This window comes from Anolis sagrei, chromosome 6 (genome assembly GCF_037176765.1).
Source record: "Anolis sagrei isolate rAnoSag1 chromosome 6, rAnoSag1.mat, whole genome shotgun sequence".
Lineage (NCBI taxonomy): Eukaryota > Metazoa > Chordata > Lepidosauria > Squamata > Dactyloidae > Anolis > Anolis sagrei.
In genome coordinates, this window is record NC_090026.1 from 11897089 (window position 1) to 11968963 (window position 71875).

A 71875-nucleotide genomic window follows, 5' to 3' on the forward strand; every position below is an offset into this window, starting at 1 on the left:
AGTACTTTGGATGTTTTGATAAGAGATGCTCAAACTTTAATGGAATATTTAATAGTATATTTTAAAAAATCCATTAATCTACATATGTGAACAGAGTTATTAGGTAAGAGCGGTTTGTCAATGGAATGCACAGCCTCAGAATGAGGTGGATTCTCTTTATTTGGAGATTCTTAAACAGAGGCTGGATGGCCATCTGCCAGGAATGGTTTGATTGTGTGTTTCAGCAAAATGGGGTTGGACTGGGTGGCGCTTGGGGATCTCTTCCAACTTTATGATCCTATGATCTATGACTTCAGAGAAGTCACTAATGGGGATCTTTCCATGGAGTAGTCCAAGATCAGTTTGTAAAAGAAAGAATTGTGATATCTCATGCCAGAAGTGTTTGAAAATAGGAAATAAAATATTTTTGAGCTAACAACAGAGCAAGCAGGATGTTAGAATTAGATGTTAGAATTCTGTCTCCTTCTTATTAGCTGTTCCCTGTTGTTCAAATCAGACTTCAATAATATAATGTAGCATTTGGGGGAGAAAATGAAACCCAATAACCCGGCACCGGAGGACAAAATGGAAAAGACTTCCACGGCTACCATATATTTTCCTTTGGTGCTGAGGTAAGTTGGGACAAAGGACACCCAAACACTGCAGCAGACCAACATGCTGAAGGTGATGAACTTGGCTTCATTGAAACTGTCAGGCAACTTCCTGGCTAGGAAAGCCACCACGAAGCTGATGAAGGAGAGGAAGCCCATGTAGCTCAAAACACAGTAGAACATGGTGACGGAGCCTTCGTTACACTCCACAATGATTTCCTCTGTGATCAAATGCTTGTTGAAGTCTGGGAAGGGAGGAGACCATGCCAACCAAGCAGCACAAATACTTACTTGAACAAGGGAACATCCCAAGACGACATAATATGCCAATCTTTTCCCAATCCATTTGCGGAAAATGTGCCTTGACTGGGAACCCATAAAAGCCACAACCACAACCGTGGTTTTGGCCAGAACAGAAGACACCGCAATTGAGAAGATGATACCAAATGCCATTTGACGCAGGAGGCAAGTGAAATTATTGGGTTTTCCAATGAATAGCAAGGAGCTAAGGAAGCAAAGACACAGAGATGTGAGGAGTACGTAGCTAAGGCCCCGGTTGTTGGCTTTGACGATGGGAGTGTGTCGTTGCTTAATGAAGAGCGCAAGCACAAATGCTGTCAACAGAGAAAGGAAAAGAGACAAAGAAGCTAAAGTGATGCCCAAAGATTCCTCAACGGAAAGAAAGGTCTGAACTTTGGGAATACAGCGGTCTCTACCATGATTTGGATAGTCGTCTTCTGCGCAGCTGATGCAATTGTCTCTATCTGTAGAAAGATAAGATGCTAACGTTACCTTACAAAGCTACAATGCCATGGTCTCCTGAGTAGTTGATATAATAAATTTGGTCCATACAAGGAAATGAGCTAATGTTGAAGCTATGAGAATTGTTTTGAAATTTATTTTTTGAGACTCTGCTTCACTTTGATCTTTTTATACCATATGACTTTTAATATTGAATGCAATTAAAGAAATGTCTTATAATGAAAAAGAAACACATTTGAGAGTGGGAACAACATCCTGTGGCTATTTGGTTGGTGGTGGCCAGAAAATCACCCAGGAAAATACAAACACCATTTGGAGATAGATGGATGGATACATAGATAGATGTGAAGAGGCTTGGCTTCCTTTAACCTCAGAAGCATGTGTTTCAAATTTAGATTCTGCGGCGAGGAGTAGATGATACAACAGACATATTTTGCAAAACAAAGAACTGTGAGCAGCATGAAATAAAAAGGAAGTGCCACCATGAGATGCAGCTCAGTTGGCTTTTATAGAATTTCCAAGGACATTTTACACCTTACAAAATTCATTTTTCCTCCCAGGCTCTCTTCCTCTTCATCCCCTTTCATCCTCCCATGCTATCTTTGATTAGATGCTTATCAAAACAGTTCAGGAAAGCACAACTTTCCAATTACAGTCATTCAATATATCAATATACCATGTGGACTTTTTCCTTCCTTTAGGCATCAATTTTGGTCCAACCCATCAGACACTATTTTGTTTGAACAGTCTACATCTAAGACCTGGTTTGGGAGTTTACTGTCCTGTGAGTTCCTTGGTTTGACATTTAAGACCTTCAATAGATGTCTCCTTTTGCATCTCTAAAAAAGTTTTTTTTAATGTCAGGAGCGACTTCAGAAACTCCAATTTGCTTCTGGTGTGAGAGAATTGGCCATCTGCAAGGACGTTGCCCAAGGGAAACCCCAATGTTTTGATATTTTATCATCCCTGTGGTAGGCTTCTGTCATGTCCCTGCAATGGGGAGCTGGAGTTCTCTCATGTTCCTAGATTCGAACCTTCGACCTGTTGGTCTTCAGTCCTGCTGGCGCAAGGACCAAAGACCCATTGCGCCACTAGGGGCTCTAAAGAAGGTGATTGCCTGTTTATTGATGGGCCTGTTTCCTTGTTTGTTTCATTGCCCTGTAAGCCTGTTTTTCTCAGACTAAGGCTATTTATTTGATCAAACTATTCTTCATTCCATTGCTATTTATTAATAAAATGAAATCAAATTATATAAGTGTCAATTGAGCCCTTAAGATGGATAGATCGATGAATGGATGGATAGATAGATGAACTACAGCAATGAATGCTTCAACCTCCCAACAGATTTACTGCCATAGACCAGTCTATGATTACTGGGTATCTCCTATTTAAGTCTGGCAAGAGCTCTCTGATGTCTCCAACGCACAATTTTGCTCAGAGTCTTCACTTTTCCTAAACTGAAGAAATCTAGGAAGTGTACAATAAACATATGGCATAGCCCTTTGAGTGAAATTATTTGCATCTCTAAAGAAGGTGATTGCTTGTTTATTGCTGGGCCTGTTTTCATGTTTGTTTCATTGTCCTGTCAGCATGTTTTTATCATGGCAGATTCTAACACTAAAGCTATTTATTTGATCAAATTATTCTTCATTCCATTGCTATTTATTAATCAAATGAAATCAAATTAAATAGGTGTCCATTGTGCCCTTCAGATGGATAGCTAGATAGCTAGATAAATAGATGGACTACAGCAATGGCATAACCCTTTCAGTGAAATTCTCAAGGACACTTGTCCATAAATTGCAGACATGTACATTTTACACTGCAACTCATGTGAGAAGTCTCTTATCGGTGTCTTTATAAGTTATCAGTTTCCTCAACATGGGAGAACATGCCTCCTACCTGTCAGTTTTGCAACCTTCCCTTCAGGACATGGAGCACAATCATAGCAACAGAATGCCATCCCTTCTTTCTTTTTCTTGCTGTAGCCAGGAGAACACTTGGCATTACACAGAGAGGAAGGAGGCACCTATTCTTGAACAGAGACAATTCATTAGCACTGAAAAGATATCAATGGAAAGACTCCATTAAAAACAATCTACTAAGAAGTAAAGGAAGTTGTGGCACTGAGAAATAACACTGATGATTCTCAGTCAGTTAATATTCTCAGTTTTTCATGTTAGGGTAGATGTATTCAAGATTCATTCTCTCTACATTCAACAAAACGAATGAAGATGTGAGCATTGATTTAGATGTTGAAGGTGTTTTTGAATATTGTGACCTTATCGCATAACGTTTTGGTTCTATCCTAGGATATTTCCTAGACAGAGCCAGGTTGGGTCCTACCAAACCCATCATATGATGCAGGGCTACTTCTGGTGGGGCTCCATCCTGGAAAAGTTTTAGGATGGAGTCCTGAGAATATGGGAGGCTTCCTGTGTTCTCATTAAGTAAAATGGGGTGAGCGTGTGGGGATGGAGAAGCTGGATGGCAACACTTTTCCTTGTGGGATGGAGAAAGCACCAAAATGAGTGACTTGCCATACGTCTTTGTGAATTCTCTTGCTGTGCCCATTTTTTTGACCTCAATGTGATGAGGTCCTTGGACTGGGCCTCATAAAACCTGGAAGCATGAGAGACATTGATGGGAAAGGGTTTGGGGATGCTTTACATGTGATTCGCAACCCTTAGCGGCAAATTTTAGAAAGCTGATATTATCTCTAATTTGCCAGTGTGACAAACCAACCTCCTTCAAATGATTTATCTTGCCAATATGGCCACAGTCTCTCCAGGTAGACAATATAGGTGAAAGGACTACTACAAATTGTCAGTTTGGTGATGTTGCCAAAACTATAACTTCTACTTGGCTCATATGTGACAATTAATCTTTCAGTGATGTCTAGGGGTTTCAAGCTTCTACCACTGCAAATATTGTTGAATACCAGTCACTCCTGATATTAGTTCTATGATGTTGTGGACTTATGTCACTCCTTATAGTTGGCTATGTATCCCAACCACATCCTGAAGGACACAACAATGAAAGTTGGTGGTTGACGTGAGGAAATTACATAACTGCACACAGTCTGGATCAAGTAGTGTCTGTTCACTGGTTCTGCTCTCAGTCCAAAATAGGCTAGAATATGCACCCAGGTGATGTGGCATCCACATGACTGAGCCTCATCCAAAATTGGAAGTAAAACGGCCTAATAATGTATCTAATTTGGCTGCAATAAGTATGTTAGTCAGCATAGAGCATATTTAACAACGTACGCCTCATCTGCAATTAGCTAGCTGTCAATATTCATACCAGCACCCTTATTTCCCTGATGAAAATAAAAATGTATTTGACCTTCTTCTATAAATGTATTCATGAACCGAGCAACTTGAGAAATGTATGCTGTTTTCTGCTAGTTGGGCTGGATCTGGGATACCTCCAGGGCAGAAATATCTTCTGTATACATGCGACCTAAGCCTCCTAGCTCATGAGATCATAATAAAGTATATCATGTCAGAAGTAGTTTTATTACCTGAATGAAGCCTTTATGCCACTGGATTCTGTCCTCATTAATGGTGAACTCTTTGCCAGGAGGAGCATGTGGATCCAGGTTTCCTACCTTGTTGCCTAGATAGGAGTTGTTGGGGAAAGTGACTAAGTTTGTAATAGCAAACCCAGCTGCTAATTCTCCATGTTCATTAAAAGTAATTTCATCTCCAGCATTATTGTTGAATGAAATCCTTTGAATCAAAGAGTGAAGCTAAATGGAAAGAAAAAGCGATTCACACAACTCAGACTAGAAGGGCTTTGGAGTCTTTATGCTAAATTTCGACTCCTCTATTTTTCTACAGTCCCATTCTGAAGTGCAATAACAATTACATTTCAGTAAACCAGATTGTCACAATGTGTATTCTCAAGGTACTTATACGCGAGTATATGCCGACCCGAATATAAGCCAAGGCACCTAATTTTACCACAAAAAACTGGGAAAAAAATATTGACTCAAGTATAAGCTGAGGGTGGGAAATGCAGCTGCTATGGGTCAATTTCAAAATAAAAAATAGATACCAATACACTTACATTAATTGAGGCATCAGTAGGTTCAATAAAACTGTAATTTAAGATAAGACCGTCCAACTTGGATTAAACCATTATTCTAGCCTTTAATGTAAATGTGCTTGTGTATCCTTCCGATAATAATAAAGAGAGGAAAATAATTAATGTAATAATAATAATAGAGTAAAATAATGATGATGATGATGACAGCAACAATAACAACACAACAACAACAGAGTAAAATAATAAATAACCTTGACTCAGGTATAAGCTGAGGGGGACCTTTTCAGCCTAAAAAAGGGCTGAAAATCTAGGCTTATACTCGAGTATATACAGTACTTGATTAAGTATCCTATGAGACATTTAAATACATTGTAAGAATATAATAATAATAATAATAATAATGATAAGTTACAACATTGCAAAAACACATAATCAAAACACATAATCATTTTAAACCATTCAATTGAATGCACATATTAAAGCATCCATATAATTTAAAATTTAAATGTCCGTTTGTGAAGGGTCACACATTTCCCAAAATACTTCATTGATTGCTTCAAAATTTGGACACAATATAGCATTCAAACAGTTGAATGTTTTCATGTTTTCACATACCTACTATTATATAGATGTCACACCTGTGACAGATAAAAACATGTTTTACATCAAAAAGAGCATAGAAAATTTAGAGGCTTCCATTAAAAAAACAAGAGGTCCTAGAAGATTAGCATTAAAAATATGGAAAAATGGAAACCACTTTGGATGCCTAATACAGTAAAGTGGACACCTCTAGAAAGCTTATATGGAAAAGAGTTTGGCCCTATATGGTGGGAAGATTTGAAAGATAAAGGCTATTACTGCATTAAAGATATGTATGATATAAATGGTCAACTGATTCCCATGGACAGGATAATAGAAAAAATGGGAAATAAAAATTGGATAAAAGTACTAGGCCTATATAACAAACTTAAACAGGGGAAATATGAACAATGTCTAGGCAAAGAAAGTGTGCTTGAAAATATATTTATGAAAGAAGAAAGGTTTAGTAGGAGAATTATACAAAACAACGATAAAGGACGATGAACATGATGCAGTCAGAACATTACAAAATGCGTGGCAGAAGGAGAGGACACTCACAAAACAAACTATTGAGGAATTAAAGAAAGGGGTAAATAAAATTAAAATGGAAAAATATAAAGAATTAGAAAGGAAATTCATCTGGAAATGGTACAGGACACCAGCTCAATTAGCAAATATAGGAAGAGGATTAAGTCCAATGTGTTGGCACTGTAAAGTAGAGAAAGGCTGGTATGCACATATGTGGTAGGACTGTTTAAATACAAAAACTTTTTGGAATAAGATAATGAAAAAAAATGGGAAACTTTTCAAAATAACAAGTCAATATGGAATTTATGTTAATGGCAATTACAGGGAATAAAAATATTGATGTGAAGAACCAAAACGTATTTAAAGCAATGATTTTAGCAGGAAAGGTGGTAATAGCCTGGGGGTGGAGAGATGAAAACAAATGGAATATGGAAAATTGGAATAATTATTTATTTGAACAAGTCCAATCAGATATTATTGAATGTATAACCCAAGAAGTTTCACAGGAGGACAAAGCAAAAGAAATTAAAGAGAAATGGGCAACGTATATGAAATCGGTAGAAGAAGGCGAAGCCAGCATAGAAATTGTACAAAGATTGCAAAAGTTGTGTGCGTGGTTAAAAATAAAGATATAGAGAGAAATGTGGTGGGAGGGGTAGGAAAGGGTGGTGGGAGGAAGGGGGAGAAAAAAGAAGATAATAATAATAATAATAATAATAATAATAATGTAATATGAATAAACCTGTAAAGAATGAGAATAGATAATATAGAAATATGTTACTATAATGTATGCCTACAATAGACAAGTATTATCTGTTCAAATATGTTATTATTTTTCTTTTTCAATAATAATAATAAAAAACATCAAAAAGAGCACCAACTGCTGGACGTACATGCAACACATCGCGAAGCGACCATGTCAAGATCAGAGCCATCATTTGGGATCTGCGGTCTGGTTGTCTCCCACCGAGCCTGCCTGCTTGCCAAGCAGAACTGGGAGAAGGAGAGCAGAAAAAGGACGGTGGGGCAGGTAGGGAAATCCAGGGCAGGGAGAGGGGTGGGACATGGATCCAGGGAGGGAGGGAAGGAGGCAGGCAAAGAGGTAGGCCCAGCCCAAGCCCTGGGCTCCCATAGCCTCACACTTTGCCTGGCCTTGCCTGGCACCGCTTCACACCTGTGCGTCCAGGAAAGCTTGTGGCTCAGAGGAAGGAGGGATTGAATGCTAGGAAGAAAGAGATAGATTGGAGGGAAGAAAAGGAAAGGGCTTCCCAAAACACACTGATCATTGCTATAAAGACCAGTGTCATTGGTATTATTATCATTATTATATACACCAGTGTTATTATTATATAGATTATTATTATTTACACCACTATCATCATCATCATCATTATATAGACCTGGATGATGATGATATTATTATTATTATTATTATTATTATTATTATAATATAGGCAACAAGGCCAATCTTTAGAATTGTGCAGTTTAGATCTAGATACTGATTGCTTCTCACATATGTTGCGTGTTCTAGAGTTGTCAAACCAGACAATCTCTACTCGTATATCTGCACAGACAATGGAACAACAAAAAATATTGTATAACCACAAGAATTGCGAAATTACATATTTTAGAAACCCACTCTTTCTTTTTTCTTTCTTTTCCATTTAACGCATGGCCGAGTACAGCAAGTATTTCTATAAAATACATATTAAAATACAATAAACAAAAGCTAGACATAGAGTGGAAGTTTAAAATGTGTTATTATTAAAACTCTCTGAGTAGGCCTGGTGTAAGAGATAGATCTTCACTTGTGTCTTAAATTCCGACAGCTGATTTAGCTGTCGGAGCCCTACCGGCATGGTATTCTACTGTTGTTGTGTGGCCGAAAAGGTCCTCTGGGTTCAAGAAAGCAGGAGCACATGCCACCCAGCACATGCCACCCAGAGGATCTCCATGTTTGGTGCAGATTGCATAGTAGAAGGCGAACCTGTAGGTAACCAGGACCCAAACCATGTAGGGCTTTAAAGGTCTTGTAATTGGTCTGGCTAATGTATTTTGAACAAACTAGAGATTCCAAACTAGGTACTAGGGTAGCCCAATGTAAAGTGCTTTGCAGAAGTCCAACCTTGAGGTTACCAGCAAATGCACTACTATCTTCATGTCCTCCAAATCTAGGAAGAGGCGCAGCTGACATATCAGTCAGCTGGTAGTAAGCACTCCTGACCCTCACACCTACCTGGGCTAACATTTGGAGAGATGGATCCAGAAGCACTTCCAAGCTGTAAACACAGTCTTTCAGGGAGAGTGTAATCCCACCCAGAACTGATTAACATGCCTCCACCTGCAGATTAGGACCCTTGATTACAAACCTGTTTTGTCTGGATTCAGTTTCTATTTGTTTTTCCTCATCCAGTCCATTAGCATTTCCAGGCATTCATTCAGAGGATATCCTTAACTGAAGTTGTTTTTGAAAGGCATGGAGAAATCGGCATCCTGATAACACCCCAGCCCCATGCCTATGGATGATCTCTCTCAGTGACTTCATGTAAATATTATAGAGCATTGGGAATAGAATGACACCTTGTGGGACACCACGTAACAGCTCCTTCTTGGGAAGAGAGCAATGACCAATCTCGATAAAATAGTGAACAATAGAGACATCACACTGGTAACGAAGATCCGCATAGTCAAAGCAATGGTATTTCCTGTAGTAACCTATGGATGTGAGAGATGGACCATAGGGAAGGCTGAGCGAAGGAATATAGACACTTTTGAACTCTGGTGCTGGAAGAAAAATTCTGAGAGTGCCTTGGACCGCGAGAAGATCCAACCAGTCCATACTTCAGAAAATAAAGCCCTACTGCTCATTGAAGGGAAGGATATTAGAGGCAAAGATGAAGTACTTTGGCCACATCTTGAGAAGACAGGAAAGCTTAGAGAAGACAATGATGCTGGGGAAAATGGAAGGAAAAAGGAAGAGAGGCCAACCAAGGGCAAGATGGATGGATGGTATCCTTGAAGTGATTGGCTTGACTCTGAAGGAGCTGGGGGTGGTGAAGGCCAACAGGGAGCTCTGGCGTGGGCTGGTCCATGAGGTCACGACAAGTCGGAAGTGACTGAACGAATAAACAACAACAAAAAGCTATCCCCAAGCACTACCATTTGGAACCTGTCTGAGGGGTATGACTGGAACCACTGCAGCCTGCTTGTCTAGAAACATAAATGGAACAGATATAATATTGTAAAGTTATGATATTGTGGTTGCAATATCTGGAAAAGAATGGAAGATATTGAGATGAGACAAGGGCAACATTTACACAGCCATATAATGCTCAGTGTAAACTCACATAATGAAGTTTATCTAAACTAAACTGTATTTCATGAGTCCATACTGACCATCCAATGCAGTGTCCAACTGTATTGTATGGCAGTTTAGATGGACTCAAAATTACACTGATATCTTAGAAAGGTTTTGAGACAAATATTTCAATGACCACTACATATCAAACATCAAATGGAACATTGGTTTTAGTAAAAGATTTTTTTCAGTAAGCTATTACCTTCCAAAACTGCTGGTGAGAGGCCAATATGTTTGGATTTTCCTTTCTTCCGTCATGAAGTCTAGATGAAGTCATGGTATGGAAGGCATGCACAAGAGCATACACAGCGTTGTAGATGCTGTAGCTGTGGCCAGTCATTCTCATGTCAAAAAAGGGAGTTGGAAGGCTCTCTAGTTTCTCCTCCTTGGTGCAGCCTCTGAGGAATCTTGCTGGAACATCGTGTGATGGAAGGAAACAGTCAAAGCTTTGCTCCCAGAACTCTTTGATGAAACCATTTCCTTTGTCATCAGAAGGGTGGATAGCCTGAAGGTATTCCTGGAAACCTTCAATGTCTTTTGACTGCAGAGCAAAAGAGATAGCACCATGAACTGCTTGCATATTGAACCCCTTTTGAAGGGTCTGTAAAGCAACATCAATTTGTGCTGTCATGATCCACACTTTCACAGGAAAGCTCATGTCATCTATAGAAGTGAACATAGTTGCAGAGAGAAAAAAAGTCAGCCATGTGAACGTTCCCACTTCCCCATACAGGATCGTCACATTTTCTTTGCCATTCATGAAGGTGGCTATATTACTGAGGAAGTGTTCAAACATGTCATTTAAACCTAAATCTTTTGGAAGAAGGACTTTAGAAGAAACACAGATTCCATTCTGCGAAAACATTGGCTCCAGTGTTGACAAGAAATGCTCCCCACTTTTTGTATCCTTTGTAATGAGCCTGACCCATTTCCATTCAAAATACAGAAGTAGTTGGACGATTCCCCTGATCTGGAAATCCTCGTTGGGGACCATGCGATAAAAGAAATGGGCATCTGTTCGATCATTTGTCCTTGGCTCAAATGAACCATAAGAAACCTACATGAATAAACAAACAAACAAACAAATAAATAAATAAATAGTGCAGACAATGGAACAAGGGTATTCATCTACTTCCTTTTTAGTTTTCCCTACCTTTTCATCCAGAAGGATTCTAATATCTGCCTATTAGGCAATGCGATATAGTTGAATAATATAGTTCATCTTGTTAAGCACTAAAACTTCAATTACAATTTTAAGAAAGCTATATACCTACATACATACACACACACACACACACACACACTGGTGTATATACCTGGTGCCACCCGGGCTTCCTTCCTTCCTTCCTTCCTTCCTTCCTTCCTTCCTTCCTTCCTTCTTTTTTTCTTTGCCTTCCTTTCTTTCCTCCTTTGTCTTTCCTTCCTTCCTCCCTTTCCTCTTTCTTTCCCCTCCTTTCCTTCTTTCCATCCCCTCATGTCACCTTTCTCTTTAAGTGATGGGACAGGCCACCTCACCCAGAAACAATCTTTGTGATACAAACAGATACAGATGGACACACACACCCAAGCTATCACTGTCTTTCCTCTATGCATTTTAAATTTCTATATATAGTTGTGAAAACTGCACATTGAAGGAAGAAAATCAGTTCTGTTGAAAGGTATGGTTAATTCTCCACATTCGTTTGGATTGTAGCACAAGACCCCATGAAACACCAAAGAAGAAACAGCTGGTTTTTTTAAAATCTGAGAGAACAATGGGAATTTATCCAAAACTGACTTACAGAAGTGAATCTGATGGTTTTAAATAAAAGTACTAATTAAACTTTTATTGCATGTTATAAATCAAGATTTTATTGGCCTGGAATGGAAGGTGGAGCAAGGTAAGTTCCAAATAACACCTTTAGCATTAGCATCCTATAATAAGGTCACCATAACTGAGATGACATTTGCTCCAGCATGCTCCTTCTTCCCCTCAGAAGGTAGGAACATGGCAGAATATCTTATGTGTCATTGTCATGTATCTTCAAGTTGTTTGGGGATTTCTGATGCGAAGAGTGTTTGATCCACCAATGCTTCCACTCTGTGCTCTATGACCAAATGGGGAATTGAACTGTGGTCTCCAAAGTTGTTACCCAATCCTCAAACTACTATCCCATATTGGCTCTAAAATGAATAAGCATATCATGTTGCTAAAGTTCCATTAGACAATCAGAGATATCTCTTCAAACAAAAGCTATGTTAAATGAAAACATGTAGGGTGAATGGGAAATTGTAGGATTAAGCTCAGAGAGATGAAGTGAAGAAGTTCCCACATCCACAGTCTTGGACAGTAATACTTCCCCTTGTAATCGTTCAGCCCACCATGATTTCTGGAGCAATACTTCTTTCCCCAACAAACAGAAAATATAATAACTCTACAGCTTCACTCACACTCTGTGTATTTACCACTCAAATCAGGAAATTACTAGCAGTTGAACAAGGAAGAAAGAGCTACTCCTGAGATTTAGAAAATCTTCAGAACCCCCAAGATCAAATCCTACCTGTGGAATCTTGTAAATGCCCAAGATATCTGCCATGTAGGAGGAAGTTTCAGAATCAAGTCCTCCAATCACTCCGATGAGATTGTTTTGGAGGCCACACTTGTAGTTAGGAACAAATGTTTGGGATTTGTAGAGAAGGTCCAAAGTGACTCGGTAGATCAAGTTTGCACTAGAATAGCTGTCATAGATGTGGAAACCAAGAGTGATGTTGGGCAAGATCTTAGGGTCCTGATTGATCTCATTAATGGCAAACACCAAGGCCAGGATGTGTTGGTAGTACTTCACTAGCACTCTGTAAAGTTATGGTAAAGTTATACCAGTCGGTTAGAAGAGGATTCTGTAGCACTTCTGGAATAATCACAATATTTGTTTAACCCTCATTTGGTTGAAAAGATTCTAGCTGGGAGATTGAAACACTTCTTTTTGGAGCCTAAATGAAATTGAAATGCTTCAAAGCATGGTGTTAATTAAAACATTAATTTTAAAATAGTTATTTAAACCAAATGCAGTCAACCATCTAACTATAGTCTACACGAATGATTCAAACAATTTCAGATTGGAATAATAATAGACTAATCAAACATAGACAAAACAGACTTTAGAATTTCCTGAAAAACCAACAATGGAAAAACTGCTCAGGATTTCCATATGAATAGGTTTAAAAGGATTCAAGTGATAAAATCAATATCCTCCATTGGGTATGCCTAACTGTTTATTTCCACTGCAGAATGAATGCAGTTTGGCACCATTTTAACTGCCAAGGCTCAATGCTCTAGAATCCTGGAGTTCGTAGTTTGGTGAGGAACTAGCATTCTTTGGCAGAGAAGGCTCTTGTAAACCTACAGCTCCCAATTTTCTATAACATTGAGAAATGATAGCTAGTGATGCTAAATTGCATTAATTCCATGATGTAGATGCACCTTTGATTTGTCTCTAAGTAGACAGGCAGAGAAATGAACTGTTGAGATACACTACATACTGACAATCTACATTATCAGAAAGAATTCCTTCCCAACCTTTTCCCATCAGCTATTGAAAAAGAAAGGAACATTTCTTCTCAGATCAAGCAGAAGAAATCAGTTCAATTTCTTTCACATTTCCCCATTATAGAATCAGTGAAGTTTGCCAACCTCTGAGGATGCTTGTCAGAGATGCAGGCGAAACATCAGGAGTGAATGCTTCCAGAACATGGCCATACAACCCGAAAAAACCTACAACAACCCATACATGTTAAAATTATTACATACAATATTAAGCCTTAGGTGATGGATAGAATACAAATTTATTCCTTACATTGGCAGGCCGTATGACTCCTGAGAAGGACGCCTTCGGAATGAAATTTGGGGTTCCAACTGATAGATATGAGTTGCAATCCCACCAATGAGGACTTCATTAGGCCGGTGCCATTCATGTGGAATACGAACGTGTTCCGTTGGTGTGCAATTCATGCTACGCACTTTGCATATGGCATGAATGGCCAGGAAAGCCGGCAGCACTAAGATCAACATCAAGGCGTCTGGTTGCAATGCTTCCCTCTAATGGTGGACTTTTCTTAGTCTTCTGACAATGTGACTGCTAGCATCAGTCTTGCTTGGAAAAGCTGAGTTCCAAAAATTGAATGCCTTCTGGCTTGCTAACAGTATTTTCAACTGTTCAGGTTGTTGTAACTCTGTCTACCCCCAATATCTAGTTTTAGCTTTGAACAGAGTACTCAAGTATTTATTATCTTTTCAGATTTTCTTTATTGTGTCCTCTGGAAACGCCACTGTGGCTTTGATGATGACATGATTACAGTGATTTCGATAATGAGCAGGAGAGAACTACTTCTGTAATTTTTCTGTTTTTCTTGCCTTTTCAAAAACTTGATAACATCAACATGTTTAAAAGATTTCAATACAACTGACTTCTAATTCAAGGATGGCAGCAAAAATTAAGCAATTCACATGGAATTTAGCAAATTTTAGGAACTGAAATACAAGTGCTAGAATAGGCATGCCATTGTCCTGAGACAAAGGAGCCCACAGTCCTAAATCCTCCTTATTGTTGTCAACAACTTGTATCTGACTTATAGTGATCCTAAGGTGATCCTATAATGGGGTTTTCTTGGCAAGATTTGTTCCATATGGGCTTGCCTTTGCCTTCTTTTGACCCTGAGGGAGCGTGACAAAGGTTGGATCTACACTTTTACATAATGCAGTATGGAACTGTAGTGTATGCTCAGTGTACATAAGGAGTTTCCAAATTAAGGTCCGCAGGCTGAATTCAGCCCACAAAGCTCTTTACCCCAGACCTCACTGTTACTGCCACACATGTATGCATGCATGCATGCTCGCCATATGCATGGGTGTGGAGGCGGTAACGGCGAGTGAGTGTGTGTGGTGACAGTGGGTATGCAGTGGTTGTAAGTGACAGTGGCGGGTATGTGGTGGCAATAGTGGTGGTGGCTGTGTGTTTGTGGCAGTGAACAGATGGCATAGCAGAGTTTCCAAATTAATGTCCGTGGGCTGAATTTGGCCCGCCAAGGTCTTTACCCCAGACCTCACTGTTACTGTGACATGTGCATGCATGCATGCTTGCCATATGCATGGATGAGGCGGTGGTAACGGCCAGTGAGTATGTGTGGTGACAATGGGTATGCAGTGGTTGTAAGTGACAGTGGTGGGTATGTGATGGCAATAGTGGCAGTGGCTGTGTGTTTGTGGCAGTGGACAGATGGCATGGCAGAGTTTCCAAATTAAGGTCCGCGGGCTGAATTCGGCCCGCCAAGGTCTTTACCCCAGACCTCACTGTTACTGTCACATGTGCATGCATGCATGTTTGCCATATGCATGGGTGTGGAGGCGGTAACAGCCAGTGAGTGTGCGTGGTGACAGTTGGTGTAAGTGATGGCAGGTATGTGGTAGCAATAGTTGCAGTGGCTGTGAGTTTGTGGCAGTGAATAGATGGCATGGCAGACACATGCCGCATGTGCACATACCCAACACACGCATGCATGCACAATGCACGTACTCACACAGAATTAAAATCTGACCTCACAACAGTCTGAGAGACCATGAAACCGCTCTCCACTAAAAAGTTTTGGGAGCCCTCCTGTAGATCCATATAATAATAATTATAATAGTAATAATAATAACAAATACACCTAATAATAAATAAATAAACAAGAAATTTTCCTTGCTTAGTTTCCAATATACCCCACAACCTCTGAGGATGCCTGCCATAGATGTGGACGAAACGTCAGGAGAGAATGCTTCTGGAACATGGTGCTCCAGCTTTGCTGGGTGCTACGCAGCTCCGGTGCTCCCACCTCATATAGCTGCACTAACCAATCAGCCGCAGGTCCTTTCAAATTGGCTGTCACAGCATGCATTTTTGCTTCCTCAGATGGAAAAGTTGGACCACAGTCCTGCATATAATGTCTCACATTTATGAGGAAGTATGACAACTGGCTCGGCTCTCCATTGAACTTAACTCTGAGATCTCCTTGGAGACCAGGCCCCATTTGACTCAGTCAAATGAGGCCTGGAGATAGAGGACACAAGTTGGACACAGAGGAAACAAGCTTGAATGTGTCCAGAGGAGGGCGACTAAAATGAGAACAAGCCCTATGAGGAGCGGCTTAAGGAGCTGGGCATGTTTAGCCTGAAGAAGAGAAGGCTGGGAGGAGATATGATAGCCATGTATAAATATGTGAGAAGAAGCCACAGGGAGGAGGGAAGCAAGCTTGTTTTCTGCTTCCTTGGAGACTAGGACGCGGAACAATGACTTCAAACTACAAGCGAGGAGATTCCATCTGAACATGAGGACGAACTTCCTGACTGTGAGAGCCGTTCAGCAGTGGAACTCTCTGCCCCGGAGCGTGGTGGAGGCTCCTTCTTTGGAAGCTTTTAAACAGAGGCTGGATGGCCATCTGCCAGGGGTGATTTGAATGCAATATTCCTGCTTCTTGGCAGGGGGTTGGACGGGATGGCCCATGAGGTCTCTTCCAACTCTTTGATTCTATGATTCTATATGGCTTCCATTGACTCCAATCGGGTCTCCAGAGCACGAACTCTGACAGGTATTTGATCCCAGCCCCCGGTAGGGGTTTTATCTTTTCTCCGAAGCGTGACTCCTCTTAACCTGGGACACTGGGTTGAACTCAGCGCTGCTCCAAGTTCATTTTCCAGCAGCGATATGCCATCCGCATTCTGAGGTGATTTTTCCTCAGATGTCATATTACCCAGCTTGTGGCTTATTTTCTCCTATATTTTCAGTCAATTTCCTCTCACTGGATTTCCAGGAAGAGATGATTTTAGTCAGTTGTATGTAAGAGGTGATTTTAGTCAGTTTGTGTCCGGATCTGTAGCTTTCTGGCGAAATAATTACCTCACAAACAAAGTTGGGAAGATTTAATTCAAAAGCATGCAGTAGCGAACACAACAAAGCTTCAACTGACAGTTTAGTTCCCTCATGCCTCCCCTGCATTGCTCCCGTTTCCATGGCAACCCTCTCCCAATTTCAAACATACACTGGAAAGGTCTATGTCATGGCCGTATTTCCTGGCTTCACACCAAACCAGGAATTAAGGTCATGACAGAGATCATGAAACTGTCCTCCACTAAAAGGTTTGGGGACCCCTCATCTATATAAATAAAAATGTAATTTTCGTTTGTGGGATTAACAGAACTCAAAAACCAAGGGGCGAATTGATACCAAATTTGGACAGCATCCACCTAACAACCCAATCTATGTCCTTCAATCATTTTTTTTATTTTGTCATTTGGGAGTTGTAGTTCTTGGGATTTATAGTTCACCTACAATCAAAGCGCATTCTGAACTCCACCAATGATGGGAACTGAACCAAACTTGGCACACAGAACACCCATGATCAACAGAAAATACTGGAAGGGTTTGGTGAGCATTGACCTTGAATTTTGGAGTTGTAGTTCACTTACATCCAGAAAGCACTGTGGAGTCAAACAATGATGGATCTAGACTAAACTTGGCATGAATACTCCATATGCCCAAATATGAACACAGATGGAGTTTGGGGGAAATAGGCCTTGACATTTGGGAGTTGTAGTAACTGGGATTTATAGTTCACCTACAATCAATGAGCATTCTGAACTCCACCAATGATGGAGTTCAACCAAACATGGCATACAGGACTTCCATTGTAGGGGCAATTCATTTTTCTAAATCCCGTCTCTCTCACCATGACTAACAGAACACACTGGAAGGGTTTGGTGGGCATTGACCTTGAGTTTGGGAGTTGTAGTTCACCTACATCCAGAGAGCACTGTGGACTCAAACAATGATGGATCTGGACCAAACTTGACACAAATATTCCATATGCCCAAATATGAACACAGATGGAGTTTGGAGGAAATAGACCTTGGCATTTGGGAGTTGTAGTTACTGGGATTTATAGTTCACCTATAATCAAAGAGCATTCTGAACCCCACCAACGACAGAATTGGGGCAAATTTCTCACACGGAACCCCCATGACCAACAGAAAATACTTAAGGCCATCCAGTCCAACTCTCTTCACCAGGGAAAGAAAATCTAATCAAAGCCCTCCTGACAAAGAGCCATCCAGTCATAGATATAGATATATATGATTCACACACACGGAGATATAGTATCATAGATTTGAAAGGGACCCCTAAAGAAGGACAATGATATGTTGCATGTTCCCGAGTAGCAAACCAGACACTCTCCACATCATCACTGACAAAGACACAAGAAGAAATACTATTATTTACCCACAAGCAGAAAGAAATTACATAGATTAGATGCCATTACTTTATTTTCCAGATCACCAGACTGGGCCACAGCAACGCGTGGCAGGGGACAGCTAGTATATAATAATAATTATAATGTCCTATATATTTTTTTGGTTTTTAAGTATCTTCTGCTGTATTTTTCTGTGTTTTTATGAGTGATGGTCACTTGTTGGCCTGAGAGGTGTATAGTGTCCAAATTTGGTGTCAATTCATCCAGTAGTTTTTGAGTTATGTTAATCCCACAAATGAACTTTACATTTTTATTGATATAGAAGATTGTCGAAGACTTTCATGGCCGGAATCACTGGGTTGTTGTAGGTTTTTCGGGCTATATGGCCATGTTCTAGAAGCATTCTCTCCTGATGTTTCGCCTGCATCTATGGCAAGCATCCTCAGAGGTTGTGAGGTCTGTTGGAACTAGGAAAATTGGGTTTATATATCTGTGGAAAGTCCAGGGTGGGAGAAGGAACTCTTGTCTGTTGGAGCTAGGTGTAAATGTTTCAGTTGGCCACCTTGAATAGCATTTGATGGCCAGGAAACCATGAAAATGAACAAAATCTGGCTACCAGTATTAAAAAAACTCTAAAATTATAACAGTAAAAATACACTCAAACTACAGGGAAACTCCAGAGAGGAAACATTCAGAGACAGCTAATCACCTTTCAACAAAAGATTCCCCCAGACACTATCAAGCCACACCTAAAAACTGCCAGGCCATCAAATGCTGAATGAAGCAGAGCGTGTTTGAGGACCGGGACATCCATAGGGACACCAAGGTGCTTGTTTAATAAGGCTACTAGCTGTCCCCTGCCACGTGTTGCTGTGGCCCACATGGGAGTTCTGTGTGGGGGTTTGACCCAATTCTATCGTTTGTGTGGTTCAGAATGCTCTGTGATGGTAGGTGAACTATAAATCCCAGCAACTACAACTCCCAAATGTCAAGATTCTATTTTCCCCAAACTCCACCAGTGTTCACATCTGGGCATATTGAGTATCCGTGTAGAGTTTGGTCCAGATCCATCATTGTTTGAGTCCACAGTGATTGCTGGATGTAGGTGAACTACAACTCCAAAACCAAAGGACACTGCCCACCAAACCCTTCCAGTATTTTCTGTTGGGCATGAGAGAGCTGTGTGCCAAGTTTGGTTCAATTCCATCATTGGTGGAGTTCAGAATGCTCTTTGATTGTAGGTGAACTATAAATCCCAGCAACTACAACTCCCAAATGACAAGATCATTTTTTTATAGTGAAGGACATAGATTGGGTTGTTAGGTTATGCTGTCCAAATTTAGTGTCAATTCGTCCACTGGATTTTGAGTTCTGTTAATCCCACAAACGAACATTATATTTTTATTTATATAGATTGTTCTCCCAATCCTGCTATACGCCTGCGAGACGTGGACCGTCTACAGTTGTCACATGGAACTCCTGGAACGATTCCATCAGCACTGCCTCCGAAAAATCCTGCAAATTTCTTTGGAAGACAAGCAGACAAATGTCAGTGTGCTGGAAGAAGCAAAGACCACCAGCACTGAAGCGATGGTCCTCCACCATCAACTCCGCTGGACTGGCCATGTTGCCCGGATGGCCGACCACCGTCTCCCAAAGCAGTTGCTGAAGAATGGAAAACGGAACGTTGTAGGACAGGAAAAGAGATGTAAAGATTGGCTCAAAACCAACCTTTAAAACTCTGGCATAGACACTGAAAACAGGGAAGCCCTGGCTCTTAACTACTTTGCTCCTTGTCAAAGTTAGCTGCAATAAGTTTTCACAGGAAAAGACATTTTGACCCAGCCAGGACTTCAAAGAAGAAGCCTAATAAACTGTTCAGCTAAAGCTTCAAAGTTTCAAGCAGAATGATGTAGTTGGGATTATAAACAAGGAGGGAGATTAGCATGCATCCCCCCCCCCAAGTATTTTAGATTTTTTGATAAGAGATGCTCAAACTGTAATGGAATATTTAATAGTATATTTTTGAAAATCCATTAATTTACATGTGTGAACAGAGTTAGGTAACAACAACAACAACACTTTATTTATACCCTGCTACCATCTCCCCAAGGGACTCGGTGCGACTTACATGAGGCTGAGCCCAAAATACAACAATACAAGCAATAGCAGTAACAATACAAGCAATTTAAAATAACAAAACAATAAACAATAACACGTGCATTATCAATAGGACAACACACTTTAAAATCTATGGGTAGGCCAAATGTAATTAAAATTAAAAGATTAAAAATAATGCTGGACATGGACGAAAAAGTGATAAGGCAGTTTATGGGAACATACAAGCAGACCTAAATATATAAAGTGCTTTGGAGGACAAAGTGCTATGGGATCATTATTCTGGGAAGGCGCACTGGAACAACCACGTCTTCAAGCTCCTCTTAAAGACTGCCAAAGTTGGGGCATGCCTGATGTCTTTAGGAAGAGAGTTCCAGAGTTGAGGGGCCACCACCGAAAAGGCCCTCTCTCTCGTCCCCACCAATCGTGCTTGCGATGCAGGTGGGAGCGTGAGCAGCGTGAGCAGGGCCTCCCCAGATGATCGAAGAGATCGTGTGGGTTCGTATACAGAGATGCAGTCACAAAGGTAGGCGGGTCCCAAACCATTCAGGGCTTTGTAGGTAAAAACCTGCACCTTGAATTGGGTTCGGAAAATGAATGGCAGCCAGTGGAGCTCCTTGAACAGGAGGGTTGACCGCTCCCTGTAAGGAGTCCCGGTTAACAACCTGACTGCCGCCCGTTGGACCATCTGGAATTTCCGAGCCGTTTTCAAGGGCAGCCCCACATAGAGTGCATTACAGTAATCCAGTCTAGAGGTGACTAAGGCATGGACCGACCTGGCCAGATCCGCCTTCACGAGGTACGGTAGCAGTTGGCACAGGAGTGTTAATTGTGCAAAGACCCTCCCAGCCACCGATGCCTGAGCCTCAAGCGTAAGTGTTGAATCCAGGAGGACACCCAAACTGTGGACCTGTGACTTCAGTTAGGTAAGAGCTGTTTCTCAGTGGAACGCACTGCCTCAGAATGTGATGGATTCTCTTTATTTGGAGATTCTTAAACTGAGGCTGGGTGGCCAACTGCTGTGAATGTTTTGATTTAGCGTTTCTGAAATATGGAGTTGAATTGGGTGGCCCTTGGGGGTCTATTCCAACTTTATGATCCTATGATCTATGACTTCAGAGAAGTCACTAATGGGGATCTTTCCATGGAGTAGTCTGAGATGAGTTTATGAAAGAAAGGATTGTGATATCTTGTGCCAGAAATGTTTGAACATAGCAAATAAAATATTTTGGAGCTAACAACGGAGCAAGCAGGGCAAATGTTAGATGTTAGAATTCTGTCTCCTTCTTATTAGCTGCTCCCTGTTGTTCAAATCGGACTTCAATAATATAATGTAGCATTTTGGGAAGAAAATGCAACCCAATAACCCGGCACCGGAGGACAAAATGGAAAAGACTTCCACGGCTACCATATATTTTCCTTTGGTGCTGAGGTAAGTTGGGACAAAGGACACCCAAACACTGCAGAAGACCAACATGCTGAAGGTGATGAACTTGGCTTCATTGAAACTGTCAGGCAACTTCCTGGCTAGGAAAGCCACCATGAAGCTGATGAAGGAGAGAAAGCCCATGTAGCTCAAGACGCAGTAGAACATGGTGACGGAGCCTTCATTACACTCCACAATGATTTCCTTTGTGATCAAATGCTTGTTGAGGTTTGGGAAGGGAGGAGAATGCACCAACCAAGCAACACAAATACTTACTTGAACAAGGGAACATCCCAAGACAACATAATATGCCAATCTTTTCCCAATCCATTTGCGGAAAATATGCCTTGACTGGGAACCCATGAAAGCCACAACCACAACCATAGTTTTAGCCAGAACAGAAGACACCGCAATGGAGAAGATGATGCCAAATGCCATTTGACGCAGGAGGCAAGACAAATGATTGGGTTTTCCAATGAATAGCAAGGAACTAAGGAAGCAAAGACACAGAGATGTGAGGAGTATGTAGCTAAGGCCCCGGTTGTTGGCTTTGACGATGGGAGTGTGTCGTTGCTTAATGAAGATCGCAAGCACAAATGCTGTCAAAACAGAAAGTAAAAGGGACAAAGAAGCTAAAGTGATGCCCAACTCTTCCTCAATGGAAAGAAAGGTCTGAACTTTGGGAATACATTGATCTCTACCATGATTTGGATAGTTGTCTTCTGCGCAGCTGATGCAATTGTCCTTATCTGTGAAAAGAAAAAATGGTAATGTTACCTTCCAGAGCTACAATGCCACTTGATCTCCTCAATAGGTGATATAAAATTTTGGTTTAAATAAAGAAATGTGCTAATGTTGAAGCTATGAGAACTTTTTGTAATGTACTTTTTGAGACTCTGCTTCACTTTATTTTATTTACAATATTTCTATCCCACTTTTCCCGAACCCGAAGGTCACTCAAGGCGGCTTACAACCAAGCAGTCATTAGATGTCTTAAAAATATACACTGAAAACCACATTTAAAACAGAATTAAAAGTACATACAATAAGACCTTTAAAAACACAATAAACCAATGTATAAAACCAATATGCTCATGGTTACCCTTATTTTCCAAAATCATAATCTGATTGATCTTTTTCTATATACCAAATGACCTTTAATATTGAATGTAATTGAAGATATGTCTTGTAATGAAAAAGAAACACATTTGAGAGTGGGAACAACTTCCTGCAGCTGGTGAGGGGTGGGGAGTGGCCAGACAATAACCTAGGAAAATACAAACACCATTTAGAGATGAATGGATAGGTAGATAGATGTGAAGAGAATTGGCTTTCTTTAACCTCAGAAGCATGAGTTTCAAATTTAGATTCGGAGGCAAGGAGGAGATGATACAACAGACTGTATTTTGCAAAACAAAGATCTGTGGGCAGCATGAAAAAAAAAAGTAAGTGCCATCATGAGACGCAACTCAGTTGGCTTTTATAAAATTTCCAAGGACATTTCACACCTTACAAAATCCCCCCCTCCTTAGGCTCTCTTCCTCACCATCCCCTTTCATCCTCCCATGCTACCTTTGATTAGATGCAGTTCAGGAAAGCAGAACTTCCCAATTACAAACATTTAATATATCATAATACCATCTGGGCTTTCCCCTGCTTTTTGGCCTCAGTTTTTCTTCAATCCATCAGATACTATTTTGTTTTAATGGTCTACATCTAAGACCTGCTTTTTGGGGTTTACTGTCCTGTGAGTTCCTTGGCTTGACATTTAAGACCTTCAATTGATGTCTCCTTTTGCATCTCTAAAGAAGTTTTTTTTCCATGTCAGGGGCGACTTCAGAAACTGCAAGTTGCTTTTGGTGTGAGAGAATTGGCCGTCTGCAAGGACGTTGCCCAAGGGACACCCCAATGTTTTGATGTTTTATCATCCTTGTGGGAGGCTTCTCTCATGTCCCCGCAATGGGGAGCTGGAGCTGATAGAGGAAGCTCATCCGCACTCTCCCTGGATTCGAACCTTCAACTTGTTGGTCTTCAGTCCTGCTGGTGCAAGGGTTTAACCCATTGTGCCATTAGGGTCTCTAAAGAAGATGATTGCCTGTTTATTGTTGGGCCTGTTTCCTTGTTTGTTTCATTACCCTGTCAGTCTGTTTTTCTCATGGCAGATTCTAACACTAAAGACTAAGGCTATTTATTTGATCAAACTATTCTTCATTCAATTGCTATTTATTAATCAAATGAAATCAAATTATATAGGTGTCCATTGTTCCCTTTAGATGGATAGATGAATTACAGCAATGAATGCTTCAACCTCCCAAATTTACCCCCATAGACCAGTGTATGATTACTGAACATCTCCTATTTAAGTCTGGCAAGAGCTCTCTGATGTCTACAATGCACAATTGTGGTCAGTCTTCACTTTTTCTAAATTAAAGAAATCTAGGAATTGTACAATAAACATATGGCATAATCCTTTCAGTGCAATTCTCAAGGACACTTGTCCATCAATTGCAGGTTTGCACATTTTGGATTGCAACTCATGTGAAAAGTCTCTTATTGGTGTCTTTATAAGTATCCGTTTCCTCAGCATGGGAGAACATGCCTCCTACCTGTCTGTTTTGCAACCTTCCCTTCAGGACATGGAGCACAATCATAGCAACAGAATGCCACCCCTTCTTTCTTTTTCTTGCTGTAGCCAGGAGAACACTTGGCATTACACAGAGAGGAAGGAGGCACCTATTCTTAAACAGAGACAATTCATTAGCACTGATAAGATATCAAGGGGAAGACAGCATTAGAAAAGATCTGCTAAGAAGTAAGTGACTGAACGAATGAACAACAACAACAAGAAGAAATAAAGGAAGTTGTTGCACTGAGAAATAACACTGATGAGTCTCAACCAGTTCATATTCTCAGGTTTTCACGTTAGAGTAGATGTATTCAAGACTCATTCTTTCTACATTCAACAAAATGGATCAAAATGTGAGCACTTCTTTAGATGTTGAGAGTGTTTTTGAATATTGCGACCTCATCACAGGAGGTCTTGGTTCCATCCTTGGACATTTCCTGGACAGAGCCAGGATGGATCCTGCTGGAGCCCATCATACGATGCATGGCTACTTCGGGTGGGGCTCCATCCTGGCTCTGTCCTGGAAAAGGTTTGGGATGGACACCTGAAAACATGGAAGGCTTCCCATGTTCCCATTAAGCAAAATGGGGCAAGTGTGGGGGGAAGCCAGGTGGTAACACTTTTCCCTATGGGATGGGGAAAGCACCAATGTGAGCGATTTGCCACACTTCTTGGTGAATCCCCTTGCTGTCGCCCAGGTTTTTTGACCTCAATGTGATGGGTTCCTTGGACTGGGCCTCATAAATCCTGGGAGCGTGAGACACATTGATGGGAAAGGGTTTCATATACTTTACATGTGATTCGCAACTCTGAGTGGCAAATTTTAGAAAGCTGATATTATTTCTAATTTGTCTATGTGACAAACTAACCTCCTGAAAATGATTTATCTTGCCAATATGGCTACAGTTCCTCCAGGTAGACAATATAGAGGAGGCGGAAGGACCACCACAAATTGTCAGTTTGGTGATGTGACCAAAACTATAACTTCTACTTGGCTCATATGTGACAACTCATCTCTCAGTGATGTCTAGGGGTTTCAAACTTCTACCACTGCAAATATTGTTGGATACCAGTCATTCCTTAAAATAGTTTCATGATATTGTGGACTTATGTCACTCCTTATGTTGGCTGTGTAGTCCAACCACATTCTGAGGGACACAACAATGTAGGTTGGTGGTTGGTGAGGAGATTACATACCTGCATACAGTATGGATTAAGTAGCATTCACTGCTTCTGCTCTCAGTTGGAAATAGGCTAGAATATGCACCCAGGTGATGTGGCATTCACATGACTCAACCTCACCCAAAATTGGAAGTAAAACTGTCCTAATAACATTTAATTTGGTTGCAATGAACATATTAGTCAGCATAGAGCATACTTAACAACATAAGCATCATCTCCAGTAAACCAGCTTTCAATATTCATATAAGCACCCTTATGTCCCTGAAGAAAATTGAAACATATGTTGCCTTCTTAGATAAATGAAGGGGTCTTGCTTATCCAACATAAACAGGCCGGCAGAATGTTGGATAAGTGAAAATGTTGGATAATAAGGAGGGATTAAGGAAAAGCCTATTAAACATCGAGTTATGTTATGATTTTACAAATTAAGCACCAAACAAATTGACAGAAAAAGCAGTTGAATACAGTAACATTATGTAATAATTACTGTATTTACAAATTTAGCAAAACATCACAATGCATTGAACCACCTATGCATCGGGGCGGAAGGCAGACTCCTTTGGATAATACAGAATGTTGGATGAGCGAAGGTTGGATAAGCGAGACTCTACTGTGTATTCATCAACTGAACAACTTGAGAAATGTATGCTGTTTTCTGCTAGTTATATTGGGTGCTCTCTGAAATGCCAATGTTATTAATAAGTAATAGCTTAAAGCTAGACTCACCTTGAATCCAACACTGCGTGGTGAGTATTCTGGGTTTTCTGCTCTTCACCCAACTTTGTTATTTTTTAGGTAAGGTTGAGGATTCTCCAGAGTGTGCCGCAAACTCTGGAGTATCCTGGGGCTTTCTGGCTGCCTGGACCAGTTTGGTTTCAGACTGATCAGCTGTCCAAAAGGACTCTACTGGAGTTATGCTTCCTCTGTGCCACCGTTCCTTGCTCACCATGGAGCTCCCTGGCCATTGTGATCATGTCTGCTGATGTCAGAATGGGACATCTATGCAACCATCAACAAAAGGACATCAGCAGACATGATAAGTGATGGCCAGGTGCCTGCTAAGACCTCTGTGGCTGACAAGTTATAGTGATGCTGATACATGAACAAAGGTATCAGCTGGATCTGGGATACCTCCAGGGCAGAAATCCCTCCTGAGTAACCTACCCTAAGCCTCCTAGCTCATGAGATCATAACTAAGTATATCATGTGAGAAGTCTTTTCATTACCTGAATGAAACCTTTATGCCACTGGATTCTCTCCTCATTAATGGTGAACTCTTTGCCAGGAGGAGCATGTGGATCCAGGCTACCTACTTTGTTGCCCAGATAGGAGTTGTTGAAGAAAGTGACTAAGTTTGTAATAGCAAACCCAGCTGCTAATTCTCCATGTTCATTAAAAGTGACTTCATCTCCAGCATTATTGTTGAATGAAATCCTTTGAATCGAAGAGTGAAGCTAAGTGGAAAGAGAAAGCGATTCACACAACTCAGACTAGAAGGGCTTTGGAATCTTTGTGCTAAATTTCCAACCCCTCTGTTTTTCTATGGTCCCATTCTGAAGTGCAATAATAATTGCATTTCAGTAACCCAGATTACCACAATGTGTATTGTCAGGCTACTTAAACTGGTAGAACTTAAAATATATTTACTTGATTAAGTATAAAAGTATAAAATGAGACATTTACAACACAGTGTTAGAATATAATAATAATAATAATAATAATAATAATAATGCTAAAACACATACACCAGACACATGATCATTTAAAATCACTCTACATGCATATTTTAATATGTGTTTCCATACACTAAACAAAAGCTAGATATTGCGGGGAAGTATAAAATTTATTTTTAAAACTTTCTGAGTAGGCCTGCCGGAAGACTGGAAGAGATAGGTCTTCACTTTTGTCTTAAATTACAACAACTGATTTAGCTGTCGGAGCCCTACCGGCAGGCCATTCCAAAAGCTCCTCTGGGTGGTGGTTGTCATTTGGGTTCTAGCAAGCTGGAGCACATGCCCCCCAGAGAACCTCAATGTTTAGTGCAGATTGTACGGCAGACTGAGAACCTGTAGGTAACCTGGACCCGAACCATGTAGGTCTTTAAAGGCCAATACCAACACCATACACTTTACCCAGAAACCTATTGGCTGCCAGGACAGGAGTAATATGCCCATTCCGATATTTTCTTGTAATCAGTTTGGCTGCCGTATTTTGAACAAACTGGAGTTTCCATACTTGGTACAAGGGTAGCCCAATGTAAAGTGCTTTGCAAAAGTCCAACCTTGAGGTTACCAACAAATGCACTACCATCTTCATGTCCTCCAAATCTAGGATGAGACGCACCTGGGGTATCAGCCAAAGCAGGTAGTAAGCACCCCTGACCGTCATATCTACCTGGGCTAACATTTGGAGAGATGGATCCAGGAGCACTTCCAAGCTGCAAATGCAATCTTTCAGGGAGAGTGTAATCCCATCCAGAACTGGTTGACACAACTCCACCCCCAGATTAGGACCCTTGATTGAAAACACTTCTGTTTTGTCTGGATTCAGCTTCTATTTGTTTTTCTGCCTCCAGACCTTTATTTCCTCCAGGCATTTGTTCAGAGGATACATACCATTCTTAGCTGAAGTTGTTTTTGAAGGTATGGAGAATTCGGCATACTGATAATACTCTGGCCCCATGCCTATCAATGACCTCTCCCAGTGATTTAATGTAAATATTATAAAGCATTGGGAATAGAATGGCACCTTGTGGGACACCACGTAACAGCTCCTTTTTTAAGGAGCAGCTATCCCCAAGCACCACTATCTGGAACCTGTCTGAGAGGTATGACTGGAACCACTACAGCACAGTGCCTCCAGTTCCCAGCCCCTCCAGGCATTCTTGAAAGATGCCATGGTTGAAGGTATCAAAGGCCACTGAGAGGTCTAGAAGCAGCAACTGAGCAACGCTCCCTCTGTTGCTGTTGAGACAGAGATCATCCACTAAGGTGACCAGAACATTTTGCTATAGTTTGTCAATGAATATCACATAAATTAGTCTCTACCAATTCAACATAGTTTGTGGCAGTCACAAAAACAAACTTTCTAGAGATTAACAGTTAAGAACCACACCATTAAACAGGAAATAACACTTTCAAACCAGAAATAGAAAACTTTTGAAATTTTGTTAAATAATGTTATTTTTTGTAAAGTTGAAAGTGACAGGAAAAGAAAATATACAGTAAAGTTATGATAGTGTGGTTGCAATATCTGGAAAAGAATTGAAGATGATGAGATAAGACAAGGACACAATTTACACAGCCATATAATGGTCAGTATAGACTGATATAATGAATTTATCTTCATTACAATGTATTTGATGAGTCCATACTGACCATACAATGTAGTTTCAAACTGTATTGTTTGGCAGTGTAGATGGGTCCAGAATTGCACTGATGCCTTAGAGAACATGAGGCATATATTTCAATGACCACTACATATCATCAAATGGAACATTGGTTTTGGTAAACATTTCCCCCCCATAAGCTATTACCTTCCAAAACTGCATGTGAGAGGCCAATATGCTTGGGTTTTCCTTTGCTCTGGCATGAAGTCTAGATGAAGTCATGGTATGGAAGGCATGCACAAGAGCATACACAGCGTTATAGATGCTGTAGCTGTGGCCAGTCATCCTCATGTCAAAAAAGGGAGTTGGAAGGCTCTCTAGTTTCTCCTCCCTGGTGCAGGGTCCGAGGATTCCTGTTGGAGCATTGTGTGGTGGAATGAAACAGTCAAAGCTTTGCTCCCAGAACTCTTTGATGAAACCATTTTCTTTTTCATCAGAAGGGTGGATAGACTGAAGGTATTCCTGGAAACCTTCAATGACCTTTGACTGCAGAGCAAAAGAGATAGCACCTTGGACCGCTTGCATATCGAACCCCTTTTGAATGATGTGTAAAGCAACATCAATTTGTGCTGTCATGATCCACACTTTCACAGCAAAGTTCATGTCATTTACGTCAATGAACACATTTGCAGAGGCAAAAAAGGTCAGCCATGTGAACGATTCCACTTCCCCATATATGATTGTCACGTTTTCTTTGCCATTCACGAAGGTGTCCAAATTATTGAAGAAACCGTTAAGCATTGCATATAAACCTATATCTTTTGGAAGAATGATTCTAGAAGCAATGCAGATTCCATTCCGCGAAAACATCGGCTCCAGAGTTGACAAGAAATGCTCCCCGCTTTTTGTATCCTTTGAAATAAGCCCTATCCATTTCCATTCAAAATGCAGAAGCAGTTGGACAATTCCCCAGATCTGGAAATCCTCATTGGGGACCATGCGATAAAAGAAAGGGGCATCTGTTTGGTCATTCGTCCTTGGCTCAAATGAACCATAAGAAACCTACATGAATAAATAAAGAAATAGTGCAGACGATGCGTCTTCTTTTTAGTTTCTCTTACCCTTTCATCCACAAGGATTATAATATCTGCTTATTAGGTAATGTGGCATAAATTTAAAATATAGTTCATCTTGTTAAGTACTAAAACTTTCAATTACAATGTTAATAAAGCAATATATCTACTAGCATGTATACCTGGTTATTTATTTATTTATCTGTCGTGTCAGGGCAACCAGTCAATTATATTACATTTCTAACAGTACAAAGCAAACAAAACAGACAAAATACAAAATTTGTGAGTTTGATAGTTGATTAAATGTCCTTTGACCAGTATCTGGCCACTTGGAGTGCTTCTAGTGTTGCTGCAAGGAGGTCCTCCATTGTGCATGTAGCAGGGCTCAGGTTGCATTGCAGCAGGTGGTCAGTGGTTTGCTCCTCTCCACACTCGCATGTCATGGATTGCACTTTGTAGCCCCATTTCTTGAGGTTGGCTCTGCATCTCGTGGTGCCAGATATACCTGGTGCTGCCTGGGTTTACTCCCTCCCTCCCTCCTTTCCGTTCTTTGTCTTTCTTCCCCCTCCTTCTTTCTTTCCTTTCCTTCATGTCACTTTTCTGTCCAAGAGATTGGACAAGCCACCTCAACCAGAAAAAAAAAATCTTTGTGGGACAAACCGATACAGACAGATGCACACACACAGTCAAGTTATCTCTGGCTTTTCTCCATGCATTTTAAATTTCTATATATAGTCGTAAAAGCTGGACATTTAAGGAACCTTAAAGGAAGAAAATCAATTCTATTGAAAGTTAGTTCTCTACATTCCAAAGTGATTTTGGCCTGCATAAATAGGAGTATAGTTCTAGATTCAGTGAAGTCAAGCTACCCCTCTATTCTGCCTTGCTCAGACCACACCTGGAATCACACTGTGTCACATTCTGGGCACCACAAATGAAGGGAGATGTTGATAAGCTGGAATGTGTCCAGAGGAGGATGACTAAAATGATCTGGAGAACAAACCTTGTGGGGAGGGACTTACAGTCCTGGGCATGTTTAGCATGCAGAAGAGAAGGCTGAGAGGAGACATGATGAGGGCCATGTATAAATATGTGAGGGGAAGTCATGGGTAGGAGAGAGGAGGCTTGTTTTCTGCTTCCTTGGAGATTAGGGCATGGAACAATGGCTTCAAACTACAGGAAAGGAGATTCCACTTGAACATGAGGAAGAACTTCTTCACTGTGACAGATGTTCAGTAGTGGAACTCTCTACCCTGGAGTGTGGTGGAGGCTCCTTTTTTGGAGGCTTTTATGCAGAGGCTGGATACCCATCTGTCAGGGGTGCTTTGAATGCCAATTTTCTCCTTCTTGGACTGGATGGTCCACTGGATCTCTTCCAACTCTAGGGTTCTATGATTGTATGATTCACTTGGATTGTAGCACAAGACCCCCATGAAACACAAAAAAATAAATTGCTGGGTTTTTGCTTGGAACAGAAGGTGGAGCAAGGTATTAGTATTCCATAATAAGGTCACCATAACTGAGATGATATTTGCTACAGCATGCTCCTTCCTCCCCTCAGAATGTGGGAACATGGCAGAAGATCTTATGTGTTGTTGTCATGTATCTTCAAGCTGTTAGGGGATTTCTAATGCTAAGAATCTTTAACCCACCAAAGCTTCCCTTGTGGGCTCCATGACCAAATGAAGAATTGAACTTTGGTCTCCAAAGTTGTAGCCCAATCCTCAAACTAATATCCCATATTATCTCTCAAATGAATAAGCATATGCTGTTGCTAAAGTTATGTCAGATAATCAGGGATCTCTGTTCAAAGCAAAGCAAAAGCTATGTTAGAAGTGGAGGAGTACCCATAGCCATAATCTTGGATATTTACTTCCCAATGTGCCATTTACCATTCAAATCACGAAACTACTAGCAGTTGAATAAGGAACAAAGAGCTACTTTTGAAATTTAGAAAATCTGCAGAATCCCACAAGAAGAAATCCTACCTGTGGAATCTTGTAAATGCCCAAGATATCTGCCACATATGAGGAGGTTTCAGAATCAAGTCCTCCAATCACTCCGATGAGATTGTTTTGGAGGCCACACTTGTAGTTAGGAACAAATGCTTGGGATTTGCAGAGAAGGTCCAGAGTGGCTCGGTAGGCCAGGCTTGCACTAGAATAGCTGTCATAGATGCGGAAACCAAGAGTGATGTTGGGCAAGATCTTGGGGTCCTGATTGATCTCATTAATGGCAAACACCAAGGCCAGGATGTGTTGGTAGTACTTCACCATCACTCTGTAAAGTTATATCAGTCGGTTAGAAGAGGATTCTGTAGCACCTCTGGAATAATCACAATATTTGTTCAACTCTCATTTATTTGAAAAGAATCTAGCTGGCAGATTTAAATACATCCTTCTGCAGCAAAGTGCTCCCATTAGCTGAAATAGAAATGCTTCAAAGCATGATATTATTTAAAACATTAATTTTATAATAGTTAATTAAGCCAAATGCAGCCACCAATCTATCCACAGCCTACATGAATGATTCAAATAATTTGAGATTGAAATAATAACAGATTAATCAAACATGAATAAAAATGACTAGATTTTCCTGAAGAGCCAACAATGCAAGAAAACCTGCTATTGGTTTCCATATGAATAGGTTTAAAAGGATTAAAATGATAAAATCAGTATCCTTCATTTGGTATGCCTAACTAAGGGTTTATCTGCACTGCAAAATTAATGTAGTTTGGCACCATTTTACCTGCCAAGGCTCAATGCTGTAGAATCCTGGGTTTTGTAGTTTGGTGAGGAACTAGCATTTTTTGGCAGAGAAGGAGGGAAGGATGGAAGAAGAAAGAGGCAGAGAGGGAAGGAAGGAGGAAAGAGGGAAGGAAGGGAAGATAAAATGGAAGGATGAAACAGGGGAAAAGAAGGAAGGAAGCAAGGAAGGAAGAAGGAAAAAGAGAAGGGAGAAAGGGATGAAGAAAAGGGTGGATGGAAGGAAGGGAAGGATAAAGGAAAGAGAGAAAAAGAAAGAAAAGGGAAGGAAGGAAGGAAGGAAGGAAGGAAGGAGAAAGAGTGAGAGGGAAGGAGGGAGGAAAGAGAAAAGGAAGGAAGGATGAAAGGGTGGACGAATGGAAGGAGAAAGGGGTGGAAGGAGGAAGGAAAGAGAGAAGGAGGGAAAAACAAAAGGGAGGAAAGGATGAAAGGGTGGAAGGGAAGGATGGATGGAAGGAAGGAAGGATGGAAGGTAGGGAAGGAGGAAGGAAAGATGAAAGGGTGTAAGGGAAGGAGAAAGAGGAAGGGAAGGAGGAAGGAAAGAGAAGGAAGGATCGATAGGATTGTGAGATAGGAGAGCCTGAGAAAAGAGCCCAAAGGGCTGCATCCTCCCTTTGGGTTTGTCCATACCTGCTCTACATACTGACAATCTACAACAAGAAAGGAACATTTCTTGCTCAGATCAAGCAGAAGAAATCAATACAATTTCTTTATACATTTTCCCATTATAGAATCAGTAAAGTTTACCAACATATACGTTAAAATTATTTCAAACAATATTAACCCACAGCTGATGGTAAAATACAAATTTGCTCCTTACGCTGGTAGGTCAAATGACTCCTGAGAAGGATGCTTTCGGAATGAAAGTTGGGGTGCCAACTGATAGATATGAGATGCAATCCCACCAATGAGGACTTCATTAGGCCGGTGCCATTCATGCGGGATAGGAAGGGGATCCGTTGGTGTGCATTTCATAGTGTGCACTTTGCAAATGGCATGAGTGGCCAGGAAAACCGGTAGCATTAAGGTCAACATCAAGGCGTCTGACTGCAATGCTTTCCTCTAAAGGTGGACTTTTCTTATTCTTCCTGCAATGTGACTCCTGCTGTCAGTCTTGCTTGGAAAAGCTGAGTTCCAAGATTCAAATTCCTTCTGGTTTACTAACAGTATATTCAACTGTTCAGGTTGTTGCAACTCTGTCTGTTTCCAATATCTAATTTTAGTTTTCAACAGTGTACTCTAGTATTTATCATCTTTTCAGATTTTCTTTGTTGCGCCCTCTGGAAAAGCCACTGTGGTCCTGATGACTTGATTACAGTGATTTCAATAATGAGAGGGAGAGAACTACTTCTGTGTTTTTCTCCCCATTTTTTCTATCTTCAAAAACTTGATAACAAAAACATGTTTTAAATGTTTTATTTTCTGATTCAAGGATGGCAGCTGAAGATTAAGCCCTCTATGTAGAATTTAGCAAATTTGGGGACAGAAATACAAGTGCTAGAATAGGCATACAATTGTCCTGAGACAAAAAAACCCCCACAATCCTAAATCCTCCTTGTTGTGTGCCTACAACTTGTTTCTGACATGGTGATCCTAAGGTGATCCTATAATGGGATTTTCTTGGCAAGGGAGTGTGACAAAGGCTGGATCTACACTGCTGTATAATGCAGTTTGGAACTGCGTTATATGCTCAGTGTTGACCAGTGGTTCCCAAATTAATGCCCTTGGACCGAATCCAGACCTCCAAGGTCTTTTTCCTGAACCTCACTGCTACGGCCACATGCGCATACATGCATGTTTGGCATATGCGTGTGGCAGTGCATGTATGTGGCAGCAGCAATGGCGAGTGAGTGTGAGTGGTGGCAGTGGGTTTGTAGTGGCGGCATGTGTGTGTGGTGGTGAGTGTGTGGCATGGCAGATGGACAAGGCATGTACCCACATGCACCCGCCCAACATATACACAATGCATCTATTTCTTACCTGCCTCTCCTCATGGCTTGAGGCAGGTTACAACATAGTTAAAACACATAATCAATTAAAGATTATATAAATGCATGTATTAAATTGTATTTCTATAAAATACATATTAAACCACACAGAGCAGAGATTAAAACACAGGTCATTCCACAGTTTTGGGGTGGCTGGTGAAAAGGTCTTCTGGGTGATGGTTGCTAGTCGGGTTTTGGGTGGTTGGAGTAGCCACCCCGCAGAGGACCAAAGTATCTGGGAAAGATTATATGGGAGAAGGTAATCCTGTAGGTAGACTGGACTCAAACCATTTAGTTCTTTAAAGGTCAAAACCAACACCTTGTATTTTGGCTTGATATCCTGGACTATATGGCTGTGTGGAAGGGGCCATTGAAGTTGCAAAGTGAGTGCAAACAGATAAGACCATTTTACATTTTTTCCTAAATAATGAAACCGATATCTTCTTTTACATGGTTTATTCAAATCCACTAAATTCTGAGACAGTGCCTTAAAATCCATCGAGACACAGATCAGATTCCATATCTCTTTCATCTTGTGCTGTCTGATCTGTCTCGTGTCCATTATCTCTTTTCCTTTTCCCTCCTCCCTTGCTGTACTTCTCTGTTGTTTTGGATTTATCTCTTCTACTCTGTTCCTCTGGTTGAAACCCTGGCTCAATCCACGTACCTTCCCAAATTCCTTTGCTTTCTGAACAGTATTTATTCCGTATCTCTTTTGATTATATGTAAAGGGTAGGCCTTCCAACTTCTCTCAATGGAATGTGTCTTTTCATTTTTAACTTTTGTGTCAATAATATATAGTATTTTCTTTACTTAGGGATTCTAGGAGATGTGTCCTTAAATAATAGCACATTTTAACCCTCAATTATCAAGTTCTTTTAGTAATGTTGTTGTAAGAGTACATGTCATGGGTAGGATCTTGCAAAGGTAATCACCACATCTCTGAGAAGGTTTCTTTGTCTTGCAATATAAAGACTTCCTCCCACTGAACATGTCAAGTGCTTGGAAGATTGAGTTTAGCATACAGTTCAGGCATACTCTGTTTTGAAATTAAATGAATGATTTTTGTTCTGGCACGGCTATACCAGGAGCTCCAACTTACCTTTCCTTTGTTGAGTATTTGCATGTATTCTAAAGTTCTATGCATTTTACAATTAGGTGGCTTTCCTTAATTTGTAGTTATTGGGCCTATGACCCCTCAGTCATCATTAGGTTCTCTAGTTCTGCCCCCCTTTGGGTTTTGGGAGGAAAAAGGAGCCATTTTAGCTCAGTCCACACAGAGAAGTCTTCATACAGGACGTAAATCAGGTCCTCCTGTAGAAAGCTTCATCTTTTACAGCTTGGCTGGGGAATACAGTCTCAGCATAGCCTTTGCTGGGATTTACAGCCTTATAGCTACTTTACTGAAGGGATCCAGCCCCACAGCGCTACAACCAACCATTGCTGGGAACTGAAAGTCTACAAAGGACTCTGTTTGGTAAGGGCCACTCCTGGCAGCCAGAAGCAGTTGGTACCGGGTGTAGGGGTCCCACGCCAGCAAGGCCTAAGACAGACTGCCCAGATAGAGGTTAAGGATTTCACCGGTAGCGAAGAGACAGTTTATGAAGATAGTTGCCTGTCCCCTGTGGACACGATTGAGAAAGCCACCAATTGGTTAAGAAAGTCTTGAAATAGTTGTGATTTATTGAAGACCTTAGCAATAATAAAAAACTTTGTTCAACCTTTAAGCAATCTAAAGACTCTGTTTAAGGAAATCCTAAGGCTTCTCATCTGAGGCAGCCCCGGTGTCCCGTTGGGCACACAGAATATACGTCCTGTCTACAGTCTCTTGCACAGGCCCAGTGAGTGACAGCACAATTTTCCTACCTCCATCCCACACTAGCAAGTTATCTGTTTTATTCAGGAGTTCTTAGTTGATTTGTCATCACATTGTAGAGAGTTGTTCTTGCCCACTATCCCTCCCCCCGTTTTCTTTGTGAAAAGGAACGCTCCTCTACTGGACTATGATTTTTGCTCCTGAGTTATACATGTCATTTCCTAATTAGTTCTATCATAAAAACATGAGAAAAGTTTATTAAACTGCAAAAACTTTTGTCTGTGCAAGAGGGACATCCTGCTATAGCACATTTTGCTCCAGTTTCTCAATGATTGAATATCTTGTAGAGTCTCCACCAATTTAACATAGTTTGTGACCACAAAAATAAAGTTTAATTTAATTTAATGTTTTACTTATTATGAAACTGCTGTTTTATTTCTTTGTATATGGAGAGCATAGAATTGTTGCCGGCTGTAAGTCGCCCAGAGTCTCTTTCCGGGGGTTGAGAAGGGCGGGGTACAAATATTTGAAATAAATAAAATGATAAATTAAGAATTTAGAGCTTAAGAGACAAAGATGCAGAGTCCAATCTTAAAAACCACAAAATGTTTATTTACATTAAAAAGAGCTAATTACATTTCTTAATGGTAAATAACTGGCTCTGAGCTACTCTAACACCCATCTCTTCTGAGGTTCATAGAGAGGGGAAAACACTCAACCACTCCATCTGAACTGACACACAAGCAGAGAGAGATCTCAAAGTGCATAGCATACTCAAAGATGTAAAAAGCTAAAGTCAGAAGTAAAGACTTGCAGTAGAAAAGTATCCATTCTACACAATCAGAATGAGAACAGAAAGAGAGGAGGGAAGAAATGCATTCATTTCAACTGTCATACAGGAGACATGGGAAAAGGGAAACCCTCAGCCTATTCTAAGCTAACTAACTTGTTTCTCATTCAGGCCTGGAGACTTGGGCAGTGTGGGGTTGAACTCCAACATTGGGAATGGTTTGATTGTATGTTCCTGCAGAATAGGGTTGAAATGTGTGGTCATTGGGGGTCTCTTCCAACTCTATGATTCTATGATATACAATTTCAGAGAAGTCACTAATGGGGATCTTTCCATGGAGTAGTCCAAGATCAAGTTTTTTTTTTTAAAGACAGGATTGTGATATCTCATGCCAGAAATGTTTGAACATAGGGAATAAAATATTTTGGAGGTAACAACAGATCAAGCAGGATGAATGTTAGATTTTAGAATTCTGTCGCCTTCTTATTAGCTGCTCCCTGTTGTTCAAATCAGACTTCAACAATATAATGTAGCATTTAGGGGAGAAAATGCAACCCAATAACCCGGCACCGGAGGACAAAATGGAAAAGACTTCCACGGCTACCATATATTTTCCTTTGGTGCTGAGGTAAGTTGGGACAAAGGACACCCAAACACTGCAGAAGACCAACATGCTGAAGGTGATAAACTTGGCTTCATTGAAACTGTCAGGCAACTTCCTGGCTAGGAAAGCCACTATGAAGCTGATGAAGGAGAGGAAGCCCATGTAGCTCAAGACACAGTAGAACATGGTGACGGAGCCTTCGTTACACTCCACAACGATTTCCTCTGTGATCAAATGCTTGTTGAAGTCTGGGAAGGGAGGAGACCATGTGAACCAAGCAACACAAATACTTACTTGAACAAGGGAACATCCCAAGACAACATAATATGCCAATCTTTTCCCAATCCATTTGCGGAAAATGTGCCTTGACTGGGAACCCATGAAAGCCACAACAACAACCATGGTCTTAGCCAGAACAGAAGACACTGCAATGGAGAAGACGATGCCAAACGCCATTTGACGCAGGAGGCAAGTCAAATTATTAGGCTTTCCAATAAATAGCAATGAACTAAGGAAGCAAAGACACAGAGATGTGAGGAGTACATAGCTAAGGCCCCGGTTGTTGGCTTTGACAATGGGAGTGTGTCGTTGCTTAATGAAGATCGCAAGCACGAATGCTGTCAACAGAGAAAGGAAAAGAGACAAAGAAGCTAAAGTGATGCCCAAAGATTCCTCAATGGAAAGGAAGGTCTGAATTTTGGGAATACAGCGATCTCTCCCATGATTTGGATAGTCATCTTCTGGGCAGCTGATGCAAGTGTCCCTATCTGTGAAAAGAAAAGATGGTAATGTCACCACCCAGAGCTACAATGCCACTTGATCTCCTGAATAGGTGACATAATAAATTTGGTCTAAAAACCAAAATGCACTAATGTTGAAGCTATGAGAACTCTTTTGAAATGTACTTTTCGAAACTCAAGTTCACTCTGATCTTTTTGTACCAAAATGATGTTTAATATTATAATTAAAAAGAAAGTCATTTGAGATTAGGAACAACAACCTAAGGCTCGTGGGGGGTGCCAGAAAACAACTTAGGACAATACAAACACTATTTGGAGATAGACAAAGATAGAACTCAAAAGAAAGAAAGAAAGAAAGAACTACAGCAATGAATGCTTCAACCTCCCACTCCCAACAAATTTACCCTAGTGGATCATTCTTTGATCACTGAATATATCCTATTTCAGTCTGTCAAGAGTTCTCTGATGTCTCCAGTGCATAATTTTGCTCAGAATCTACCTAAACTGAAGAAGTCTAGGAAGTGTACAACATATGGCATAACCCTTTTAGTGCAATTCTCAAGGACACTTGTCCATCAATTGCAGGCATGTACGTTTTGGACTGCAACCCATGTGACAAGTCTTTTATTGGTGTTATCTGTTTTCTTAGCATGGGGGAACATGCCTCCTACCTGTCAGTTTTGCAACCTTCCCTTCAGGACATGGAGCACAATCATAGCAACAGAATGTCATCCCTTCCTCCTTTTTCTTGCTGTAGCCAGGAGAACACTTGGCATTACACAGAGAGGAAGGAGGCACCTATTCTTAAACAGAGACAATTAGTTAACACTGAAAAGACATTCAGAGGAAGACTGCATTAGAAATGATCCACTAAGAATATAGGAAGTGGTGATAATGAGAAAGAATACTGATCATTCTGGCCAGTTCATGTTATTACTCAATTGGTTGAATTACAGGCCAGGAAAAAATCATTCCCAAGACATGTGCCTTTTAGCATATGTGACAACTAATCTTTCAGTGATGTCTAGGAGTGTCAAGCTTCTACCACTGCAAATAATACCAGTCAGGTATTTGTTTCATGATATTGTGGACTTATGTCACTCCTTATGGTTGGCTCTGTAGTCCAACAACATCCTGAAGGACACAATAACGAAGGTTGGTGGTTGAAGTGAGATTACATAACTGCACACACTCTGGATTAAGTATCTTTCACTGGTTCTGCGCTCAGTTTGCAATAGGCCAGAATAGTGGTTCTCAGGGTGTTTGGGCCTATAACTCCCAGAAATCCCAGCCAGTTTACCAGCAGTTAGGATTTCTGGGAGTTGAAAGCCAAAACATTTGGGGACCCACAGGTTGAGAACCACTGGGCTAGAATGTGCACCCAGGTGATATGGCGTCCACATGACACAGTCTCATCCAAAACGGGAAGTAAAACTGAAATAAACCAACTTTCAATATTCATACAAGCACCTTATTTCCCTGAAGTAAGCTGAAGCGTATTTGACTTTCTCCTATAAATGTATTCATCAACTGAGCACCTAGAAAAATGTCTACTGTTTTCTGTGAGTTATGTTGGGTGTTTCCTGAAATGTCAATGTTATGAATAAGTAATAACATTGGTATTTCAGCTTAAAGCTAGACTCACCTTAAATCCAGTACTGGCCGCTTTCAGAACATATAAGGACTTTTAGTGAGTATGCTGGGTTTTCTGCTTTTAACCCAACAAGGCAAGGTTGAGGGATATTCCAGAGTTTGCAGCAAACACCGAAGTATCCTGGGGTCTTATTGCCACCTGAATCAGTTCAGTTTCAGACTGATCAACTCTCCAAATGGACTCTGCTGGCATCATCCTTTCTCTTTGCTGACCATTCCTGTGTCACTGCCACTGCTCCTTGTTGGCTACGGAGTTCCCTGGGCATTGTGATCATGTCTGGGAGATCTATGTGATCATGTCTGGGAGATCTTTTTGCAACCAACAAAAAGAAAATGAGCAGACATGACAAGTGATGGCCAGGTGCCTGCAAGGAGCTCTTTGACTGACAAGTCATAGTGATGCTGCTAATATATGGACAAAGTTTGGATCTGGGACACTTCCAGGGCAGAAATATCTCTGCATAATCTGCCCTGTGTATATGTGACTTAAGCCTCCTAGATCATGAGATCATAACAAAGTATATCATGTGAGAAGTCATTTCACTACCTGAACGAAGCCTTTATGCCACTGGATTCTCTCTTCATTAATGGTGAACTCTTTGCCAGGAGGAGCATGTGGATCCAGGCTTCCCACCTTGTTGCCAACATAGGAGTTGTTGGGGAAACTGACTAAGTTTGTAATAAGAAACCCGGCTGCTAATTCTCCTTGTTCGTTAAAAGTAACTTCATCTCCAGCATTATTGTTGAAGGAAATCCTTTGAATCAAAGAGTGAAGCTAAGTGGAAGAAAAAGTGATACACACATCTCACATTAGAAGGGCTTTGGAATCATTATGCTACCTTCAACGCTTCTAGTTTCTTCTGTCCCATTCCAAAGTGTAATAACCACAATGTGGATTGTTAGGCTTCTTACAACCTCATCATGCGGAGCTAAAATCTAGCTCGGGTTGACCAAGGAGCTGGATGGCTTCCATCAGAAGACCTTGTGCTGGCTCTGTGGGTGAAGGAGCCTGGAACTGGCATGCTGCTGCAGCTGCAGCAGCAAAGGAGGCTTCCTGAGTTATTACTGAATTCAATGGGGGGAAGCTTATGGGACCAGATGCTGGAGGACCCTGACAATGTGGGGTGTGAGGTGGCGGCTGCCCCACACCCTGCAGTGAAGTGGAGCAACATGGAACACTTTCAGTGGCTGTTTGATGAGGTTGTAAGACTGGTAGAATTTCAAATAGATTTACTTGATTAAGTATAAAATGAAATATTAACAATACATTGTTAGAATATTATAAAATACGTCCAAGTTGGAACGGATACATTTTAACCAACTCTGACTCCATGACGTTGGCACTACATCTTGGGTCATAAGAAGCCTAATATGACTACATTGAAGCTACTCTGCTCTGAATATCTTGTGGTTGACATACATTACTGAAAAAGCAGATTACACCATGCAGCTGGGTTATAAATGTAATTTCCTAATCGGTTCTATCATAAAAATATGGGAAAACTTTATTAAACTGCAAAAACTTTGTTTTTTTGGGAAAATCATGCAGCATGTTTTGCTATAAATTTTCAACTAATATAACATAAACTCTCCATCAATTCATAGTTTGTGGCAGCCACAAAATCAAAGTCTCTAGTGTATAACAGCTACTTATAAAGCAAGAACCACACAATTAAACAGAAAATTACATTGTGTTATACTTAGTAAAGCTGAAGGTGACAGGAAAAGAGGAAGACATTAAAAATGGCTCAAGTCCATAAAAGAAGCCATACAGAACTTCCACAAAGATCCTCAAAGAAAATATACAGTAAACTTATGATATTGTGGTTGCAATATCTGGAAAGGAATGGAAGATGTTGAGATGACACAAGGGCACCATTTACACAGCCATATAACGGTCAGTGTAAACTCTCATAATGAAGTTTATCTCCATTACACTGCATTTGATAAGTCCATACTGACCATACAATGCAGTTTCAAATCGCATTGTATGACAGTAGATGGGTCCAAAATTACACTGATGTCAGAACCAATGATTGCTGCACATCGCACATCTCACTTGCCCTGGAAGCCCTATATACACCTCCTGTCACATCAGCACTTTTAATCTTGTACCCATTGCTCTGGCCCGGCCCAGTTTTATTGTGTTTACTGTATTGTGCCTGTTGTTTATTTTGCTTTATTCTGTTTTTAATTGTTTGATTTGCTTAGATTGTATTGTTGTGTTGTGTGTTGAGGCCTCGACCTGTGTAAGCTGCATCGAATCCTTCGGGAGATGCTAGCGGGGTACAAATAAAGTTTAATAATAATAATAATAATAATAATAATAATAATAATGTCTTAGAGAATTTTTGAGGCAAATATTGTGATGACCACTATATATCAAACATCAACTCAAACATAGGTTTTCAGTAAGCTATTACCTTCCAAACCTGCCGGTGAGGGGCCAATATGCTTGGCTTTTCCTTTTCTCTGGCATGAAGTCTAGATGAAGTCATGGTATGGAAGGCATGCACAAGAGCATACACAGCGTTATAGATGCTGTAGCTGTGGCCAGTCATCCTCATGTCAAAAAAGGGAGTCGGAAGGCTCTCTAGTTTCTCCTCTCTGGTGCAGAGTTCAAGCTTTCCTGATGGAGCATTGTATGATGGAATGAAACAGTCAAAGCTTTGCTCCCAGAACTCTTTGATGAAACCATTTCCTTTGTCATCAGAAGGATGGATAGCCTGAAGATATTCCTGGAAACCTTCAATGTCCTTTGACTGCAGAGCAAAAGAGATAGCACCATGGACTGCTTGCATATTGAACGCCTTTTGAATGATGTGTAAAGCAACATCAATTTGTGCTGTCATGATCCACACTTTCACAGCAAAGCTCATGTCATCTACAGTGATGAACGTATTTGCAGATATAAAAAAAGTCAGCCATGCGAATGATCCCACTTCCCCATATAGGATCATCACGTTTTCTTTGGCATTCAGGAAAGTGTCTATATTACTAAAGAAACCTTCAATCATTTCTCTTAAACCTATATCTTTTGGAAGAATCACTTTAGAAGCAATGCAGATTCCATTCTGCGAAAACATCGGCTCCAGAGTTGACAAGAAATGCTCCCCACTTTTTGTGTCCTTTGTAATGAGCCCGACCCATTTCCATTCAAAATGCAGAAGCAGTTGGACTATTCCCCAGATCTGGAAATCCTCATTGGGGACCATGCGGTAAAAGAAAGGGGCATCTGTTTGGTCATTCGTCCTTGGCTCAAAGGAACCATAAGAAACCTACATGAATAAATAAAGAAATCATGCAGACGATGGAATGAGGGTACTCAACGACTTCCTTTTTAGTTTTTCCTATCTTTTCATTCAGAAAGATTCCAATATCTGCCTATTAGGTAAGGTGGCATAGATTTATAATATAATTTATCTTGTTAAACACTAAAACTTTCAATTATAATGTCAATAAAGCTCTCTCTCTCTCTCTCTCTGTACATACATACACTAGTACATACTTTTTTCTATGCCTTCCTTTCTTTCCTCCTTTGTCTTTCCTTCGTTCCTCCCTTTCTCTCATGTCAGCATTCTCTCCAAGTGGAAGGTGGACCAAGGTAGGTTCTAAAAGAACACCTTTAGTATTAGCAGCCTATAATAAGGTCACCATCAGATGACATTTGCTCCAGAGTTGTAGCCCAATACTCAGACTACTATCTCATGCTAGCTCTCAAGTAAAGAAGCATATAATTTTGCTATAGTTAGGTTAGATAATCAGAGATCTCTGTTCAAAGCAAACACTATGTTAGAAGTGGAATAGTTTCCATACCAAAAACCTTGGATAGTTACTTCCCAATCTATTCATCCTCCCCACCATAATCTTTGGAGGAGTACTTCTTTCTCAACAGACACAAAATCTAACCACTCCACAGCTTCACTCACTTTCTGTGTATATAACATTTACCCCTCAAATCAGGAAACTCCTAGCAATTGAAAAAGGAACAAAGAACTACTCCTGAGATTTAGAAAATCTGCAGAACCCCCCAAGATCAAATTCTACCTGTGGAATCTTGTAAATGCCCAAGATATCTGCCACATATGAGGAGGTTTCAGAATCAATCCCTCCAATCACTCCAATGAGATTGTTCTGGAGGCCACACTTGTAGTTGGGAACAAATGCTCGGGATTTGCAGAGCATGTCCAAAGTGACTCGGTAGGTCAGGCTTGCGCTAGAATAGCTGTCATAGATGTGGAAACCAAGAGTGACGTTGGGCAAGATCTTGGGGTCCTGATTGATCTCATTGATAGCAAACACCAAGGCCAGGATGTGTTGGTAGTACTTCACCATCACTCTGTAAAGTTATATCAGTCTGTAAAGTCTGTAAAGTTATATATTATATCAGTCTGTAAAGTTATATATTCTGTAGCACTTCTGGAATAACTTTTATCACAATATTCGTTCAACTCTCATTTGGTTTAAAAAAAATTCTGAGAGATTTAAATACATCATACTCTGGCAAACTGAAATTGACGCTGACATTTAAATGCTTCAAAGCACGACATTAAATAAAACATTAAATTTAAAATAGTTACTTAAACCAAACACAGCCAACCATCTATCTACAACCTATGTGAATGATTCAAACAATTTCAGACTGGAATAATAACAGATTCATCAAACATGAAGAAAAGGCTTTAGAATTTCCTGAAAGGTCATCAATGGAAAAACTGCTCTGGGTTTCCATATGAATAGATAATGTGTAGGTTTCAAAGGATAAAATCAGCATCTTCCATTGGGTATGCCTACCTTAGGGCCCATCTACACTGTAGAATTAATGCAGTTTTGCACCACTTTACTGCCAAGGCTCAATGCTGTAAAATCCTGGAGTTGGTCGTTTGTGAGGCACCAGCATTCTTTGGCAGAGATGGCCCTTGTAAACCTACAGCTCCCATTATTCTGTAGCATTGAGCAATGATAGTTAGTGATGTGAAATTGCATTAATTCCACAGTGTAGATAAGGGATCCTCAAACTTTTTAAACAAAAGGCCAGGTCACAGTCTCTCAAACTGTTGGAGGGCCAGATTATAATTTGAAAAAACAAAACAAAAACATGAATGAATTCCTATGCACACTGCACATATCTTATTTATAGTGCAAAAAACACTTTAAAATATACAATAATTAAAATGAATAACAATTTTAACAAATATAAACTTATTAGTATTTCAATGGAAAGTGTGGATCTGCTTTTGGCTGATGAGATAGGATTGTTGCTGTTGTTGTTGTTGTTGTTGTGTGCTTTCAAGTCGTTTCAGACTTAGGTTGACCCTGAGTGAGGGCCGGGTAAATTACCTTGGAGGGCTGTATCCAGCCCCCGGAACTTAGTTTGAGGACCCCTGGTGTAGATGCACCTTTGGTTTCTCTCTAAGTAGACAAGCAGAGAATTGCACCATTGAGATGCTCTACAAATTGACAATCTACACTATCTGAAGGCATTCCTTCCCAACTTTTTCCCATCAGCCATTGAAAAAAGAGAGGATTATTTATTGCTTAGCACAAGCAGAAGCAATCACTAAAATTCACCATATTTTGGATTTATTTACACATTTCCCCATTGTATGCTAACATACAAGTAAAAAAATTTTCAAACAATATTAACCCTTAAGTGATGGGTAAAATACAAATTTGTTCCTTACCCTGGTAGGTTATATGACTCCTGAGAAGGATGCATTCGGAATGCAATTGGAGGTTCCATCAGATGGATATGAGATGCAATCCCACCAAGAAGGACTTCACTAGGCCGGTGCCATTCATGCGGAATAGGAAGGGGATCTGTTGGTGTGCATTTCATATTCATAGTATGCACTTTGCAAATGGCATGAGTGGCCAGGAAGACTGGCAGCACTAGGATCAACATCAAGGACTGCTTGTGTCAATCCTGCTCGGAAAAGCTGAGTTCCAAGATTCTAATTTCTTCTAGCTTACCAACAGTATATTCACCTGTTCAGGTTATTGTAACTCTGCCTGCCTCCAATACTCAGTATACTTGAGTATTTATCATCATTTCAGATTTTCTTTGTGGCGTCCTCTGGAAAAGCCACTGTGGCCTTGATAATGACTTGATTACAGTGATTTCAATAATGAGAGAGAGAGAACCAGTTCTGTGATTTTTGTCTTTTTTTCTATCTTCAAAAACTTGATAACATAAACATGTTTTAAAGATTTCAACATGACTGACTTTTAATTCAAGGATGGCAACTGATAATTAAGCAGTCAATGTGGAATTTAGCAAATTTTGGGGACAAAAATACAAGTGCTAGAATAGGCATGCCATTGTCCTGAGACAAGGAACCCACAATCCTAAATCCTCCTTGTTGTTGTGTGCCTACAACTTGTTTTTGACTTAACTGTCATCCTAAGGTGACCCTATTATGGGATTTTCTTGGCAAGGAAGTGTGACAAATGCTGAATCTACATTGCTGTATAATGCAGTTTGGAACTATATTATAAGCTCAGTGTAGAACAGTGGTTCCCAAAGTAAGATTCGCAAGCTGAGTCTAGATCTCTAAGGTCTTTTCCCCAGACCTCGCTGCTACTGCCACCCATGGATGCATGCATGGCTGGTATATCCGCGTGGCAGTGCATGTATGAAGCGACAGCAAGACTGAATGAATATGAGTGGCAGTGGGGGGTTTACGGTGATGGCGTGTGCTTGTGTATGGCGTTGAATGCTTGGTATGGCAGACCCACGATTCATGCACCCACGTGCATCCGCCCAACACATACATACATGTAGAATGCATTTATTTCTTATCTGCCTTACCTCGTGGCTTGAGGCAGGTTACAACATACTGTATATACTCGAGTATAAGCCTAGTTTTTCAGCCCCTTTTTAAGGCTGAAAAAGCTCCCCAGATGTACTCCTTTGGGCTCTTTTCTCAGGCCCTGCTCTCCTTCAACATCATTTCCTTTCTTCCATCCTTCCATCCATTCTTCCTCCCTTTCTTACACTTTGTCCTTGCTCCTTCCCTTCCATCCTCTTCCACCTTTTCATCCTTCCTTCCTTCTCTTTGGTTTTTCTTCCTTCCTCCTCCCTTCCTCCTTCCATCCCTCCCTCCCTCCCTCCCTTCCTTACCTCCCTCTTCCATCCTTCCTTCTCTTCCACCCTTTTGTCTTTCCTCCCCTCTTCCCTCCCTCCCTCCCTCCCTCCCTCCCTCCCTCCCTCCCTCCCTCCCTCTCTCCTTCCTTCCTTCCTTCCTTCCTTCCTTCCTTCCTTCCTTCCCTTTTGGCCTTCCTTCCTTCTCTCTTTCATTCCTCCTTACCTCCCTCCCCTCTTCCCCTCTCTCCCTCTTTTTCCATTCTTCCCTTCCTTCCTTCCATCCTTCCCTTCCACCCTTCTGTCCTTCTGTCCCTTCGGTCTTTCTTTCCTCCTTACCTCCGTCCCTTCCTCCCTCTTTCTCCTTCCATTCTTCCCTTCCACCTTTTTGTCCTTCCTTCCCTTTTGTCTTTCTTTCCGTATCTCTTTCCTTCCTCCTTACTTTCTTCCATCCCTCCTTCCCTCTTTCTCCTTCCATCCTTCCCTTCCTCCCTTTTGACCTTTCCTTCCCTCTCCTTCCTTTCCCTCCCCTTCCTTCCTTCCATCCATCACCAGGTAGCCAGTCCTGGTGATGGGGTGACATGCTAGCAGAGTTAGAAAGATTGTCCGGGCCTGTTCTAAATCTTTGAGAAAGTGAAATGTCTTATAGCTTAAATCTTGGCCCAGGGCTTTCTGTATTAATCTATCTCCCAGTTGTGTTATCTGTATCAGTTCATGGGGGAGGAAGGGCTTTGTTTAATTCGTGTCAGTTTGCACAATAAAGACCTTTAGAAGAAGTTTAGAAAAGCATCCATCTATTACTGCTCTCAAATTGAGCTTTATAATGCATTACTTGAGTGTGTGTTACAGTTCAGAACAATTTTATAAGGCATGGAGTCTGGATTTTCAGATGAAACCTACGTACTAAAATAAGGACACGGCTACATATGGCATTATAACTCATAAGAATCCAATATAATTTTTCTCTTCAAAGAAATAGACCTGCAGCACCTGTACATTAGAAATATTCATGTGAATTCTAAACTGATAAAGCAACAGACAAAATATTCTGCTTTAGTCAAAGAATTAACATTAATAGATAGGAAGTATAGCACTGTATGCAACAAATACGTATGTCTACTTAAATAAAACTTTTTAAAAAATCAAAGAATTAAGCCAAATTTCGGAGAACCAAAGTATTTTTATTTTAAGAAGGAGATCAGGTGGGTGGGGGGAATTATCTCCAAATACATCATCTTTTAATCAGGAAAATCATACAGTAGAGTCTTGCTTATCCAACCTTTGCTCATCCAACGTTCTGTGTTATCCAACACCATCTGCCTCTCGCCTGGATCCATGGCTGTTTCAATATATTGCGATGTTTTGGTGCTAGATTGGTAAATACAGTAATTACTGCATAATGTTACCGTGTATTGAACTGCTTTTTCTTTCAAATTGTTGTAATGCAATTATCAAAATGCATTTGAATTTTTTTTGTTTTTTTTTTCTCTGTCAAGTAGGACTGCTTTATGCGGGGAGGTTAATGTAACTAATTTACGACAACATAAAAACCTTCCAGCAGTGTGTGTGTAAGAATGAGGAAGTATCTCATCAAGGACTCGGTGTCACAAGTGGACGGTGAAGTGGCAGCTTCCCCAGTGGTCGGAATTGAGCATACCTTCATGAAGCCGGAAAACTGGAATGTTAAATTGCCTCTGTGCCTGTTAATATATGTTGTATGTCTAATGGCATTGAATGTTTGCCGTGTATATGTGCATTGTTATCCGCCCTGAATCCTCTGCAGGGTGAGAAGGTCAGAATATAAATACTGTAAATAAATAATATAATAAATAATTATGTTGGATAAGTGAGACTTCACTGTAACATATTTAGGCAGATGTTTAAAAAAGTTCTGCAAATCAAAATGAGGAAAAGATTATTAAAATCGTAATCTCATTTTTAGCACATATGCTTGTTTTACTTATTTTTTCCTTTTTAGTTGGTTCCTACTGTTCAGCTGAGGTCTCAAGACAATTATATAGCATTTAGGAGAAAAGATGAAGCCCAATATAGCAGCACTGGAGGTCAACATAGAGAAGATCTCCACAGCCACCATGTACTTCCCTTTGGTGCTGAGATAACTTGGAGCAAATGACACCCAAACACTGCAAAACACCAGCATGCTGAAAGTGATAAATTTGGCTTCATTAAAAGTATCAGGCAGCTTCCGAGCAAAAAAGGCCACAACGAAGCTGACAAAAGCCAGTATGCCCATGTAACCAAGAATCATGTAGAACATACTGGCTGAGCCTTCATTGCATTGCACTACTATTTCTTTGGGCAAGGCGTTCATCTGCAGACTCAGGAAAGGAGGATTGGTACATAACCATATTGTGCAAAGGATTATTTGAATGGACGAGCAAGAAAGAATGATAGAAGTTGCCAACTTTGTCCCCACCCATTTACTCAGTTTGGATCCCGGCTTTGTGATCATGAAAGCCAGAACGACTGTGATGGTTTTGGCCAATACTGATGAAACGGCCACAGAGAAAACGATGCCAAAAGCAGTTTGTCGGAGTCGGCAAGTCAGTACATCAGGATGACCAATGAACAATAAGGAGCAGAGGAAGCAGAGGAAAAGGGAGATGAGCAGAGTATAACTTAGGTTCCGGTTGTTGGCTCTTACAATGGCGGTATTTCGATGCTTGACAAAAATTCCAAAAACAAAGATGGCGATCACAGAAAATGACAGAGCTAGAATGGCCAAAACGATACCCAAAGGTTCATCATAAGATAAGAAGTTTAGATCTTTTGGTAGGCACCCATTTCTTTCCTTGTTTGGATAATGATCTTCAGGGCATGTGAAACAGTCATTCATATCTTTTAAAGAAAAACAAATTAAAATATAAAAAAATACTATTAGATATACCATCCTGTGGTCTATTCTAGAGATGACCCACATGCTTATAGGTTAGGATAGGAATTAATAGTTGTACAACAATTCTATTCAAATGTCTGAAATAGATAAACCAATGTATTTTCAGCCCATCACTTTCATGTAATCATTCAATATATTAATTAGCTTATTAAGAATATTTTTATATTCATTTTTATCAAACGATAATTGTTGAATTGTTTACATGTTCAGTTGTTAATAAACATTGTAACTGAATGAATTTTTTTTACAATATTTATACCCTTCCTTTCTCACCAAGGGGACTCAAGGTGGCTAACAACTACACACTTTGATCAATTTAAAACACAGTGAATACATTTTTTAAAAAACAATTAAGTAGTATTGCGCCTGGTTAAAATTATAATTAAAGCATAATAAATAGAATTAAATGAATTTTAAAACACATTATCTCCAGGCATGGGTGATCTAAAAAATGGTTCTAAATTGTGTTCAAAAGTAGGGGGCGGTGGTGATTCGATTCTAAAGTCACTTCCAAATTTTTCTGAATTTTTTTGAAATTTTTTGAAACTTCTGAATCTTTGGAAGTGTTTCGTTAATGTTGGACACACATGCGCAACAGGGGAAAACACTAGGGCTGGGCGGTTTCATTTCGTTAATTCGTAATTCGTTAAAAATTTGTTATTTTCTTGTTAACGAAGCGATAACGAGCCATTCTGGAGCAACTTAAAAACGAAACGAATTTTTCAATTCATTTCGTAAATGCTTCGTATTTCGTTATGTATTCGTTTCGTTATTGGTTTGAGGTCGTTTCGTTATTATTTCCACATGTCTGGGGCAAGTTTTATAGTTGTTTTTTGTTTAATTAGTGAAAAAAAAATTATAATATCACACCAACAGTCAACAACAGAGGGAAGCTTCAGAAGTTTTTTTAGCGTATTGCGCGATTGCGGCCGCCATTAACGAATCGATTCGTTATTGTTTCGTTATTGTTTTGTAATTTTTTTTCCATTTACGAAATTTTGTAAATAATGAACTTTTTTAAAGGAAAATTTCGGAATTCTTTTAAATATCGAAACGCAAAAAACCCCAAAAAACGAATCGATTTTAGAAACAAATTTTTCCGTTGTTACCCAGGCCTAGAAAACACTACTGACACTAGGGAAGCTTCAGAGACTGATGTTGAAAACACAACCCAAAACAGAAGAGAGGCAGTTGATCACCAAGAAAAAAATTACTGTGGCGACTTCCCCCTGGCTTAGAGAAAGCACCTGGGGGTTGAGGTTCTGGACAGGAGTTTTTGGAGAGAATAGATAAAAGTGACCAAAAAACCCCAAGCACTGAAAGGCTTTCTCTCAGGTTTCACATGGTCACTTTATTAATTACTCTTTCTCCCTCCCAAACTTTTCCTTGTTTCATCTTTCTTTTTCTTTTCTCCCCTTTACAAAACGTAAGCCCTGATCGGCTGGGAGGCAAACAGTTTAGGCTGCACCTCCTGGCAGGCTTACTTTAATCAAACAAGCTTTCTCATACTTTCAAATTGACTTACGAGCTATTGTAATCAATGGCCCGGGTTGCTTCGAAACTGCAGGGGACTTCCAACTTGCAGATACATGCTGGAACTCAGTTTGAAAGTGTGTGAAACTTCTGAATTTTCTTCCGACATCTGAAATTTCTGAACAAACTTGCCCATGCCTAATAATCTCCCCCCCCCCCCCCAAATCTCACCCAAGAAGTGTGCTCCTTATCCTTCTTCAAATACCTGCTGGCAGAGAAAGGTCCTGACCTGCTTATAGCATAGATATTAGGCTTGTGCAATTCCAGTAAACCTTCATCTGTTTTGGTGTCCCGGCTTTCAGTGGGGGGCCTAATCCGTTTTTTGGGAGCCTCCCAAATTTGTGAGGGTAGATATCTGTTTTCAACTGGTTTGCTAAAAGATGCGTTTTCTATTGGCCAACTTTCGGGAGGGGTGTCCCCTTCCCATCATTTTAGACATGTAAGCTGTTTCTACTCTAGAGGAGTGGCGTTGCAGGCAGATATGCACGCTTTCTCTCCTGGGTCTGCACGACACATGCACTCTTTAAAGGAGGCAAGTTCTTAAAACTGTTTCTTACTCTAGAGGAGAAGTGCCGCAAGCAGGCATGTGTGCTTTAAGGAGGCTTCTCATTTGTTTCTACTCTAGAGGAGTGCTTGACTGCAGGCAGGAACACATGCTTTAAGGAGGCTTTCTCCTGGGTCTGCACCACACCAGCAGCTGCACACTCTTTCCAAGGCATTTTAAGGAGGCTTCCCACTTCCAGGTAAGGAAGAGTGATGACCTCCTGGTGCTATCCTCCCTGGGCTTCCTTAAAGACCCTCTTTTTTCCTGGCACACTTCAATATCATTTCTGCTTTGAGTTTAATGCTTCCTTATAGCTGTTTCTACTTTCTAGTCCAAAAGAGAGGTAACTGGTAGTAGTTTTCAGGGAATTAGGGTATTCTTTTTGTCTGCTGGGAGATTAAGAAAAAAGAGATTAAACTGTGATGCCAAAAAGCAGAAAAGAAACCGAGATCGGCTCCCACTTGCTTTCATGTGGGTTTTTGTACCAGCAGGGCCCTTACCGTTACGGGCTCCCAAAGTATCAGCGGTACTGAAGGAAATGGAGGAAACAGAAGAAACAATTTCCGCGCACAAGTCTAGCAGATATAACAAAATGGTCTATAATGAATGAAAAGTGAAACCCACACATTTCGTGGAGAGTTGACTGTTTTCATTCTTCCTAAAAGTAACTCTTCCAGCTCTATATTAATAGCTTTAATGTATTTTATCATATAACATTTCCTACCTTTCTTATCTGAAATTTCCCCTTCTGGACATGGACTACAATCGTAGCAGCAAAAGGGCATATTCTCCTTTTTCCCCCTGATGAAACCTGGATAACAAGGATCATTACACAAAGCAGTAGGCACTGTCTATTTAAGCCAAAAGACAGGAAGTGTTAATATATTTGTTTTCTTATAGTCACCCCCTCCCAAATGTTTTTAATTATACGAAAACGTTTGCCCTCTGATCTATACCCTTTGATTATTCTAAGTGAGATTTTTATCCATTTCTCTTATTTTAAATTAGTGCTATTTGACTTGTACTTTTAGACATGTGGTGATCATGATGTCAGGCATACACTGCAGTTATCACCGATCATTTGGGAACATGTTTGTGTTTTTACTTTGTTGTTTGTTTATTCACCTGGGAGGAAACCCAGACTGAATTTTCAAGGTTCAACAAAAAAAAGTTATTACAAGATTAATTATTCCCTGGGGTCCCTAAGAGAAAATGATAATCCAGGCTTGATGGCCTGAAACCCATTAAGAAGAGGGAGACCTACCTATACCTTGCTGAAGTCTGTCCTAAGAGTTTGTGATTAAATTTGAATGCTTAAATTTATTTTATTGTCTTCACTTCTAACTCACTGACATAGAAGGACTCACAACATAACAGTCCCTCTACCCAATACCCTGTTTGGCCCCTCAACTGACCAGGAGGACCTCTGGATTAAGCTTCAGTTTGTTGCCCCTCATCCAGTCCATCACAGATGTCAGACTGCTCCAGGATCTGGGGAGCTTTCTTGGAATGTGGTGGAAAAGAGAAGTAGAGTTGAGTGTCATATGCATAGAAATGGCGCCCAACTCCAAAACTCCAGATGGCCTCACCCAGCAGTTTCATGTAGATGTTAAAAAGCATGGGAGAAAGAATAGAACCTTGCGGGACCCACAGGTCAAATGCCAGGGATCTGAGCAGGTGTCTGCTAGCATTATAAGGAAGGAGCGGAACCATCTCAGAGCAGTGCCCAAAAGAACCATTCTGGAGAGCAAACTTAGAAGGATACTATTGTCAATGGTATCAAAAGCTGTCGAGAGATCCAGGAGAACTAGCAAGGAAACACTCCCCATGTCTAGCTCTCTGCAGAGGTCATCCACCAAGGTGACCAAAGTTGTCTCCATTCCATGACCAAGTCTAAAATCAGACTGCGAAGGATCAAGATAATAGTACAGAAAAATAACATGACCTACTGTTATTTTGATCAGAGGGATTCAAAAATACAATATAAGATTTTCTCAATATAATGCAGAGGTCTGAGACCTCAACAATCTCCATTTTGTTCTAAAGACAACAATCAATAATTCATCTAGCTTTCTACCTGTGGTTTTCAGATGGCTCTCTTCCTCCTGCTACCACAAAGTAGGTTTCAGGACATGTAAAACTTTAGGACTGATAGACAACCCATTAATGGGGCCATTGAGAAGCAAATAAGGAATGATTTGCCACCTCTACTATACACCTTAAATATAAAAATGCTGTTGAGTGGACTAACTCTTTCCAAAGTTATGAAGGAAATAAAAAGAATTCAGTCTGTTCATACCTGGTTAAATTGGTTCTGCCATGTAATGGTGGTCTCATTAATGGAGAAAAGTCTTTCCAATGATGCCTGAGGATCTATACTTCCCACCTTCACTTTTGAGAAAGATTGATTGGGGAAAGTAACCCAGTTGATGATATCAAATCCATTAATCAACTCACCTTTCTTATCAAAGGACACTTTATCTCCAGCACTGTTGTTAAATGAGATGCTTGCTAAAAAAGAGTGAAGCTAGAATGAAACAAGTTAAGCCAAGTTTTATAAATGTGGTGGAAGGAGATGGTAATATTTGGCTGGTGGTCCTTCACAAAAGGGTCTAAACATCTTGAAGGCACCTCATCCCATCTGCTCTTAGAAGCTTCATTGGCAGATAAGATGGGAATCTTCCAAGGGACACAAGGTGACATAGCCTATATTTCACCTCAGAATGATCCTAGCTTGAGGGAATCCAATGAAATTAATTGGGTCACCTTAGGTGGACAGGCAACATGATGACACATGTGCACACATCTTCTCAGGATAGAAATATGCTATTGGGAATTTTATTTATTTATTTCAACACTACTCATCCCTTGTAAGAAAAATGTATGGCACTGAGTAAATAAATATCCTAGATCTGAAATCCTAGGTCCTCAGAGGTCTTTCTTAAGATCTACTATTGTCACAGGCCCATCTATTGTGGACACATGTGCGGACTTTCTTAGCAGTGGCTTCTAGACCAGTGTTTCCCAAACCTTGGTCTCCCATTTGTTTGCACCTCAGCTTCAAGGATTCCTAACTGTTGGCCAAGCTGTGTATGGCTGTCAGTTAAAGTCCAAAGTTTGGGAAAAACTAATCTAGACGATCTTCTTCAACGAGCTGAAGCAAATGACCACAGGTTAATGCTGTTGAGGAAAACTCTGGGCTCTAAGGCAGCACACAATGCCAACATGTGGCCATCTCTTTGACTTTCTTCAAAGACCCTCAAAGCCTCCAACACAAACATGTAGTCTACATGTGCTATAGCAAAAAAACCCAATCAAATCTCCTCCCAAAAAACCAGACCACAGTACATGAAATTACAACATTATGCCATGTTTACTTGTGTTGTTGTCTTTTCATTAAACATTGTATTGTACTTCTCATAACAATGTCACCTGGGTGTGTATTGCATATTAGTGCACAATGCACATTGATGTGAGCTGTGCATCACGTCCTGATATATATTGTGCATTGTACCAGTTTTGCTTCATAGCAACAATACGGTAATTTTCTTCTGGATATGGATATTATGCAACTGTGCAATTCTGATTTCTGCAAATGTACATTTGCTTCTGAAGACATAGAGACTCAACAGGATTCTGGCCACAATCATCAATGTCATTAATCTCTATTTTAAAAAACAAAATCAAGATTTATTTTCCATGTTATAATTACCTGGAAATGTTGCAGTTTAGATGTTATCACATGGCCTCTGCCTCTTATTGCAGATTGTTTAGTTCTTGATGAATGCATGGCATGCAGAGCATGTGCAATTGCATAGACAGCATTGTAGATGCTGTAGCTTTGACTAGTCATACTCATTTCAAAAAAGGTCGCAGGCAGGTTTTCCAGCATCTCCTCCCCAGTGCAGCTTCCTCCATGCTCCTCACTTACACCACTAGTTGGGAATGAGCAGCTGAATGCCTGCTCCCAGAACACCCTGATAAAGCCATCTCTGTCAAAGGAGGGTTTCTGAGCACGAAGGAACTGTTGGAATCCAGGGACCTGAGAGGAATGGGTGGCAAAGGACAAGGCTCCATGGAAGACCCGTGCATCCATGTAGTGGAAATATGGCTCCATGGAAAAATCCCAGTGAGCTGTCAAAATCCATACCTTGTTTAAAGGAATCATATGTTCGGATGCAACCATATTGAGCCCCGTCTGCAAATCTAACATCATATGAGGATCAGCACTGATGACACAAACATTAACTTTTGCCTCAATGAGCAACATTGCTATGTTCTTGAACTGGTCGTAGAAGTTAATTATGCCCAAAATATTGCTCTGTATTGGCATTCTTCCCAAGAAGGCAACACATATGCCACTTTGAGGAAACACGTCTTCCAAAGTCTCCACAAACTTTTCACCTTTATCGTCATCCATGGCCAGGATTCCAATCCACTTCCATTGAAAATGAAGAAGCAACTTGACAATTCCAACGTACTGATGAGCTTCACCAGGGGCCACGCGGTAGAAAATGGAACGCTGAGTCACATCATTCATTGGTGGTGCATATAGACAATACATGAGCTGAGAAAGGAAAGAAAAAGGCCTAAAATTCTTAGAAATATGTGAAGCATTTGAAAAAACAAAAACCCCAATAAGTATTTCTACATGAATACAGATTGCACTCTGCAACCATAGATCCAAAAAGCACACCTTGATTTTGTGGGAGAGGGGAATAAAAAAAAGTATGTTTCTGAGCAGGGCGTTAAAAACATTTCCACTTGTGTCTCCTTTTGGTCTGAGAAATCTTTATGGGTATATAAGCATATATAAAATTGGTTAAAAAAGGTAAAGGTAGGTAGTCCCCTGACATAAAGTCCAGTCATGTCTGACTCTGGGGTGTGGTGCTCATCTCCATTTCTAAGCCGAAGAGCCAGTGTTGTCTGTAGACACCTCCAAGGTCATGTGGCCGGCATGACTGCATGGAGCGCTGTTACCTTCCCGCCGGAGCGGTACCTATTGATCTACTCACATTTGCATGTTTTCGAACTGCTAGGTTGGCAGAAGCTAGGGCTGACAGCGGAAGCTCACGCCGCTCCCTGGAATCGAACCTGCGACCTTTCGATCAACAAGCTCAGCAGCTCAGTGCTTTAACCCACTGCGCCACCGGGGGCTCCTGGTTAAAAAACCCCAGACATTTATTGATTTTTTTTGTTGTGTCAGGAGCGACTGGAAAAACTGCAAGTTGCTTCTGGTGTGAGAGAATTGGCCATCTGCAAGGACGTTGCCCAGGGGATGCCCGGATGATTTGATGTTTTTATCATCCTTGTGGGAGGCTTCTCTCATGTCCCTGTATGAGGAGCTGTAGCTGATAGAGGGAGCTCATCCGCCTCTCCCCGGATTTGAACCTGCGACCTGTCGGTCTTCAGTCCTGCCGGCACAGGGGTTTAACCCACTGCGCCACCGGGGGCTCCATTTATTGATAACAATTCAACATTTGCAAAGCTTGCTAAACAGGCTGATTTTCCTTTTTATGAAGTACTGAGGAAGCATCTTCTGCAGTGTCCACTGTAAACACTGCACAACAGATTCATATAAATGTCTAAACATTCAGAAAACTGTTGCCAAATTTTTTGAGACCCCAACATTGACCTATAAGAACTCCATTTGGAGTCGGGACCCACAGTTTAAGAAGCTTTGTTTTAGAGGATTGATTTCACATATGTTTAAGAGCAGTGGTGGTGAACTTTTAAGAGACCGAGTATGCAAATTGCAATTCAAAACCAACAATAAGGTGAGTGGGCAAGGGGGGAGGGAGCAGGTGAGCAAGTAAGTGAGTCAGCAAGCTTTCTTTTCATGTCAGGAGCGACTTGAGAAACTGCAAGTTGCTTCTGGCGTAAGAGACTTGGCTATCTGCAAGGACGTTGCCCAGGGGACGCCCAGATATCTGATGTTTTAACATGCTTATGGGAGGCTTCTCTCATGTCTCTGCATAGGTAGCTGGAACTGACAGGGGGAACTCAATCAGCTGTCCCCGGATTCAAATAGCTGACCTGTCGGTCAGCAGTCCTGCTGGCACAAAGGTTTAATCCATTGGTGGTATATATAGGTATGCCACTGCTATGGAGACCTTATAGTAGTGGGAGGCAGGGGCAGGAGGAATGTAGGCATGGCCCTACTATGGAGTCCCCGGTGGTGCAATAGGTTAAACCCTTGTGCCGGCAGGACTGCTGACCAAAAGGTCAGTGGTTCGAATCAGGGGAGCGGGGTGAGCTCCCGTCTGTCAGCTCCAGATTCTCATATAGGCACATGAGAGAAGTTTTCCACAGGATATTAAAACATCTGGGTGTCCCCTGGGCAATGTCCTTGCAGATGGTCAATTCTCTCACACCAGAAATGATTTGCAGTTTCTCAAGTTGCTCTTGACACACACACACAAAACCCCCTAACTATTTTAGAAGATGAATGTGAAATTTCTCCTGGCTAAGCAACATTTTTGCAGTAACAATGACAAAAGGTACACATACATTTTAAAAGTTATTATGTTCAGGAGAGAATAAGATACATGGCATTTCTAGGCATACATACCCATTTAGAAAGATCCTTTTTTTCCTTTTGGAAGTTATGCTCACCTTACCTGTGGTATCTTATAGAGGCTCAGAATGGTGGCAATGTGGAAAGAGGTTTCAGAGTCAAGGCCTCCAATGACAGCTATTGGGCTCTTCTTCGTGTCACAGTTATAGTTGAAAACAGTCTTCTTCTGATTAAAGAGAAGATTCAAGGTGTTCTGATAAGTGATCTGGGCATCATAGTGGCTGTCATAGATGTAGAACCCCAAAGTGAAGTTGGGTAAAAGCTCAGGGTTCTCGTTGATCTCTTTCACAGCATATACCAAAGAGAGGACGTGCTGATATTTTTTCAGCAGTACACTAAAGGAGAAGACACATCATAGGTGAGAAACTACATTCTAGCTCTGTTTCACTTTACTGTTTTTGCAGACACATGTCCTTCATAGTCCTTTACACTATCGGTAATAACAGCACCACGGTTACTATTGTTTACAATCAGAGGGCATCTGGAAATTTCCACCTCACATCCGCCGGGAAGTAGCAGCTAATAATGAAAGGACCAAGACTGTGACATTTCCAGCCTTTCCCATGTTTGGATATCAGCCAGCCCGCCAATGCCATAAATCAAGAAATAGTGTTCTAAGATCTACAGAGATACTTGTAGGAATACCTTAGCAAGCAAGAGTCCAAAAGTGGCAGGTTAAAACCCAGAACCTCAATCCATGTCTGATACTGAATAAGGAACTCCCTCCTGGGCACACAGAAGACTCTGTAACTTGGAAAGTGCTGAATAGAGTGTGCTTTGGCACCACGAGGTGCAGAGCAACATTAAGAAATGAGGCTACAAAGTGGAGTTCACGACATGTGAGTATGGAGAAGAGCAAACCACAGACCGCCTATTACAAGGCAGTTTGAGGTCTGCCACATGCACAATGAAGAACCTTCTTATAGCAACACCAGAGGGACTCCAAGTGACCAGCTCAAAGGACATTTAGTATAATGCCAAGTTTATAACATTGTGTTTTTTAAAAAATACATTACAACTGTACCCTCAATTTGCTTCTGACACAATAAATTAAAAAAATCTGGAAATTTGGCAGAAGAGGTAAAGCATCTTATCCCTATGAGCCATGAACCAAATTTTTGCACTGCAAATGATAATTGAATCCTTAATTTCCACAGGTATTTACAACTTTTCCCCATGATGAAATGAAGGAAAAATAAAATTACAAACCACTTACTTCTAAAACTAATTCATGCTCTCCACGTTACATTTGCTGTTGTGTGCCTTCAAGTTATTTTTTTACTTATCATAAGATTTGTTCAGACGGGATTTCCCTGTGTTTTCTTTGGAGGCTAAGATATGGTCATTTTCCCAGTGTGTGTGTGTGTATATATGCATGCATATATATACACACACAAACATACACACACACCACACACACAGTTCACACATATGTGTGCGTATGTGTATATATATGTACACACAAACACACACACAAACACACACATATGTGTGCCTGTGTATATACACACATATATCCATCCATCCATATCTATAAACAGCATGGTATACTGGTTTGAATGTTGGACTATAATGCCTTTTGGCTTTGGTGAGCCACTGGGTGTCATTTAAGCAAGTTACACCTTAGAAGAAACCTCTCTCTGAACAAAACTTGCCAAGAGAACCCAGTGATAGGTTCACCTTAGGATGACTACAACTTGGAAATGACATGAAGGCACATGAGGATGATAACCACAACAGCTATTAAGCTTTGCATTACATTATAACAGAGCCCACTTGTGTGCCATGTTTCTTTAGAATTGCCTGTGTGGATGAAACATGGCTATTAGGTAATCTAAAATGCTACTCACCAAAGATCCAGATGTATCTGATCCCTTCCAACATAAGTATTGAAGTTATAGCTGACATACCTGGTGCATGATACATTTATTTATTTACTTACTTACTTACTTACTGTATTTATACCCTTCTTTTCTCCCCATGAGGACTCAAGGTGACTAACAATCCCATGCTTTGGTCATAGTTTAAAAAGCACAATGTAAAAGTTTAAAAAAGCATTGAATAGTACAGTGTGGACGAAGGTAAAAACAGATTAAAATATAATAAATACACATGGAAAAAGCATGGAAAATAACCCTTTAACATTATCCATGTTAATACCAACCATTTCATCTTTTGTCAACAGCCTTGTTGAGCAAGGACTGATCCAAGGTTCTCCCTGGTTGGATTTTAGTCATATAATTTACAATAACTTATTGGTTATTTTGACCCTTTGTGGTAGCGTATTAGAACTGTATAGGCAAAGTAGAGAAGAAGCTTGAAGAGATACTATTGGAGCTCACCGTCATTCCTTGAGGTATTGGAAAGAGATTGTTGAAGCAAATAGAGCAGTGTTTCTCCCCCTGGGGGTCGCGAAGGGGTTTCAGAGGGGTTGTCGAAGACCATTAGAAAGCACAATGTTTTCTGTTGATCATGGGAGTTCTGTGCGGAAAGTTTGGCCTGATTATATCGTTGGTGGGATTCAGAATGCTCTTTGGTTGAAGGTGAACCAAAAATCCCAGCAACTACAACTCCCAAATATCACATTTGGGCATATTGAGTATCCATGCCAAGTTTGGTCCAGATCCAGCATTGCTTGAGTCCACAGTGCTCTCTGTAGGTGAACTACAACTCCAAAACTCAAGCCAATGCCCACCAAAACCTTCCAGTATTTTCTGTTGGGCATGGGAGTTCTGTGTGGGAAGTTTGGTTCAATTCCATTGTTGGTGGAGTTTAGAATGCTCTTTGATCGTAGGTTAACTATAAATTCCAGCAACTACAACTCCCAAATGACAAAATCAATCGCCCCAACCCCACCAGTATTGACATTTAGGCATATTGGGCATTTGTGCCAAATTTGGTCCAGTGAATGAGAATACATCCTGCATATCAGATATTTATATTACAATTCATAACAGGAGCAAAATGACAGTTATGAAGTAGCAACAAAAATAATGTTATGGTTAGGGGTCACCACAACATGAGGAACTGTGTAGGGGTCATGGCATTAGGACGGTTGAGAACCACTGAAATAGAGCAATGAAACCAGGTGTGATCATTTCCCCCCTCCCCACAAAGCCTAACAACAAGAGTATACATTTTCCTAAATCAGCAATCTATAAGTTATAGAAACCAATATAACTAATTCTTACAGAGGTACAACTTCCCAATATGGAGCAGGGTGCCTTGTGAAATCTATTCCTTCATTAAAGGAGAAGAACTGAGACGTAATCCCACCAATGAGAAGGTCCCCTGGTTTATAATATTGGTATTGCAGATGCTTGGAATCATTCATGGCACACATCATCTTGCAGTCTGTTCGAGGCAGCAACAAAAAAACCAGAAGGCGCAAAAGCAAGAAGTATTTTGTCATGCAGAAGGGAAGACTTTCTTTCCTTGGTTGAGAATCTGTGGTTTCGATAGAGATCATTTTCCTTTCTGTACCTCTGGAGACTTCAGATGACATCTAGACAGCAGACATCTACTCTCTAAACCTGACGGTAAAATTGGTGGCTTCAAGGATGATATATACTATTTGTTGACCAAAACTCACCACTTTCTCCAGCCATGTCAGAGACTACTTAATATATGTAATTACTTTTTTTGGGATGGTGGTGGTTAAATCAACTGCTGCAGCAATGTGAAGGCTGGATAATGGTTCTTAGAAAATTATAGGCTAAGCACTCACATTTCCCCAAAGTATTGCATTTGGAATAACATGATATGCAATAGCGCAGTAAAATAAACATGGACACGATCTATGCACAGAGAAGCACGTTGAAAGCCTAATGATTTTTGAGCTGCATTGGTTTGTTCTATTTGTTACTTAATTTTACTTAAAAGAAAAATTAAAAAATCTTTGGGATGTGTATTAGTAAACTTAAAGCATAGAGTACAAAACAGCAACACTTATTTCTAAACAACAACAACAACAACAACCCAAAGCTATCAAAAATGGAGCCACTGGTAGCACAGTGGGTTAAACTGCTGAGCTGCTGAACTTGCTAACTGAAAGGTCACAGGTTCGAATCCAGGAAGCAGTGTGAGCTCCCACTGTTGACCCCAGCTTCTGCCAACCTAGCAGTTTGAAAACATGCAGATGTGAGTAGAGCAATAGGTACCGCTCCGGCGGGAAGGTAATGGTGCTCCATGCAGTCATGCTGGCCACATGACCTTGGAGGTGTCTACGGATAACGCTGGCTCTTCGGCTTAGAAATGGAGATGAGCACCAACCCTCAGAGTTGGATACGACTGGACTTAATGTCAGGGGAAAACCTTTACCTATCAAAAATGGAGTTAAACCAGTTTATCTGCTTGGCTTCTTTGATATCGAGGCACCTCACCTCCTCTCCAAATTAATCTAGACCTTTGATGACTTCATGCAAAGTTATATTAATTTATTTTTATTTTTAAAATCTTTTTTTTTGCTCCATAGAACTTTTGGTGTTTCAAAGCTGTTTAAGACACATGTTGACAATTGCTCACCCTCAAGGGAATGAAGAGACCAGACACAAAGTCTTCAGGACGACTTTAATTTAAATGATTCATCCAATGAAGTGATGAGAATCATCTAGTGAGTTTAGTAGTTGAGAGAACAACCCACACCAACTTTTTCCTGGATCTTTTCTGGGCAAGACACTGAAACTCCAATGTTTTGCTCTCTGTAGGATCTCTGCTCTCACACAATTTATTTATTTATTTACTTCATTTATATACCGCTTTTCTCAGCTGTGCTGGTACAGCTGTACCAGGAGCTCCAATTTTGTTTGCTTTGCATTAAATGTTTGTTTGCAATCCCAGGCTTGGGATTTTGCAGCAAGGTGGCTTCCTGTTATAGTTTGCAATCATAGGGCAAGCCACCTGTCAATTATCGTTAGGTTCCCTGGTCCCACCCCTTTTTGAGTTTTAGTAGGAATAGGAGCCATTTTGAGTTCAGTCCACACAGAGAAGCCTTTCGCACAGGACATAAAACGAAGAGCTCCTGTAGAAAGCTTCGTCTTCTATGGCTTGGCCGGGGAGATATACAGCCTACAGCTTGGCTGGGGTTATAGAGCCCACAGCTTGGCCAAGGATTATACAGCCTTACAGCTCCTTTGCTGAGGGACTTCAGCGAGCCATCACCTAAACCTGAACTCCTTCTTTTTCCCTGGAAGTCTACAAAGCTCTGCTTGGTAAGGGTCGCTCGCGGAAGCCAGACGCAGTTGGTACTGGGTGTAGGGGCTCCACGCCAACAGAGGCAAAGACAGTCTGCCCAGATTAGAAGTTAAAGATTTCCCCATTAGTTAGTATACCGTTATGAAGATAGTGCCTGTTCCCAGTGAACAAGATTGCAAGAGCCAATAGACTGTTAAGAAAGCTTTAAAGTACCTGTTTGTTTTCATCAATAAATAACTTTGTTGGACTTACTTTAAGCCTCTACAGAATTTTGTTTTGGGGAGGTCCAAGGGCCTTTAATCTGAGGCAGCCCTGGTGTCCCTTTGGGCACACAGAATTTATGTCCTGTCTACAGTCATATGCACAGGCCCAGCGTGCGACAGCACATCAGCCCTTAGGCGACTCAGAGCAGTTAACAATAGAAAAATTCAATGCTCCACATCATAAAAACAGTTAAAAACAATTAAAACAATAACATAATAAACAATTAAACATCAATATAACATCTCATTAGCGTCTCATAAGTAGAATCAAGATCCAATCTCATCATCTGTTGTTCCGTATTCCTATATTCATTACACTGCCTATTCAAATGCAGAGGAGGTGTTGTGTGTGTGGCATGCCCCAGGCTGATGGGGGGAAAACTGTTCAAGGGGAGTCTCCTTCCCAGCTCTTTGGCCTCACAAATCTTTCACCTACCATACTTCCAAGTTATCTTCCCTTCACCTACCTCCCAAGGGGCAGGCATCTGCTTATTCCCTTCCCTTGGGAGGCCAAATTTTCCTAAGGGGTTGAAATAAATATTATAACAAATATTCTACTCTCAGTCCCACTCCTGTTGCAGTACATCAAATAATAAAAATAGTGTTTGAAGCAGCTGCCAGAAACCAAATTAAACTTTCTGAGAAGTGATAGTTTCAGTTATGTGAACCTGATGTCGGACTGTCAGTAGTTTTTATGAAAGGAAGGCAAAATATCTGCCTTATTGTATCAAGATACCTGTAACATCAACTGTAATTAAAACAGCATCATTGAATACAGAAGGATATTAGAAGCAAAGATGAAATATTTTGTTCTCATAATGAGAAGACAGGAAACCTTAGAGAAGACAATGATGCTGGGGAAAAAGGAAGGAAAAAGGAAGAGGGGCCGACCAAGGGCAAGATGGATGGATTGTATCCTTGAAGTGAGTGGATTGACCTTGAAGGAGCTGGGGGTGGTGACGACCAATAGGGAGCTCTGGTGTGGGCTGGTCCATGAGGTCACAAAGAGTCAGAAGTGACTGACTGAATGAACAACAACAACATTAAATACAGAGGAGCCAGGTACAATCACATGGGATATAGATTAGAACATTTTTTCTGGCGGAAATAAACCTAGGAAGTTTCCAAACATTAAAAAAACAAAAACAAAAAACAAAAACCAGCAGACTTGATTCTCTATTCTGAAAATTAAAGTCAAATACATAATGTTTAGGTGACTTTATACAAAAAAATTATAAAGTGAATCCCATGACAGAAAAGAATAGCTTCTTCTTTGTGGGAAGGGGTTTTGCAGCTCTCACAGCATGGACAAATATGCATAGGAAGCCAGGATCAAACTTAGGTATCACTATGTAGATAAGAAAATACTAGCTGATGACAAATGTGAAATCTATATAAATAAAAATGTAATGTTTGTTTGTGGGATTAACATAACTCAAAAACCACTGGGCGAATTGACACCAAATTTAGACACAATACACCTATTGGGCCAACAAATGACCATCAATCATAAAAACACTGAAAAACACAGCAGAAGAGAATTGAAGAGCCAAAAACTAACAAATACATTACAACGCATGTGCAAAACCACATATATACACATGTACACAAATATATACACATATATACATACACAAAATACATATATGCAGACTGGGCCACAGCAATGCATGGCAGGGGACGGCTAGTCTATATAAAGAAAAATGTAATGTTCATTTGTGGGATTAACGTAACTCAAAAACCACTGGACGAATTGACACCAAATTTGGACACAATACACGTATCAGGCCAACAAGTGACCATCATTCATAAAAACACCGAAAAACACAGCAGAAGAGACTTAAAAAGCTGAAAAATAAAAATATATCACAACGCATGCACAAAATCACACACACACACTCACTCTCACACACACATGTATGTGTGTGTATGTATATGTATGTGTGTGTGTATATATATATGTAAACACACATACACAAGGGACATATACACAGACTGGGCCACAGCAACGTGTGGCAGGGATGGCTTGTAAAAAGTAAAAATAGGTTTGTCAGTTATAGATTAAGCTATATATCCTTTCTTTAGATCAAGAATATTTGTTCCAAACAGTTAAATAGATATGTCTACCCTGTTATCCAAAATAAACCTTAGTTTTTCCCTCTTCTTTTTAGCTGTTCCTTAGTGTTAAGTTCAGGCCTCAAGACAATTATATAACATTTAGGGAAGAAGATACAAGTCAGTATTCCAGCACTGGAAGCCAAGATAGAGAAGATCTCCACAGCCACCGTGTATTTCCCTTTGGTGCTTAGATAGGTTGGAACAAAGGATACCCACACACTGCAAAACACGAGCATACTAAAAGTAATAAATCTGGCTTCATTAAAAGTATCTGGGAGTTTGCGAGCAAAGAAAGCTACAATGAAGTTGATAAGGGCAAGCAAACCTACGTAACCAAGAATAAAGTAGAACATCTTTGCTGAACCTTCATTACATTCCACAACTATTTCTTCTGGTAGAGCGTTCAGGTCCAAGTCTTGGAACGGTGGATCAGTGCATAGCCATACCATGCAAAGACTTGCTTGAATACACGAACAGCAGAGAACAGCAAATGTTGTGGACTTTTTTCCAAGCCATTTCTTCATCTTTGATCCTGGTTGAGTGGACTTAAAAGCCAGAACTACTGTGAGGGTTTTTGCTAAGAGAGAAGACATTGCCACTGAGAAGACAATCCCGAAAGCAGTTTGTCGTAGTTGGCAGGTCATTCCATAGGGTTGGCCAATGAACAACAGGGGACAGAGGAAACAGAGCAGAAGGGAGATGAGCAGACAGTAGGTAAGGTCCCGATTGTTAGCTTTGACAATGGGAGTGCTCCCATTCTTCATAAATATTCCAAACACCAAAGCTGTGGTTAGAGAAAACAGTAGTGCTAGAACACCCAAGAAGATGCCCAAGGGTTCATGATAAGAAAGGAAGTTCAACTTTTTGGGCAGGCAGTTATTTCTCTCCTTGTTGGGATATTGATCTTCTGAGCATTCAAAACAGTCATACATGTCTTTAAAAAAAGAAAAGAAAAAAAAAGAGGTGAGGATAAGGTATACGAATTTATTAAATACATTATCATTCAGACACATATTTCATTGTTGGATAAGAACCATATGATTGACATGTACAGATGGATGAATCTATCTATTTTCAAGCAATGTGTTAGGTCCAGGAGAGGTTTTCCCTACCAAAAGAAGTTGCCCTAAAGCGGTGGTTCCCAACCTGTGGTCCTCAAGAACTAAAATTTGGTCTGTGGCCTCACCATTACTACACCGTTGTAACGAGAGCAACTGACCTCAGAAAACTCTCTTATAGCACCGAAGCTAATTAAATATGGTTTTCTGTGGGTGAGCAGATGGTGACTACTTGATTTCATATGTTCTGTATCAGAAACTAGAGCTGTTGTGGTCTATCCAATGCAATTTTCCTCCTCCACCAAGCATAGCTTTGCTTAGCTCTTGTAGGTTTTTTAAATAACAAAAAACTGTTTGTATTAGATACGACCTGGAGTCCTTACAAATGGTTCAAAACACTTTAGAATCAATGCAGGGGTTGCAAAATGTTCGTAAATACAAATAAAACTGATTTAGGTGTTGTGCACACCTCTAGTAAAGAGAGTCTTATCTGACATACATAACTGATACTGGAAGATGTCTCCTGTCTCTCTTTCCAAAAAATCTTGAGCCAAACTCTCTTGATAAGGGACATGTAAGTTAGTTCTGGCGAAACAATAGGATTTACAGAAACGTTGACTAAGCTTTCAACAATTGATTCAATAGATCTATTCTGTTTAATCCCTGCCAATAGAATTCAGGTGAATATATGATACCTCTAATGACTATATGGATGACTATTCCTAGTACAAATGATAGCAGGATGCTTCCTACCTGTTTCATTAGAAATATTCCCTACTGGACATTCATCGCATGTGTAGCAGCAGAATGGTGCCTCTTCCTTCTTTTGTTTGATGTAGCCAGGAAGGCAGGGGGGATTACACAGGGCAATGGGTATAGTCTACTCACACAAAAAGACAGAACAATGATATAAGTTTTTTTTTCTTTCAATTGACAAAAAACTGGATCTTTTCAATTCATGTGCCAAGTCCATTTCATTTTCTCCCAATAAGTTTATATATATATTTCCCTTGGCGATGTGATTACTGCACTCTTCTTATTCTGAGTTACCTTCAGTTTTTGTCCAACATCACAATTGTGATTACTTTAGTTTTCAATATGCAACCTTGATTCAATAATCAAAATTCAACAGAAATCTGTTTCTTAACATTAAGAACCTTGATATGTGGAGGAAATAACATGAATTTCATGAATAAAACCCGGAAAGAGGAATAACTCTTATTGACATGTCATATTTATTTTCATGTCTTCATGAAAATGAAGGTGCAAGAAAGAGGAAGTCAAGCTTGGAGGGGGAGGAGGAGGATGGAGGGAACGAAGGAGGAGGAGAAAACTGCGGAGGCTCTCATGATGCTTCATAGAGCCCCGAGGTCTCCATGGACCACACTTTGAGAGCCACTGCTCTATACTGTCTTCACCATCATGAATAATACTCTTCCAAGCAAAAGAACTTTGATGCTCACTTTTACATTTACATTCCTACATTCCTAATCGTAAAAGTGAGCACGGAAAATGAAACATTATGTATCTCAATGCAATGGCAATAAGGACAATTCCAAGTTCAGCTCTTTTCTTCCAGGTAGCTACCCAGGGATCCCATCTATGTTTGTATAGTAGAAATACCTGTCTCATATTCACCTTGTTAAAATGGCTATGCCATGTAATGCTCTCCTCATTAATGGATAACTGCCTATAAAGTGTAGATCGAGGATCCATTCTCCCAACTTTCACTTTTGAGAGTGATTGGTTGGGGAAAGTAACCCAGTTGATGATATCAAATTCAGCTATCAGTTCACCTTTTTCATCAAAAGACACCTTGTCCCCAGCAGTGTTGTTGAATGAGATTTTCTCCAGGAAAGGATAAAGCTAGATCAGAAGACAACAGGTTAAGTTTACAAAAGTAGTGGAAAGTGACAATTTTTGGCTCTGACTTTTAATATAAGAATACACTTATATCATTTTCCTGACATTTTGGATCTCCCTCAATCTGTGACAGTGACAACAGCCTGACTGGGGCTTGTTCCTCAGATGCTTTTGAAGAGGTTTCCGGGAAAAGGGGGGGGGGGGGTTTGAAGATATGAAGGGCAGAAATGTCTTGTCTTGAAGCTTTTGATTAAGACATTAGTGAAAAGACAGACACATGGTTCTTGTGCTAGTGAGGCTTTATTCAAAAGACAATGGAACAGTGTGGAGAAGCTATAAAACTCGATACTTTCAGTAGCTGCAAGGAAAGAGTATGCGCAGATAAGACTCTAAAATCACAGGCTTCCCTTTTCTGCTTCAAGATGAAGAAATACTGTCTCCGAACAACCCAATTTTTCTGTATTACTAGATCTCCCTATATCACATGTGTCAAACTCAAGGCCAAGTCCAGCTCGTCATGTCATTTTCTGTGGCCCTCTTCCAGATGCTGGACTACAACTCCTGTATTCCTCATCATTAGACATTGTGACTGGAGTTGGGATACAGTAATGTCTGGAAAGCTAGTTTGTCCTGTTTAGTTAGGATAAAGGGGTTTGAATGGCTTGTGAATCTGATGTTTGCCTTTAAAATGTCATTTATACTTTCCCCACCTCAGAGCTGTTGGATTGCAATTCCCATAATTCTCAGTCTGTATGGTTCATAAACAAAAGTGATGGGACTGTGGTTTAATAACACATGGGAGCACAAACTTGGTAAATACTAAACAGCACCAACCACTATGTTAAAAATTATAGTTGGTCCTCTGTAAACATGGTTTCTTCATCCATGGATTCAGTGGCCCTTTGGAGGCAATCATAGGCTCATGTGGCCGGCGATGAAAATGAGTTTTCACCCTTGCCCTACATCAATGTTTCTCAACCTGGGGTTGGGACCCCTGGGGGGGGGGGGGTCATGAGGGGGTTTCAGAGGGGTCGCCAAACACCATCAAAGTACTTATATTTCTGATGGTCTTAGAAACCTCTTTGGCAGAGAAAGCTGAAGATCTCTCCACCCACCATGGAGAGCATGAAGTGAGTCCCTTCAAGGCATGGGGTCATGACCCTGTCCCTACCCACCCCCTTTCTTACCTTCCCCCCCCCCTACATTCCTTGGGAGACTCACCAACAACAGGGCTCCCCTGTACTTTTCCTACTACACTATCTGCTATATATTGTTCTCCCTCTATCTATGTATTTATGTATAACTCTAATAAAATTTATAATAAAAAAAAGGCATGGGGTCTCTGTGTGGGAAGTTTGGCCCAATTCTATCATTGGTGGGGTTCAGAACGCTCTTTGATTGTAGGTGAACTATAAATCCCAGCAACTGCAACTCTCAACTGTCAAGGTTTATTTTCCCCAAACTCCACCAGTGTTCACATTTGGGCATATTGAATATTTGAGCCAAGTTTGGTTCAGATCCATCATTGTTTGAATCCACTGTGCTCTCTGGATGTAGGTGATCTACAACTCCAAAACTCAAGCTCAATGCCCACCAAACCCTTCCAGTATTTTCCATTGGTCATGGAAGTTCTGTGTGCCAAGTTTGGTTCAATTCCATTGTTAGTGGAGTTCAGTATGCTCTTTTGTAGGTTAACTATAAATCCCAGCAACCACAACTCCCAAAAGACAAAATCAACCCCGCCAACCCTCCGGGTATTCAAATTTGGGCATATCGGGTATTTGTGCCAAATTTAGTCCAGTGAATGAAAATACATCCTGCATATCAGATATTTACATTACGGTTCATAAAAGTAGCAAAATTACAGTTATGAAGTAGCAACAAAAATAGTTTTATGGCTGGGGGTCACCACAACATGAGGAACTTGCATTAAGGGGTCATGGCATTAGCAAGTTTGAGAAACACTGCCCTACATTGTGAGCTACATAGGTGAGACATCTGTCATCGTGCACACTGTAAATCTCTATGCACAGTAACAACTATTTTATATAAATATTTCTTATATCAATCCATTTTATTTGAAATTGCTTTCTGTATTACCTGATGCGGAGTAGAAGACTCTAAGTGTCCTCTTCCTCTCATTGCTCCATGTTTATTTTTTGATGAATACATGGCATGCAAAGCATGTGCCACAGCATAGACAGCATTGTAGATGCTATAACTATGACTGGTCATACTCATTTCAAAAAAAGCACCAGGAATACTTTCCATTTTCTCCTCGCCTGTGCATCTTCTCTCAGTGTCCTCCGCCATCCCTGTATAAGGAAATGAGCAGCCAAATGCTTGCTCCCAGAAGACCATGATAAATCCATCTTCACTGGAATTGGGATTCTGGGCATGAAGGAAATTTTGGAAGCCAGGTATCTCAGAGGAATGAACTGCAAGAGATAAGGTGCCATGGAAAACATCTACACCCTTCATTCTGTA

General features: G+C 40.5%; 5 protein-coding genes across 5 annotated transcripts in view; all 5 read right to left on the bottom strand.

Moving 5' to 3' along the window:
* Positions 1-440: 440 nt before the first annotated feature.
* On the bottom strand, positions 441-10864 carry LOC132779222 (vomeronasal type-2 receptor 116-like). Its single transcript, XM_067469456.1, has 4 exons — positions 10073-10864; positions 4879-5106; positions 3255-3381; positions 441-1354 (listed from the first exon to the last, which is right to left on the bottom strand). The coding sequence occupies exons 1-4, from the start codon at positions 10862-10864 to the stop codon at positions 441-443; spliced, it is 2061 nt and encodes a 686-aa protein (XP_067325557.1).
* A 10644-nt stretch (positions 10865-21508) lies between these two features.
* Positions 21509-29808, bottom strand: LOC132779226 (vomeronasal type-2 receptor 116-like). The gene is made up of 4 exons (XM_067469457.1): positions 29017-29808; positions 26708-26935; positions 24280-24406; positions 21509-22422 (listed from the first exon to the last, which is right to left on the bottom strand). Exons 1-4 carry the CDS (start codon positions 29806-29808, stop codon positions 21509-21511), a joined length of 2061 nt encoding a protein of 686 aa, XP_067325558.1.
* Positions 29809-37698: 7890 nt separating this feature from the next.
* LOC132779227 (vomeronasal type-2 receptor 26-like) lies at positions 37699-43453 on the bottom strand. Its single transcript, XM_060782921.2, has 4 exons — positions 42662-43453; positions 40786-41013; positions 39257-39383; positions 37699-38612 (listed from the first exon to the last, which is right to left on the bottom strand). The coding sequence occupies exons 1-4, from the start codon at positions 43451-43453 to the stop codon at positions 37699-37701; spliced, it is 2061 nt and encodes a 686-aa protein (XP_060638904.2).
* A 5829-nt stretch (positions 43454-49282) lies between these two features.
* On the bottom strand, positions 49283-59458 carry LOC132779228 (vomeronasal type-2 receptor 26-like). The gene is made up of 6 exons (XM_067469572.1): positions 59394-59458; positions 58937-59228; positions 56029-56883; positions 54616-54843; positions 53041-53167; positions 49283-50181 (listed from the first exon to the last, which is right to left on the bottom strand). Exons 1-6 carry the CDS (start codon positions 59456-59458, stop codon positions 49283-49285), a joined length of 2466 nt encoding a protein of 821 aa, XP_067325673.1.
* Positions 59459-66496: 7038 nt separating this feature from the next.
* LOC132779229 (vomeronasal type-2 receptor 26-like) overlaps positions 66497-71875 on the bottom strand; it is a 10139-nt gene continuing 4760 nt past the window's right edge. Inside the window, exons 3-6 of the mRNA XM_067469573.1 lie at positions 71489-71875; positions 69164-69391; positions 68279-68405; positions 66497-67401 (exon numbers count right to left, since the gene is read on the bottom strand). The exon at positions 71489-71875 is cut by the window's right edge and continues 462 nt beyond it. Coding sequence (XP_067325674.1) covers positions 66497-67401; positions 68279-68405; positions 69164-69391; positions 71489-71875 — 1647 coding nt within the window. The remainder of the gene's footprint in view (positions 67402-68278; positions 68406-69163; positions 69392-71488) is intronic.

Excerpts from the sequence above, each read along its gene's own strand:
- LOC132779226 (XM_067469457.1), bottom strand. The coding sequence starts at position 29,808 with ATGGTCCCCAATGAGGATTTCCAGATCTGGGGAATTGTCCAACTGCTT. Across the intron at positions 26,936-29,016 it reads CTCACATGCAGTTTTGGAAG|CTTCACTCTTCGATTCAAAG; the intron begins GTAATAGCTTAT and ends CTTTCCACTTAG. Across the intron at positions 22,423-24,279 it reads GAAGGTTGCAAAACAGACAG|ATAAGGACAATTGCATCAGC; the intron begins GTAGGAGGCATG and ends TTCTTTTCACAG.
- LOC132779228 (XM_067469572.1), bottom strand. The coding sequence starts at position 59,458 with ATGGGAAAGGCTGGAAATGTCACAGTCTTGGTCCTTTCATTATTAGCT. Across the intron at positions 59,229-59,393 it reads GCTGCTACTTCCCGGCGGAT|TGTACTGCTGAAAAAATATC; the intron begins GTGAGGTGGAAA and ends CTTCTCCTTTAG. Across the intron at positions 56,884-58,936 it reads GCCTCTATAAGATACCACAG|CTCATGTATTGTCTATATGC; the intron begins GTAAGGTGAGCA and ends TTCCTTTCTCAG.
- LOC132779222 (XM_067469456.1), bottom strand. The coding sequence starts at position 10,864 with ATGGTCCCCAACGAGGATTTCCAGATCAGGGGAATCGTCCAACTACTT. Across the intron at positions 3,382-4,878 it reads GGCATAAAGGCTTCATTCAG|GTGCCTCCTTCCTCTCTGTG; the intron begins GTAATAAAACTA and ends GTTCAAGAATAG. Across the intron at positions 1,355-3,254 it reads GAAGGTTGCAAAACTGACAG|ATAGAGACAATTGCATCAGC; the intron begins GTAGGAGGCATG and ends ATCTTTCTACAG.
- LOC132779227 (XM_060782921.2), bottom strand. The coding sequence starts at position 43,453 with ATGGTCCCCAATGAGGATTTCCAGATCTGGGGAATAGTCCAACTGCTT. Across the intron at positions 41,014-42,661 it reads CTCACCGGCAGGTTTGGAAG|CTTCACTCTTTGATTCAAAG; the intron begins GTAATAGCTTAC and ends TCTTCCACTTAG. Across the intron at positions 38,613-39,256 it reads GAAGGTTGCAAAACTGACAG|ATAGGGACACTTGCATCAGC; the intron begins GTAGGAGGCATG and ends TTCTTTTCACAG.